The following is a 68,558-nucleotide window of genomic DNA, read 5'->3' as shown; positions in this document are numbered from 1 at the left end:
ACAACTGATGAACTTATGTTGACACATCATAATCACATCATTCACAGTTTACATTAGGGTTCACTCCTGGTGTTGTACATTCTATGGGTTTAGAAAAAAATACAATGACACGCATCCACCATTATAGTACCATAGAGACTATATACAGAGTCTTGGTATTTCCTTTTAATTCTAGGCATTTTTGCATTACCATTTAACTGCTTTAGGAGTATAGGCCTTTCCACTCTCATTTATTAAACAAATGCTTAATGAACACTTATTGTCTGCCAGACACCATGACTGGAACTGGACATACAACAGTGAACAAAAGAGGGCCAGTCTCTACCCTCCTAGAGGTTAAAAGTCAATGAGGCAAGATAGACTATAAGTAAACAAGCAAACAAACATAAAGTAATTTCAAATAATGCAAAGGCAAAACAAAAAATCCCCCAAACTTTAGGAAGTTATGAAAGAGTAATGGGTGGTGGGGGGACCTAAATTAGATGGTGTGGAGGGTGAAGGAAGGGTGTGGCCAGGGAAGTTCTCTAAGTGACATTTAAACAGATAACTGAAGGGTGGATAGGAGTCAGGCAGCCAGAAGAGAGATGGCAGGAAGACTATTCTAAGGAACAGCATCTGCAAAGGTTCTAAGGTAGGAAAGAAGGAGCTCAGTGAATGTGAGGAACTGAAAGAAGCTGGGGAGGCAAAGGAAAGATGGGAAAGATAAAGCCCACTTCTTACCAACTAGACCTTGAACACCATAAGCCAGGGGACCCCTTTTTATCTTTTGACTATCACCCTTCACTCCACCCTGAGTACTGAGCACAGTACTTATCACACAGTAGGTACACCAACACATTGAAGGATTTGACTACCTATTGATTTATAATCTTACTGAGACTGAGACATCGAGAGTGACATAGGAAATTATAATAAGGTATGAAATAATGCATAATCAAGCAGAGTTGTTTTAAGACTCTGGTAGGTCCCAGGCACTCTTATTCTTAGAGGCCCTACTCCCCTACATCACTCAAAACATGTTAAAATGAACCTACAGTTTACATCAAACATTATTTATATGTTACCACCTAAGACTAGAGTTGAATTGAAGTTGCTTTTCATAATGTTAAATTTGTGGACATTTAAAGACACATATATTAATTTTGATTTTGCAAGTTTTTTTAAGTCAACTTTTTCCTGGTCTCAAACATTTTTTTAGACCCTAGAAAGAACTTCGGGTCTTGAGCACTTTGTGTAATAGGTTCCAGACCCTGTGATCAAGGGATAGAACAAACAACAAATGCTACAGGGATTCAAGGAAAGGAGACATCAGTAGGAGCAGGAAGGCTCACATGCTGTAGGAGTAGGAGCAAAACAGGCTCATTACCTGTTTTGTTTTGTTTCACTTTGATATTTATATCTTGTAATTTGGCTGCTGTTGTAACGATATTTATCATATTATGTATTTATAGTATAATATTATTATCTATATTCAATATACTGTACATTAGAGCTCTATGGCTTATTTAGGACTTGTTACAAGTTTGTACCCTTAAACACCATCAATCTTATCTCCCCAACCCCCATTCCCTGATTATCACCATTTTATTCTGTTTCTGTTTCTGTTTTTACAGGTTTGACTGTTTCAGATTCCACATATAAGTGGTGTCATATTTGTTGTTCTCTGTCTGACTTTTGTCACTTAGAACCATGTGCTCAGGGTCCCTCTATGCTGTCACAAACAGCAGGTAACCTGTGATTTGCCTGACTTACAGCTGTAGCTCCCAGGAGACAGAAGAAGTAAGAGGCACTGCTCATCTGGGCCCAACTTGGACCCCAAAGCAGATAAGTAGGTCAACTGGAAGCACTCGGAGTCTTGGTAAAAAGTAACCATGTCTTTTTAAAGTTTGGAGAACCCAATAACAGACACAGATTTTATAAAGGCAAACGTCAAACCATTCAGGAAAAAAACATAGGTCTGATTAGCTGGCTAGAGACACTAAACAGGAGGATGTGTCCAGAGGGTAAGAGAACAGTCACAATCCAACATGAGGATACAATGGACAATGTGAAGGACAGGAAGCTGGGAGCTGAGAGACTGACAGGCTGAAATGCAAGCTCTTGATTGAGGTCAGGTTTGAAAAAGGAGGGCATGAATGCAGCACAAGTGTCTGAGTCTGTCTGGACTGTTCAGACTGTACCAGAACAAAATACACAGACTGAGTGACTTAAACAACAGATATTTATCTCTTACATTCTGGACACTGAGAAGTCCAAGATCAACGTGTCAGCAAAGGTAAGCTTCATTCTGAGATCTCCTTTCTTGACTTTTGACTTGTAGGTGAGCACCATCTCACTGAGTGTTCACAGGACCTCTTCTTTGTGGACACGGGGCAGGGGGGAGGGAGGAGGAGGGGAGGGAGAGGGAGAGCTCTTTTGTGCCTCTTTTTTTTGAATTTTATTTATTTTTTTATACAGCAGGTTCTTATTAGTCATCAATTTTATACACATCATTGTATACATGTCAATCCCAATCTCCCAATTCATCACACCACCCCACCCCGCCCCCCACCACTCTCCCTCCTTGGTGTCCACACGTTTGTTCTCTACATCTGTATCTCTATTTCTGCCCTGCAAACCAGTTCATCTGTACCATTTTTCTAGGTTCCACATATATGCGTTAATATATGATACTTGTTTTTCTCTTTCTGACTTACTTCACTCTGTATGACAGTCTCTAGAACCATCCTCGTCTCTACAAATGACCCAATTTCGTTCATTTTTATGGCTGAGTAATATTCCATTGTATATATGTACCACATCTTCTTTATCTATTCATCTGTCGATGGGCATTTAGGTTGCTTCCATAACCTGACTACTGTAAATATTGCTGTAATGAACATTGGGGTGCATGTGTCTCTTTGAATTATGGTTTTATCTGGGTATATGTCCAGTAGTGGGATTGCTGGGTCATATGGTAATTCTATTTTTAATTTTTTAAGGAACCTCCATACTGTTCTCCATAGAGACTGCATCAATTTACATTCCCACCAACAGTGCAAGAGGGTTACCTCTTCTCCACACCCTCTCCAGCATTTGTTGTTTGTAGATTTTCTGATGATGCCCATTCTGACTGGTGTGAGGTGATACCTCATTGTAGTTTTGATTTGCATTTCTCTAATGATTAGTGATGTTGAGCATCCTTTCATGTGTTTGTTGGCAATCTGTATGTCTTCTTTGGAGAAATGTCTATTTAGGTCTTCTGCTCATTTTTTTGATTGGGTTGTTTGTTTTTTTAATATTGAGCTGCATGAGCTGTTTATATATTTTGGAGATTAATCCTTTGTCTGTTGATTCATTTGCAAATATTTTCTCCCCTTCTGAGGGTTGTCTTTTCATCTTGTTTGTAGTTTCCTTTGCTTTGCAAAAGCTTTTAAGTTTCATTAGGTCCCATTTGTTTATTTTTGTTTTCATTTCCATTACTCTAGGAGGTGGATCAAAAAAGATCTTGCTGTGATTTATGTCAAAGAGTATTCTTCCTATGTTTTTCTCTGAGAGTTTTATAGTGTCCGGTCTTATATTTAGGTCTCTAATCCATTTTGAGTTTATTTTTGTGTATGATGTTAGGGAGTAGTCTAATTTCATTCTTTTACGTGTAGCTGTCCAGTTTCCCCAGCACCACTTATTGAAGAGACTGTCTTTTCTCTATTGTATATCCTTGCCTCCTTTGTCATAGATTAGTTGACCATAGGTTCATGGGTTTATCTCTGGGCTTTCTATCCTGTTCCATTGATCTATATTTCTGTTTTTGTGCCAGTACCATATTGTCTTGATTACTGTAGCTTTGTAGTATAGTCTGAAGTCAGGGTGTCTGATTCCTCCAGCTCTGTTTTTTTCCCTCAAGACTACTTTGGCTATTTGGGGTCTTTTGTGTCCCCATACAAATTTTAAGATTTTTTGTTCTAGTTCTGTAAAAAATGCCATTGGTAATTTGATAGGGATTTCATTGCATCTGTAGATTGCTTTGGGTAGTATAGTCATTTTCACAATATTGATTCTTCTAATCCAAGAACATTCTTCCAATCCGTTTATTTCTGCTCTGATCTTTATGATTTCTTTCCTTCTAGTAACTTTGGGTTTTGTTTGTTCTTCTTTCTCTAGTTCCTTTAGGTGTAAGGTTAGATTGTTTATTTGAGATTTTTCTTGTTTCTTGAGGTAGGCTTGTATTGCTATAAATCTCCCTCTTAGAACTGCTTTTGCTGCATCCCATAGGTTTTGGATCATCGTGTTTCATTGTCATTTGTCTCTAGGTATTTTTTGATTTCCTCTTTGGTTTCTTCAGTGATCTCTTGGTTATTTAGTAAGGTATTGTTTAGCCTCCATGTATTTGTGTTTTTTACGTTTTTTTCCCTGTAATTGATTTCTAATCTCATAGCATTGTGGTCAGAAAAGATGCTTGATATGATTTCAATTTTCCTAAATTTACTGAGGCTTGATTTGTGACCCAAGAAGTGATCTTCTTGGGTCACAAAGAAGAACATTCTGGAGAATGTTCTGTGCACAGTTGAGAAGAAAGTGTAATCTGCTGTTTTTGGATGGAATGTCCTAAAAATATCAATTAAACCTATCTAGTCTATTGTGTTATTTAAAGCTTCTGTTTCCTTATTTATTTTCTGTTTGGATGATATGTCCATTGGTGTAAATGAGGTGTTAAAGTCCCCCACTATTATTGTGTTACTGTCAGTTTCCTCTTTTACAGCTGTTAGCAGTTGCCTTATGTATTGGGGTGTTCCTATGTTGGGTGCATATATATTTATAATTGTTATATCTTCTTCTTGGATTGATCCCTTGATTATGTAGTGTCCTTCCTTGTCTCGTAACATTCTTTATTTTAAAGTCTATTTTATCTGATATGAGTGTTGCTACTCCAGCTTTCTTTTGATTTCCATTTGCATGGAGTATCTTTTTCCATCCCCTCACTTTCAGTCTGTATGTGTCCCTAGGTCTGAAGTGGGTCTCTTGTAGATAGCATATATATGGGTCTTGTTTTTGTATCCATTAAGTGAACCTGTGTCTTTTGGTTGGAGCATTTAATCCATTCACGTTTAAGGTAATTATTGATATATATGTTCCTATGACCATTTTCTTAATTGTTTTGGATTTGTTTTTGTAGGTCCTTTTCTTCTCTTGTGTTTCCCACTTAGAGAAGTTCCTTTAGCATTTGTTGTAGAGCTGGTTTGGTGGTGCTGAATTCTCTTAGCTTTTGCTTGTCTGTAAAGCTTTTGATTTCCCAATCGAATCTGAATGAGATCCTTGCTGGGTAATCTTGGTTGTAGTTTCTTCCCTTTCATCACTTTAAGTATATAATGCCACTCCCTTCTGGCTTGTAGAGTTTCTGCTGAGAAATCAGCTGTTAACCTTATGGGAGTTCCCTTGTATGTTATTTGTCATTTTCCCCTTGTTGCTTTCAGTAATTCTTCTTTGTCTTTAATTTTTGTCAGTTTGATTACTATGTGTCTCAGCATGTTTCTCCTTGGGTTTATCCTGCCTGGGACTCTCTGCACTTCCTGGACTTGGGTGGCTATTTCCTTGCCCATGTTAGGGAAGTTTTTGATTATAATCTCTTCAGATATTTTCTTGGGTCCTTTCTCTCTCTCTTCTCCTTCTGGGACCCCTATAATGCGAATGTTGTTGTGTTTAATGTTGTCCCAGAGGTCTCTTAGGCTGTCTTCATTACTTTTCATTCTTTTTTCTTTGTTCTGCAGCAGTGAATCCCACCATTCTGTCTTCCAGGTCACTTACCCGTTCTTCTGCCTCAGTTATTCTGCTATTGATTCCTTCTAGTGTAGTTTTCTTTTCAGTTATTGTATTGTTCATCTCTGTTTGTTCTTTAATTCTTCTAGGTGTTTGTTCTCTAATTCTTTTAGGCCTTTGTTAAACATTTCTTGAATCTTCTCGATCTTTGCCTCCATTCTTTTTCGAAGGTCCTGGATCATCTTCACCATCATTATTCTGAATTCCTTTTCTGGAAGGTTTCCTATCTCCACTCATTTAGTTGTTTTTGTGGAGTTTTATCTTGTTCCTTCATCTGGTACATAGCCCTCTGCCTTTTCATCTTGTCTACCTTTCTGTGAATGTGGTTTTTGTTCCACAGGCTGCAGGACTGCAGTTCTTCTTGTTTCTGCTGTCTTCCCTCTGGTGGATGAGGCTATCTAAGAGGCTTGTGCAAGTTTCCTGATGGGAGGGACTGGTGGTGGGTAGAGCTGGGTGTTGCTCTGGTGGGTAGAGCTCAGTAAAACTTTAATCTGCTTGTCTGCTGATGGGTGGGGCTGGGTTCCCTCCCGGTTGGTTGTTTGGTCTGAGGCAACCCAACACTGGAGCCTACCTGGCTCTTTGGTGGGGCTAATGGCGAACTCTGGGAGGGCTCACGCCAAGGAGTACTTCCCAGAACTTCTGCTGCCAGTGTCCTTGTCCTCATGATGAGCCACAGCCACCCCCTGCCTCTGCAGCAGACCCTCCAACACTAGCAGGTAGGTCTGGTTCAGTCTCCTATGGGGTCACTTCTTCCCCTGGGTCCCGATGCACACACTAGTTTGTGTGTGCCCTCCAAGAGTGGAGTCTCTGTTTCCCCCAGTCCTGTCGAAGTCCTACAATCAAGTCCCACTAGCCTTCAAAGTCTGATTCTCTAGGAATTCCTTCTCTCGTTGCCGGACCCCCAAGTTGGGAAGCCTGACATGGGGCTCAGAACCTTCACTCCAGTGGGTGGACTTCTGTGGTAAAAGTGTTCTCCAGTTTGTGAGCCACCCACCCAGCAGTTATGAGATTTGATTTTATTGTGATTGTGCCTCTCCTATCGTCTCATGTTAGCTTCTCCTTTGTCTTTGGATGTGGGGTATCTTTTTTGGTGAGTTCCAGTGTCTTCCTGTCGATGATTGTTCATCAGTTAGTTGTGATTCTTGTGCTCTTGCAAGAGGGAGTGAGGGCACTTCCTTCTACTCCGCCATCTTGAACCAATCTCTGTGCCTCTTCTTGTAAGGGCACTAATCCTATTGTGAGGGCCCCACCCTCATGACCTCATCTAACCCTAAATACCTCCCAAAGGCCCATCTCTAAATACTATCATATTGTGGGTTAAAGCTTCAACAAATGAATTTGGGGGGGACATTATCCAGTTTATAGCAAAAGTGTATACCTAAAAGAGGGACAAGACTTGAACAAAATAAGTTTTTTTTTTTTTTTTTTTTTCCTAAAGCAGTGTAATAGTGCAGAAAAGGGCAAGGGCTTCAGAGTCAGACAGACCTGGACTGAATCCCATTAACTAACCGTGTAACCTTGGAGAAGTTACCTAACATCTCTAAGCCTCAGTTTCCATGGCTGTAAAATGGAGATAAGTGGGCGTGCATTATAGGATTGTTGTAAGAATTAATGAGGTAGAGAATTTAAAGTACCTGGACCAGAGAAAAAGGCTTTTCCAGGTTTTGATGGAGCATGGAAGGTACAGATATGTTGCTCAAGTGCAGAAGTTGTGATGGTAATGGGTGATGGAAAGCAGCCGTTTAACGCTGAAATGTTTCATGAATACTGGTCTCATTGAGTGGGAGGAAGGTCTGGGCAACTTCTCCAGAACCTTCCAACTCTGAAGTCCCATGAATTCACATAAATTCACACATCGATGAGGAAGCAGATATATTCACCTCGTCTGCTTTGTTGTTGCTATCCATTCTTACAAATACTTTCTCATTCATTCTTCACTGTTATCTGACAACCTAATAATAATAGCAGCTATTATTAGTTCTATTTTACAGATGGGCAAACTGAAGCTCAGAGAATTGGATCACTTAGCCCAAGATCGTATTGCTAGAAAATGACAGGATATGGGTTTGCATCCAGCACCTCCTGGCTCCCACCTCAGAACACCAGCTTACCTGCTCTAACTTTTGTGACGTTGGATACACATCATACAGATATCAGTAGGAAGATACTGAAGCATGAAATGAATGGGATATTGTAAGGGAATGCATGCCTGCCTTTAAATGAGCTGTCTCCAAGCTTGGACCAATTCCAGCTGGGGTACCAATGGAATTTATATATGAGAAGATTGTTGGCAGGTTTCCAGGGACTATGGAGCCAGGGAGGGGTGCCAGAGGACTGTTGATGGGTACACACTGTTCCAGTTTGGGAGAAGGGGAAGAAAGTTGATTCTTCAGACTGTAGGAGCCAGTCCTGGCCAAAGTTCTTGAAGGGCAATATGTGAACATCAAAAGGGGGAAGGAAATCATTACTAGGTGCCAGCAAGTTTTCCCTGAGAAGATATTATTCCAGATGAATCTTGCTGGAATGGTTTTTTTTTTTTTTTTTTTTTTTTGCGGTATGCGGGCCTCTCACTGTTGTGGCCTCTCCCGTTGCGGAGCACAGGCTCCGGACGCACAGGCCCAGCGGCCATGGCTCACGGGCCCAGCCGCTCCGCGGCATATGGGATCCTCCCAGACCGGGGCACGAACCCATTTCCCCTGCATCGGCAGGCGGACTCTCAACCACTGCGCCACCAGGGAGGCCCTGGAATGGTTTTTTGATAGGGTAAAAGACTGGTATGTTTTTATTTAGACAATGCCTTTTGCTTATTATAATCAGCAAGTTAGAAATGTGTAGACTGGAGGACATGGATTCATAGCAAATTGAAAATCTATTTTTTTTCAAATTAATAAAGAATTTAAAATTTCCTCATTTCCAGGAAAAATATAATTTTTTTGGTTATCTACTTTAAAAAATTGAGACAATTGTAGATTTACATGCAGTTGTAAGAAATAAAACAGAGAGCTCCTCTGTACACTGTCCAATTTCCCCCAGTAGTTATATTTTACAAAATTATAGTACTATTTTACAATCAGGTTATTGACACCGCTGATCTGATTTTGATTTCCCCAGTTTTACTTGTACTCATTTGTGTGTGTGTGTGTGTGTGTGTGTGTGTGTATTAAAATCTATACAATTTTATCACCCATGCAGTATTGCCTATCCACCACTGCAGTCAAGGTACTGAACAGCTCCATGTGAAAAATAATTTTTAATGGAGGAGATGAAATTTTAAGTAAGCCTTGAAGGACAAAGGAGAGAAAAGAATATTTCAGAAGAAAGAAGAGCAAAAAAAAAAAAATCAGAGACATGGATGAATTTTGGATGTGGGGGAGGGCACTAGGTCTTTTAAAGGGAGGGGTGGCTAATGAGAGAAGAGATAACCAGGTTAGTTAGATAAGATGCATAGCCACATTATAAATGGCCTGAATATCAGGGATCATACTGCTTGTATTTAAAAACAGGGAATTCCCTGTTGGTCCAGTGGTTAGGACTTGGTGCTTTCAATGCCATGGTCCGGCTTCAATCCCTGGTCGGGGAACTAAGATCTTGCAAGCCACGTGGTGTGGCCCCCAAAAATAAAAATAAAAATAGTATACCTGCTAATCAGTGTTTTTGCACTTGCTGTTCCCTTTGCACAAAACACTCTTCTCCACAGATACTCAGGTCTGGCTCCATCTCATTATTCAGGTCTCAGCTTAAAGGTCACCTCCACAGGGGAGGTTTCCCTGATCACCCATCCTAGAGTGCCCAGCCTGCTCACTCTGCTCCACCTCCCTGCTTTATTTCTTTCATAGAACCTACTATTTTAAAAAAATCTTATGTATGTGTTTAATTACTTGTTTATTATTTCTTTCCCCCCCACTAGCATTTATGCTTTATGAGAAAAGAAATCTTGACTGTTTTGCTTACAGCTGTATCTGACTGCCAAGCACAGCACCACCACACAGTAGGTGCTTAATAGTTGTGGAATGAATAAACAGGCTGCCTGTAGAAGTTGTGGCATATACAGCTTTGAAGCTTCCTTGGTCTTGCAACCCTCTTCCTATTTTTCCTTCCTATTCTCTCTTGACTTCGTGGGTTCAGAATGCACAAATATAAAATGGAGGCGATCATCATTACTCCTCTGTAGGCCTCCTAAATTTCACTTCAAACCATACAAAAAGCAGGTGCTGAGTAGTAAGAGGATAGAAGGGTATTATTTGTTAATATGTGATCATGCCTCATAAAAGGCCATTCATTGATTTACAGATTTTGTGCCCATACTAAGTACTAGGCAGCAGCCAGAGAGACCCTACCTTCAAAGAGCTCAGAGCCTAGCATGGGAGAGAGGTGTGGAAAGGGAATGTTGCCTGCCATTCCAGTAAACAATGAATGTTGCCCACAGTCAAGCCATCAGCCACTGCAGCTGACCCTGATGGTGTGTCCTTTGGGGAATTCAGCATGGAGAAAAACAGGATACTGGCCCTACAAAGTTAAGATGAATATCAAAGGAATAATTTCAATGAGCCCAGACTCTTGCGTCTTCCCATATGTAGAAAAGCACTGAAATCATTAATTTGAGATTTCTGGGTTTTTTGTATTTAGCAGTGATCTTTTGATGCTCTTTTTTTTTTTTTTTTTCAACAAAAACTATATATCCAGGCTCCTCCCTCACATCTTTGGAGCAGATCCTCAGAGTATCTGAGAGGCTGTCTCCCAGGCTATAGTCCTCAGTCAGGTCCCTGAATAAAACTTAACTTGAAACTCTTAGGTTGTGATTTTCTTCAGTCAACACAGGTATGTAAAATTGCAGTAATCATGAAAAGTGCAACAATGGAGGCATGAACTAGGTGCAGTGCTGCAGCCACTTAACATCTGAGTCAGAAAAGGATTCACAGAGGAGGAACCACTGAGATTAGGACTGGAAATAAGAGTAGGTATTTACCAGGTAATCAGTCAGAATGAGGGCAGCTTTACATATTCCTAAAGGTAACTCTATCCCTCTCACCACCATTTTTCTTTTCTTTCTTTCTCCTTTTCTCTCCCCCCACCCCCATTTCTCCTTTCCTTACTTCCTATCATTTAATAGTTTCTGTGCATCTATATCTCTCTGGAGAGATACAAGAAGGCAGACTCAGTTCCCTGACCTCAGGATGTTCCAAGGCACAGACACCAGAGCTCCCAATCTGGAATCACACCCCGGATTCAAATCCCAGCTCCACCAGTGCTCACTAGCTTTGTGACATATGAAAGGAACTTGACCTCTCTAGGCATCAGCTTCCTCATCCACAAAATGGGGATATTAACAGTACTAAACTCACTGTTCCTTGTGTATGGTAAATATTCAATAAATAGAGCTGTAATTATTATTATTATTTTCAATAAACTATTAAAAGTCATGGGACTAGAAGAGGGAAAGAATGAAGCACAGGATACCAATGTTAATCACAACCATATCCTCTCATATGTCTTCTGATAGTCTTTTATCAACTCCTTTTCGTCTGTGTTGATGAAGTAAAATTTGTTTAACTGTCTATGACCATATTCACTTCCTTTTCTCATCACTCAGTTTCCATACATTTTATAGCTACTGATGGCTTCAACCTGGCTTCCCAAAATATTTTCTCATGACTTGGGAGAGGCAGGTCAAGGTACCAAAGAGTCCCTGGGAGGTATGAGAGTAGGCTAAGTGCAGAAGATGAGGGTCAGGCTTCTGGGGAGGAGTGTTCCCAGGGAGCGGAGGAGTAGGGCAGAGGCCCACACTCAAATGCTCGCAGAGACCTGGCAGGAAGCAACGTGTGCATCTGGCTGCAGATGCAGTAAGGACCGCATCTAACGTATCTAATAACTGTCTTTTGCTAATAGGTGGGGAATAAAGGTCCAGTGTTGATGGAAAGAATGAATCTTTCTTTCCCCCCAAAGCTGAAAATCTAGATTTTTATAAGAAATCTAATATTTTAAGGTTAGCAACTAATTTTTAAAAATTAAAAGAAAACAAGTCTACAGGCATGTTGGAGACAGGAGGGAAGGGGGCAGGACACAACCTTTAAAAGAATGACATAGCCATTGAGGATATGACATAAACTGGTTAGAACCCATTAGGCCCAAGATGGCGGCAAGATTCAACTTCCAGTAGACCTCGAGCCTCATTATACACTCGTAATATATTAACATGCTAAATGACACACCCACAGGCACCATGATGGTTCTGAGGCCAACCATAAAAGGCCAAAAAGGGGGTGGTGACCCAGTTCTTAGAAATCTCTACCTCTCCCTCCCAAATAGTTAGAATAATTCTCCTACTCATTAGCCTATGAAATTACCCAGCCCATAAAAACTAACTATCCCGTATTTCTTTGGGGTCGCTCTCGCCTTCTGAGAAGGACCACATTCTGTCTATAGAATGTGCATCTCTGCTTTCACTTTACTATGGCTCTGCTCTTGAATTCTTTCCTGCCTGAAGCCAAGGACCTCACTTGACAGCCTGTCCCAGGGACTCATCTGAGACCTGGGCCATGACCATCCTCTTGCACCCTATTTTCCTGAAACCTCTTTACAAAGGTTATTAATAAATCTATTTCTTACCTATCACTTTGCCTCTCACTGAATTCCTTCTGTGCCGAGACTTGAAGAACCTGAGCTTCATTAAGTCCTGAGACAAGTTGTGTGGTTTCAGTTGGAAGACTGTGGGTTCGAGTCCCATCCGAGGTGTGCGGTTTCAGGCTGAGCCCACCGGCCCATGAGCCTGGACTCTGAGACTGTTCAACGTCCCAGGTGCAGACAGCCTCCCAGTCGTCTACACTGGATTCTGGAAGCCACACAGCTGGTTGTAGAAGCAACAGAACTAGAACAGCGCTGACAAAGCCTGAGTAATTTTGTCGTTACAGGGTGAATTTAAGCCTATGTTTCTCCAACAGTCTACGTCCCCTGGTGGCTGACTTCTTGCACCAAGGACTACCACTTACGTGAATTTTGTTTTGTAGTCGCTCAGGGAAGCGTTTACTGCAAAGAGAGGAAGTGGGAAGCCAGACGTGTAGGTTTTGTTTTGTTTAGGTCTTTGTTCTTTCCTTGGAGAACTTATTTCTTTCTCTCTTCTCTCCCTGTTCTCTACTTTTTTCATTCTAGCTTTCCCTTGGTGAGCGCCAAGTTCCCAAACTGCAGAATCCAATTCAGGTGGTCCCTGCCAGGCGACACCCTCGCCCTGGACCTGTCTCTGAGGATCAACTCTTCTTTGCGCGAGGATCTGCTTTCAGCTGAGTCTGACTGGAGAAAAGCTGATAAACTCACTTCAAGTGTGAAGAGCGGCAAAGTCAGCGGCCCAGGGTTTCGGGGTCTAAGAAGGTACTGGAAGAAATCTGTTCCCTCCTGAGGAGGGTTTTGCAGTTCTTTAACTTCTTTAACGTCAAAGTCAACTTCCCATCCCTGGAATTGCAGGGCCCTCAGTGGGTGGCCGGGACAGACCTCCGGGTGGCCTGGTGGGGGAGAGAGGGCCCCTCCTACTGAGGGTAAAGGCCGGCAAACGGGGCAAAAGGAGACAATTGGCGAATTTAGGTAAACGGCAGGAGGGGATTCCTCTGACTCCTTTTGAAACCTTCCCGTTAACTGGAAATTAAAAAAAGAAAAAAAGGTACTTTAAAAAAGTGACTCAGGTAGGCCTGGAGGAAGGGAGGAGGAGGGAAACGAAGAACGAACGAGAGGGAGGGAGAGAAGAGAACCTGAGGAGGGTCGGAGATAGTGCGGCGGGGGTTGGGGGGCGGGGAGGAGGCGGGAAGGAGGCTGGAGGAGGAGGAGCGGGGGGGCGGGAGGGGGCGGGAGGAGGAGGAGGAGCGCGGGGTGGGGGGCTGGGGGGCGGGAGGAGGAGGAGGAGCGGGGGTTGGGGGCGGGGGTAGGAGGAGGAGCGCGGGGTGGGGGGCTGGGGGCGGGGGTGGGGGAGGAGCGGGGTGGGGGCGGGGGTAGGGGGAGGAGCGGGGGTGGGGGGCGGGGGTAGGGGGAGGAGCGGGGGTGGGGGGGCGGGGTAGGAGGAGGAGCGGGGGTGGGGGGGCGGGGGTAGGAGGAGGAGCGGGGGTGGGGGGCGGGGGTAGGAGGAGGAGCGGGGGTGGGGGGGCGGGGGTAGGAGGAGGGGCGGGGGTGGGGGGGCGGGGGTAGGAGGAGGGGCGGGGGTGGGGGGGCGGGGGTAGGAGGAGCGGGTTGGTGGGCAGTCTGGGCTGCAGGGTAGGTGCGGGCTGCGGGTGGACACTTCGAGGACCACCGGCTTCCAGTGCCTTGGGGATGGGGGCGCTGTGGGCGGGGCGAGGACCGCGGGTTCTTACCTGCCTCCACTTGGAGCCTGAAGTTCAAGTTCGGTGAACATAAGTCCCTCTCGAGGTGAACCAGGGAGGAGGGAAAGCGAGGCATTTTAGGTCAGTCTTTTCTGTTCATCGGTGGCACCTGCATTGCAAAGACGTAGTGCAGGTTTTCAAGTTTAACAAAACACCTTTTCCTTTAGAAACTGTGGGCGGCGCGGTACGGGGAGGGAGAGGAAACCTTTGGCAGAACGGAGGGATTTGAGAAAGGGATCTGGGGACCAGCTTCTGTGAGAGAAGTTTCGAACCTAAATGGGATAATAAAGTTCTTGAACCGTCTTCATCCATTTTTTTTTTAAGGTGTGGGGCGGGGCCAGGTAGGAACCTTCGTTTTCCTTTCTCTTTTCTTCAACCAATTAGTAGAAAGCAGCTTATTAGCAGCAGAAGCACTTGCTTCGTATGTAGGCAATGGGATGGGGAGAAAATTAGCTGGAAACTCCCCTTCACCTCCATCTCTTCTTATAGGGTCTAGTGAGATCAGTCTGGGACTGCTCAGAGGAAGTTTAAATGACTTGTGAAAAGCCCTGACATCTAGGATAGTAAGGTGTTAGTAGTATCTAAGGAGGAAGCCCGGAGTTGTGAACACGTTAGGAGGAGGTATTGCGGAAGACGGGTCATGAAGACGTCTCACACCAAAGGAAATCATAAGGCAAAGAAAGCGGAAGAGAAACTCACGTTTCCTCTTGATCAGTGGGGGTTAGCTACTTTGTCATTTCCAAGTGGAAGATGCCAAAAGTTTAGTGAGAGTATTTTTCCTGACAGTTGGGCAGGGAATATGCTATTACAGTGAGACTACAGTCAGCCCCAAGGTTGTGACAGTGACCAATAAACTCTTCCCCAGACAGAGTTTTATGAAATATGTTTAATTACTCCATAAAAGGAATCATCTAAATCATTAAAGACTTAAGTGCCAGAATATTCAGTCCTGCCCAAGTCAAAAATTAACAGCAAGCAGACTTTTCAGTTACAAACAGCTACATAGAAGAGGATGACTAAATACTGCATATTCCTTCTCCAAGCTGCTGATTCAATAACCAACATGAAATTTAGTATCTATGATGGCTATTTCACTTTATCTTCTGTGCCCATTGTAATTCCTTAAACATAATAAGGCTCAATAAATATTCGTGGAATGCACTGTTCAGTTAATCATGTTTACCACATTATATTTATTAAACTACCTGGAGACAAGCTCTGAGATGTAGAGTTTCAGCCACCTTCTCAGCGGACATTGTGTGGGATCTGGACTTCGAAACGAACCTGAGGATGTTAGCGCAGCAAGGAACTTTAGGGTTAAGTGAGTTAACCTATTTGTTTTCACTTGAAAAACAGACAGGGATGGTAACTTTCCTAAGATCACACAGCCTATAGAGCTAGGATACAAATGCATCATCTTCTGACTCCTACTCCTGTCTAAGATGGACACTAGCTCTTAGAGAAAGAGCAGCCTAAAGGACACATAATATTATGGAAGTCGATTTTCATTAGGAGGAAAAGCATCAGGAAAGGCACTGCAGTGGTGTGAGCAGAAGTCCTTTGCAGCCTCTTAGCTCCAGCTCTAGGAGCTCATAAGGGCATTCCATGTGAGTTGGCAATGCCAGAACTCTCAGATCTAGAAATAGCCAGTGCTAATATTAAAGTCTGTTCTTCCTTGTGGTTGTTCATCCTGAAAGCTCTAAGGAATAATTCATCTGTCCTTTTTCTGCATTCCTGTGAAGCAGGCCCTTCTTCATAATAATGAAGTCAAAATCCAGAGTTAAAATTTTAACTAAAAGCCAGGAACCTGAGATTGAAAATGATCTTGTCTTTTTGTCCAAAAAAGTACTATCTTTTCATGTGTTTCCTTGTGGGAACACTGCATGATCAGGGCAAGTAAAACCTGTGAAATAGTCTGGTTTTCCAGGGCACTCTTTGATTTTAGTGGGTGGGAGGGGACTTTCCATAGAATTTCACCAGTGTGTTTGCTTGGAGAAGAGAGTCAGAAGGCCTGGTGAAATTTAAAGTCCTTTACAAGGAGTCATTAAGGAGAGGAAGTCTGTCTGTGAAGAAAAGAAGACAGTCTGAAATCCCCACTAAGAACCTAGTTTTATTTCCTCCGAGCCATTTTATCCTGGCTCTTGTATTGCTGAGTCTGTAAGAAAATGGGCAGAGGATGCAGATGTGTGGTTTACACAGATGTAGTTACATTCACACCCTTAGCCGGTTCATAACGGCAGGCCTGATATTCATCAGCTAACTCAGCCTTGAGCTTCCTGGTGCCCACACCCACCTGGGGGAGAAGAATGTCACTGACCATCATGAGGAAAAGCATACACACCCACACACCGCTGCTCAGCTCAGCTCAGTGATGCCCACAACTCCCAAGCACACTCGGTGATCCAGCTGGGGAGTGGCCGCATGGCTGCCACACTATGGCTGACAGTGGGGAGGCTGACAGGTGGCTGCTCTGACCCAACTGAATCAAGCCATCCTCCATCTGTGGTCATCCACGCCCTGCTTATAGAGCCACTGTATCCTGCCTCCTTGGAAGAAGAGCCCCCAGGACCAGGGCTCTCTCCACACTGCCTCATCTTTGGCAGGACCTCTGAGTGTGTAGACTAAGTCCCACAGATGGAAGCAAGCCTTCCGAATGTCTCAGGAGACATTTTACTGCATCTGCAAAAAGCTGGCCCCCCAGCTTCAAATGGAGCCCGCCCACGTGAAATTGCCTCTCTCTGTGCCGCAGAAAGCAGCTGTTGGACCATACTGGCTGGCTTCCCCGGTGCCTCTGACCGTGTGGGTAGATCTAGGGCTTGGTGTGCCTTCCATGGCGTCGGGGTTGCCATCCGTGCTACCTTTTGGCACCTCCAGAAAAGGTGGCTTGACCTAGAGGAGGTCATGGAGAGGTCCCGATGTGTGCTGGGGCTACTGGAAGCACATGTAAAAGAACTATCTGAACAGCTGTCAGTGCCTTTCAGTAATTCTTTTTTTTTTTTTTGCAGTACGCAGGCCCCTCACTGCTGTGGCCTCTCCCGCTGCGGAGCACAGGCTCTGGACGCACAGGCTCAGCGGCCATGGCTCACGGGCCCAGCCACTCCGCGGCATGTGGGATCTTCCCGGACTGGGTCACGAACCCGTGTCCCCTGCATCGGCAGGCGGACTCTCAACCACTGCGCCACCAGGGAAGCCCCTTTCAGTAATTCTTTATGTCGTGCTGGTCCTAGGACTGAAGGCCAGTAGCTCATTGGATGATGGGGCTGTCTGTTCTCCACGCTGGGTTAACCTGAGGGATTACGGGGAGAGGTAGTTTCTGCCGCTGCCCTGCCCTTTCCTGCAGTTTTCAGAAGGCAAGAACCTTTCCTCTGCCCCTCTCAGCCCTCCTCCCAGCCCACTGTCGCCCACCCAGTTGATGCTGAGCTGCAAGAGTTAAGAGGCAAACCGCGGGCTGGAGGTCTGAAGAGCTGGACAGGAGCCTTGGCTTCCCCATCTTTAGAAATGGAGCTGGACAATCCCCAGACCCAGCTGTAATTTGATTTTGCTGTGTTTACCGTGTGCCCCTCCCCTTTTCCAGTTTCCTCTCCTTCCCTCACACAACGTCCTAGAAGTGAAAAACCTCACCGGAGGGTGGGTGTGTGTGGAGGGAGGGTGGGAAAGTGGGTAGTGGGGTGTGGGGAGGATTACAGGGTGAAGACTATACCACAGTGAGAAAGCTCTCGGAGTTAAAAAGTGTAATTTAAAAAGAGTTTTCTTACTCTTTTTACCTCCTTTAAGGTTTATCGGTCGGGAGCGGTGGTGGTATGGTTTTTAATATTAACGATGAAAATAAGGCAGAGAAGGAAGCCTTTGTTTTGCTTAGGGGACACTGCTGAGATGCGGCAGGTGTTTATTTACTAATCTGGGGGTCAGAAGGAAGAGGAACAAGCCTAGGCCTGAGCTGTTTCAGGCTTAAGGTGAGAAGAAGGCTGGTCTTGGGGCCCCAGAACCCTAAGCAGCTGGAATCAGTGACCAGTGGGGAGGGGTGGCACTCAAAGCTTGGATCGGGAGAGTAAAAGCACACCTCAGGCCCACGTTTCACTTGCAGCCACACTCTGCCGAGAGAATACTGCTGGGAACGTAGTACTTGGGGGTCTGTTGAGATTAAGGTAAGCTTTGGGTTGACCCTAAACTTGGACAAGTTCTGAACTGGGAAGTCCATCCATCTCCTAGGACCCCAAGGTCCTGGAATCTCTCCAGGCCTCGACTTCTCTCTCTGTAACATGAGCGAGCCCCACTGAGATCAGGGAGCTCCGGCACCGCTCCACTTCCCGTGCGAAAATATCGTCACTATGCTTGCTCACTGTAGACCCAGCAGCGTTCTCTGGAGCCTCAGGGAGTTTGGCTGATGATCAGAGTCAGTCCCAGTTCCTGGGTAGAGCTGGGTGGCAGTAGAAGGGAAGAGGGTAGGGGCCCTCCTTCTCCTGTCCCCGCCATTCTCAACCTTCTGGAACCACAGAAGGCAGGTGCCTACCTAGAGGTCTGGGTATGATCTCAGTGAGGCCTGGGCTGAGGGGAAAGTTGAACAATGGAGCAGAGGTTGAGACGGTCAAAGGCACAGAAAGAGAGAAACTCTCCCATGGCTTTACCATCATTTGGTGAGAGAGCATCACAGGTAACTGTCTTCCCTTCAAGGAGTTTGAAAATATCCACTAAAACACCTATCCCCATGGATTAGTAGTTGGAGGTGAGCATTATGAGTTATCTGTGTATTCTACTCTCTTTACTATATCACCCTAAATAAGACACCAAGGATGCTTTGAGACCTTAAGGCCTAAAATAGGCAGTATCTATGCTTACAAAGACTAAAAAAATTCATACACAAAATGCTTACCATAATATCACACAATTAAGAATGTTCTGGACTTCCCTGGTGGCGCAGTGGATAAGAATCCACCTGCCAATGCAGAGGACATGGGATCGATCCACAGTCCGGGAAGATCCCACATGTGCAGAGCAACTAAGCCCATGCACCACAACTACTGAGCCTGTGCTCTAGAGCCTGCATGTCACAACTACTGAGCCCGCACGCCACAACTACGGAAGCCCACAGGCCTAGAGCCTGTGCTCGGCAACAAGAGAAGCCACTGCAATGAGAAGCCCGTGCACCGCAACGAAGAGTAGCCCCTGCTCGCCACAACTAGAGAAAGCCCGCGTGCAGCAACGAAGACCCGACGCAGCCAAAAATAAATAAAAATTATTTCTTTCAAGAAAAAAAGAAAAGAGGGAATGTTCCAGTGTAGGTTCAGGCAGTTAGTTGTCACCCTCAGCCCATTCTGTCCTGAAGAATGGCTACTGCCTCCTGGGGCTGGGTGTAGGTGGACCATCTGGACCAGCACGGCCATGTGGGAATTGTGCTGGTCTCAGTGGCCCTGCAGCCGGGCAGCTGATTCCCAGGCCAGTTCACTGGCTAGGCAACTGTTCGCTGCCACATCAGTGGCAATCATGGCAACAACAGTCAGGTGGCACCTGAGGGTCAGGCTCTGGGCTGGAGCTGGCGCACTTGGCCTACCTGTGCTCTAGGAGGCACTGTAGACACCCCAGGAGCTGATGACGAAGTTTCTCTCTGAGGCTGGTTTCTGTCTGGAGGCTGGTCCCTTCTGGACTTCTGTTGGAGGAGAGAGAGAAATACTAGCTGTTCTCCTTATCCCATTTTTTCCAAGCCCCAGTTTTAAGACTGGAAGAGATTACCATGATGCCCCATTATAAAGTACATTGAAAGCAAGAGTCAGTTATAAGCCGGTGCAAGGATCACTGTGCTGGGGTTCTAGTGTCAGCCTTAGCATTAACTTGTAGTGTCTGTCACCTTCTGCAAATTACTTTCCCCTGGCTTAGTTTTCTCATCTGTAAAATGTAAGAGTCAAAGGTGGTCTCCCAGTGTCCTTTCCAGCTTTAATATGCAGGCTCCAACACCAACAGTGAAACCATGCTTTCTTAAATTTTCAGGAGCTCCAGGTCCTTTGAGGGGATCTCATCCTGGGTTTTATCACTTGTGACTTCCCTCTCCACCCAGTCCCATGGCATTAGGGCTTTGGTAGAACACATTTGGCCACTTACCTGGCCCAGTTTCTTAGGTGTCCTGGCTAATCTCCATCTCGGTTGTCTTGCTGGTCCGGGTACCAGCCAGGCTTTCAAGCCGGAGGTCACTGGGCAGCTCCAACACTTCCATTTCTAGCTTAAAATGATGCTCTGTCTCCATCTTCCACCTCTGGTTCTGGTGCCTCTGCTGCTGCTGCTGCTGAGGAGAGCACCCTTCTGGCCCATCTTTCTGCTAATGACTTTTTTTTTTCTTCCCTGGGTCAGCTGGTTGTGGTGGTCAAGATCCCATGGCCGGGTCTGCTCCCTGAGGTTGGCTGGGCTGGTGCACCCAATCCGTCTCTTGATCTGCAGCACCCAATCCATCTCTTCATGGAAGGGGCAGTCCTGAGGGGCTGGCCCAGAGCACAGAATAGCCATGTGGGCCTTCTTGTAGACACCCTGAGGGCCTTGAACTTGATACGACAGTGGTATGTATACGAGACATATTCCTGCACTGGAAGACACCCGGCCACATCTTCATAGACTGAAGTGTTGAGTTGAATCATCTTCAGGCGCCTCTTAATGGCAGGCTCCTCCATGATGGCAAGCAGGTGTCAGCTCTCTGCTGGGGCCCAGTGGACCCCAGATGGATCCTGCTGTGGTGCCTGGGATATCCTGCTGGCTCCTGGCCTGGGGGTGTGAGGGCTGAAGCCATCAGTGGAAGTCCTGGACTGGCCCTGTTAAAGAGAAACAGCACCAGACACTTGTTGAAGGCATAAGACAGATTTTATTCAGACTACTGCAGTAGGGAAGCGAGACCCAAAATAAACTGGGCTCAACTCCAACTAAGACAAAGGTGGCTGAAGTTTTAAAAGGGAGAACAGAGGTAACTAAATGCAGCTATAGGGAAGTGAAAGTGAGGAACAAAAAGAGGCTAGGGAAAACTGTGGGAGCTAAAAAGGGGGCTATGGGGAAATGGAAAATTACAGAAGATGGAAAATAACTGAAAACAGTTTGGCAATGTAGGTTGGGACTAAATATATCTTGTGGTTTGGCAGCACTGTATTTTCTTGAGCAAAGACCGCAAGGGGCTGGGGTCCCCTTTAGGGACACAGCCTAGTGCAGGCAGAAGCCAGGCTAAAATTGGTCAATTGCTGGCTGGCCAATGAGGAAGCAGGTGGGGCCAGTCACCCTCCATCATACCGTTTGCACAAACACCTTTGTTGGAAAGTCCCTTCAATGGAAATCAAACAGAACAGATCAGTTCCCGCAGCACAGCTGACAGAAATATCTTGCTGGGCCAGAATGCTGTCTCTGCTAAGATGCCTCCCACAGCTGTAAGCACCAGCTGACTCCTCTTGAAAAGAGAGGGCTGTTACGAAGAACAGGGCAGTCTTTGGAAGGCCAAGGCTGGGTGTGAGAAGGCTGTTGGGGGCTCCACACTTCAAGTGGGGACACAGGGGAGGAAGAGCATGAACCCTAGGTGTCAGGAACTGCCACATCCTTTTCTGCTAGCCTCTTGACCGTGGCTCCCTGCCATGGCTCCCACAGTAAGACAAGTCAGGTGCAGGATTCTGTGGTGCTTCTGGGGCCCCCCAGAAAGTTCCCATTTCCAGACTTAGTCCTTAGTCTGTCTCCCTTGTTTTCCTGACAAAGCTCCCCCAGAAGTTAGTTTGAGTGTCCCTGCTTAGGGTTGGAGGAAGAAAAGGCTTCAAGGTTTCAACTTTTTTTTTTGCCATGCTTCGCAGCATGTGGGATCTTAGTTCCCCGACCAGGGATGGAACAGAGCCCCCTGCAGTGGAAGCGCGGAGTCCTAACCCTGACGGCCAGGGAAGTCCCCAAGGTTTCAATTTTTGAATGTCTCAAAGAGGACCCATGAAGGCAGTGAAGCAAGAGGGAAAGGCTTGGAGGGCTTAAACGAGAGGCCAGGAGATCATTTATATAAAAGGTACTGTACGTATCTTTCGCTACCTGATTTTTTCACTCGGCATTCTCTTGATTAAACTTCTGTATTCCATTATAAGAATAAACCAATTCATTTCTTATTTATTCTATAATAGTTCTTATGCTTTCTATTTACCCAGCTTTTCTTTTTTTCCCCACCTCTTTTCCTGTCTTCTGTGTATCAACAGTGTTTTCTTTATTCCTCTTTTCCTTTTATTGCTTTGGCAGTGATAAATTTTATTTCAATTTTTCTAGTCTTTACACTTAAATTTTTAACCTAACTGCTTTCAAAATGTCATTCTCCTTCCAAATAAATAAAGACCTTAAAATATTTAACTTTGATCAGCGCTAGCAATTTGCCAACTTACTATACCTAAAGTTGTGCTGTATAATATGGTAACCACTAGCTACATGTGGCTACTTAAATTTAAATTAATTGGTGTTAAGTAAAGTTAACAATTCAGTTCCTTGGTTACATAGCCACATTTTAAGTGCTCAGTAGCCACATGTGGCTAATGGCAACCAAACTGAAGTGAGCAGATATAGAATATTTACATCATTGTAGAAGGTCCTATTGGACAATGCTAGTTATTTCCATCTAGTTTTTGCCCCCCTCCAAATTAGTCATTATTATCAGTATTGCTTTTTAATGTATTTATTTTCAAAATTTTTATTGGAGTATAGTTGATTTACAATGTTGTGTTAGTTTCAGGTGTACAGCAAAGTGAATCAGTTATACATATACATATACCCAGTCTTTTTAGATTCTTTTCCCATATAGGCCATTACAGAGTACTGAGTAGAGTTCCCTGTGCTATACAGTAGGTCCTTATTAGTTATCTATTTTATATATAATAGTGTGTATATGTCAATCCCAATATCCCAATTTATCCCTCTCCCCAATACCCCCTGGTAACCGTAAGTTTGTTTCCTACATCTGCAATTCTATTTCTATTTTGTAGATAAGTTCATTTGTACCCTTATTGCTTTTTAGATTTGACTTCTTTAGATTTGTATTGACTTCTTTAGATCTACTTTTATGTTTACTAGTTTCTTTGCTCACTGTTGTTTTTGCATCCCATTCCTTACTTCTGTATTCAATTTCTTTCTTCCTGAAATGCATCTTTTGGGAGTTGGCTGTGGGCTGAACTGTGTCCCTCCAAAATTCATATCTTGAAGCCCTTCTCCCCAGTTTGACTGTATTTAGAGATAGGGTCTTTAGGAGATAATTATGGTTAAATGAGGTCATATGGGTGAGGCCCTAATCCACTAGGACTTGTGGCCTTATGAGAAGTGTAAGACAGAGAGCTCTTTCTCTCTCTGCACATGCTCAAAGGAAAGGCTATGTGAGGACTCAGCAAGAAGGTGGACATGTGCAAGAAGGTGGACATGTGCAAGCCAGGAATAGAGCTCTCACCAGAAAGCAAACCCTTCCAGATCTTGATCTGGGACTTCCAGCCTCCAGAACTGTGAGAATAAATTTCTGTTGTTTAAGCCATCCAGCCAGTGGTATTTTGCCATGGCAGTCCTAGCAGACAAATAAAGAGTCGGTTCAACAAGGGCCCAAAGTGTTATTCTGAAAGTGTTTTGCCTCTTTAGTAATAGTTTAACAAGGTATAGGGACTTCCCTGGTGGCGCAGTGATTAAGAATCCACCTGCCAATGCAGGGTACACGGGTTCGAGCCCTTGTCTGGGAAGATCCCAAATGCTGCGGAGCAACTAAGCCCATGAGCCATAACTACTGAGCCTGCGCTCTAGAGCCCAGGCACCTAGAGCCTGTGCTCCACAACCAGAGAAGCCACCACGATGAGAAGCCTGCGCACTGCAACGAAGAGTAGCCCCTGCTTGCTGCAACTAGAGAAAAGCCCACGTGCAGCAACAAAGACACAATGCAGCCAAAAATAAATAAATAAATAAATTAATTTTAAAAATAGTTTAACAAGCTATAGAATTCTAGGTTGTCAGGTTTTTTGTTCTTTGTTTTTGGACCTTTGAAAATATTATTCCATTGTTTCTGGCCTTTGTTATTAAAGTTGAGAAATCTGCTGTCAGTCTAAAATGTTCCTCTTTTCTTTGGGATTGCTTTTAATATTTGCCCCATATTTCTGGGTTTCATTACAGTGTGTCTAAGTGAAGGTTTAATTTAATATTCCTTGCTTAGGATTCATTGTGATTTTTTAACCTGAGGATTCTTTGATCAATGTTGGAAAAATTTTAGCTATTATTTCCTTTGTTCTTCTCCATCTGAAATCCCCACTAGATATATTTGAACCTTTTCCTTCTATCATTCATTTCCCTTAACTTCCCTATATATTTTTCATTTTCCCCGTTCTGCTGCATATGGCAATTTCCTTAGCTCTGTCTTCTAGTTTACTATTTCTCTTTTCAATGTGTCTCGTCTTTTAACCAGTCTTGATTTATTCTTTCAATAACTATACTGTTCAATTCTAAATGTTTGATTTGCTCATATCTACCTTTCCTTCAGGGTCTTGTTGTCTCCTGAGTAATTCTTTACCTTTTAAAAAAATCTCTACTTAATATATTGATTTTAGAATCTAACTGGATTTCTTTGGACTTCAGTTGTCTAGATTATAAAGTGAGGCTTTAGACTAAATGACCTCTAAGTTGACTTCCTGCTCTGCAATTGTAGCATACACCCTGATATTCATTTATTTTTAATGAACATTGTTGGCACACTTTGCATTTCTGTTAATGAAGGTAGCATTGGAACGTGGCAGTGAATAAAGGATAATTATTTTAAAAGCCACCTTCCCCAGACCTCTAGGGCTCCAAGCCAACACCTTCCATTTTCTCATATCCTCTTCCTGTATTAGCACAGAGAGAAACAGGTGGCTAACCAGATGAACACAGGCCAGGAAAAATATCCATCTGGGTTTGGTTTCAGATCAGAGATATTTTTTGGAGGCTTATCAAAGAATCCAATGAAAGGCTTCGGAAAGAAGTAAACACTAAACCTCTCACCTTCTCAGAGATTTTTGTTTTGAGCATTGTAGTACTTAACATATAAAATTAGAGTGTTAATGGTTTTCCTACACTCCTAAAACCAACAGAATAGTGCAGGGCTGGAAAAAGGATAACTAACACTTGTATTTCTTTTTATCTAAAGATTCCCACAACTGAGCTAGAAGAATGTAGGAAGGTACTGGAAGTGAACTGTGGGTATGAGCTGGGGGATGGGGCATGAAGGAGGTGATCTTACTATATTTCTGTAAAAGGCAGATGAGTGATCAGAACAACCATTTTTGAAGCTTGTATTCCAGGGTGCTTCACAAACAGCTTTCAAATTCTGCTCCTATGTTGTCGAATGTTCAGTGAGTAGAGGATGCAATGAGATTCAGTCTTTCCAAACCCTGGCCTCTGGTCCATCAAACTGATTGTAAATGCTGTGGACTGGAACTGTGGGTTTTTAGGCAAATGGCATGGAGCCAATTAAAATGAATACTCAGCTTGCTTCAAAGAGCACCGGCCCTTCTCCTGCCCACTAGCTGACCACACGCAGCCATGGTGCTTTTATGATTTATTTTCTTTGTTTAGATTTTTAGAATAAACTTGCTTGAGGCATAATTTATATATATTTCACTTTACTGAGGTACAGTTTATATATACCTTGTTTTAAAATTCAACAAAATATAAATTTCCTTCCTTTTCCATACTGTCCTAGAAAAAGTTGTGGAACTAAATGTCAGAGTTGTATTCCTCTCCCAACTACTGGTGTTTTAAGGATACCTGCTTGTCTCTTAAGTTTGTTTTTCTGTGTCTTAACTGAAAAATAATTATTCATTCTAAATAAAGATCATTAGCAACTATATGCTTTTTGTAAGCCCCTGAGGCACTATGTGTGAGGCCTGTGTATGAGAATGTATTTATTCTACGTATATGTAATTTCTCTCTCTCTCTCCCCGTCATTCCCACTTCCATCCAGATAGCTTTTAGATCTGTCCATTTTTACTATGGAATGTCTCACCCTCATCCTCTTCTTTCTGTCCCTTCTTTGAATATGCTTCCCAGGCCTCCTTCCTTTTTATCTGATTAAAATAATCATTTCTACACATTCTCCGTCTAGATTAATCTTCCTGATGCACGACTTTAATATTGTCTCTCCTTTGCTCAAAAGCCATCCATGGCTCCCTTTTGCCTACTAACTCCAGCACAGTCTTCTTACTCTGCTGGTGAGTGTCATCTACAGTCAGGCCTGATACACCTGATTGCTTCCAGTCCTACCCTGCACCCACCTGTCCCACTGACCCTTCATTCCAGCCACCTCAGTCTCTCCCAAGGAGTTGGTCATTGTTGTCTTTACATTTTGCTTAGAATGTCACTGCTGCCACATTTCCCTAGAGGAAATATTGCCCACCTTTTTTTTTTTTTTTTTTTTTTTTTTTGCGGTACGCGGGTCTCTCACTGTTGTGGCCTCTCCTGTTGCGGAGCACAGGCTCCGGACTCGCTGAGCGGCCATGGCTCACGGGCCCAGCCGCTCTGCAGCATGTGGAATCTTCCTGGACCGGGGCACGAACCCGTGTCCCCTGCATCGGCAGGCGGACTCTCAACCACTGCGCCACCAGGGAAGCCCTTGCCCACCTTTTGATCCTCAAATCAAATACTACCCCCTTTCTTTAGCTTCCCCTCATCACTCCTGTGCAAATTTATGTCTGCAGCTTGTACCCCAAGGTGCCTCACAAACATACGCATAAAAATCTGCCATTTTTAATGCATATGGCACCTTGTACCACACCTAGAACACATGTGCCTTTTCTCATGGTAATTTATGTTTGTGCCTTATTTTCCATACTGGATTGTAAACTTTTCATCTTATTCATCTCCGTATCCCCCTAAATATCTTGCATACAATAAAATACCAGTAATATTATTTATAGTATGAATAAATATCAGCATCTCAAAGCTCTGTTGGATGAATAAAGACAGGCATTTAAAATATTTTGAAACTTCAAAATAATGATGTACAGTTTAGTTGAAGGATAAGAGAATAAAAACTGATTATAAATAATATCTAATTTACTGTCTCATACATAGCTCACACATAACTGATTAAATGAATGAATAAACAAATGTTACAAGACACATACAGATGCTAGCCCAACTTTTTTTTAAATTGAAGTATAGTTGATTTACAATGTTGTGTGATGCTATGCCATCTTAAACTATCCATCATGTCCAGAGAAAGGTCCCTCTATACCTTAAACAGTAAAATGAATAAGCAAAACTATAATGTACTAAGGTAAAAATAAAATCCACTGTCTTTTTAACTCAAGTAAAGTATTTTAAAATATAAAATATCTGGGCTTCCCTGGTGGCGCAGTGGTTGAGAGTCCGCCTGCCGATGCAGGGGACACGGGTTCGTGCCCCGGTCTGGGAAGATCCCACATGCCGCGGAGCGGCTGGGCCTGTGAGCCATGGCCACTGAGCCTGTGCGTCCGGAGCCTGTGCTCCGCAACGGGAGAGGCCACAACACTGAGAGGCCCGCGTACCGCAAAAAAAAAACAAAAAAACAAAAAAACCTGTTTGCTTCATATTTAAGTAAATTCTACTGAGTCTTTTGGGTTAGATTCTGCATTTGGATCTTAACATACTCATTTGTTCTTAAATGCTATTTGATAAAGACATATAGATTGCGGCCAAATCCTGCCTCTGTCCATTACTGGTATGGGATTCTGGGATCTTTTAAGCTGTAGTCTCCTCACCTGTAAAATGAGGACTAAAAATAACCATATCACAAGGTATTGAAAAGATTAAATAAGATTACATAGTAAAGTACTTAGCATAGTGTCTGACATAGAGTATATGTTCAATAAATTATTGCTATTATTTCAAGCTAAATCATAAGCTATTTCAAGAGATAGATTTTTATACTCTAAGGCTGTGCCGTCTGATATGGTAGCCACTAGCCACACGTGGTGATCGAGCCCTTGAAATGTGGTCAATCTGAATTGGGATGTGGGTAAGTATAAAAATCACACTGGATTTTTAAGAGTCAGTATAAAAAATGCAAAATACCTTATTAATACTTTTTAAACATTGATTACATGTTAAAATGATATTTTAGGTATATTGGGTTAAATAACATATTGCCAAATTAATCTCACCTGTTTCTCTTTACTTTTTAAAATGCAGGTACTAGAAAATTTTAAATTATATATGTGTCTTGCATTATATTTCTGTTGGGAAGTGCTGACCTAAAGTCTCTGGTCAAGGACAGAATGAGGTATATAGGTGCTCAACTAATATTTGATTGGTTGATTTACATGGCTAAATCTCTTCATTTCATCACACTGGCACAGTTAAAAGCTTAAAGGACTGTATTTTTTTTAAAACTGCACACAAATCTAGACAGATTTACAGAGTGGAGTTATTAATAGAGAATCTCATATACTGTATTCACTCAGCAAGTTTTTGGTAATTTCTCCCTGTAAGTCTTTAAGGACTGAAGCAAACCTCTTCAAACAGAGCTTCTGTGAAATTTGTGCAATTAAGAATGGGGATGACCTTTTGTCAATTATACCTCAATAAAACTGAAAAAAAAACCCCTAAAAGAACGAAAATGACTTTTCAGGGACTAAGAAACCTGGCTGCTGAAATTAACCTTGGCAAATGACAATGAATCAACTATGTTGATTGGCAGGTCAACTATGTTGTCAAATCTAATGGGCAAATCCGGATCACTGATGCTCTCTGTTTCCTGGCTTTTCCTGCTCTTTGTAGCATATCTAATCCAAAAGATTACAGGAAGCAAAAGATGGGGCAGAGGCTATGGGGCTCTCCTGTCTTTACCAGACATGCTGGCTAACTCCAGGGACCATTTGGTCTTCTTCCATAATGTTCCTTAAGCATGAAGTAAACGCCTCTGATGGCTTTCAACATTGGCAGAAGCTGAGCCAACCAATACTCTATGAATACTCCTTTAGCCAATTTGCAGCAAAGACGGTTTCACTCAATGAGGTGTGTGGACTGGTTCCATTGCAAGCTTTGGGTGGGAGTGGGAAGGGGACTTGAATTTGGCTGTTTGAATTGTTCCAGAATGTGCCAGTGTGCTTCCTCTCCTTTCTCCCCAACATCTCTTGACCCCTCTCCAAACACTAATGACCACCACCACCACCACTATCACCACCACCAATGGTTAACATTTATTTAGTGCTTACTACATGCCAGACATTTTTCTCAATATTTTCCATCTGCTATGACTTCACCGAATATTCAAACCATTCTTTGAGATGGATGCCACTTCTGTTCTAAGTTTGAAGGTGAGAAAACCGAGGCACAGTGTGGTTAAGAGGGCTTCCACAGTCACACAGCTAGTAAGTAGAGCAGTCAGAAAAAGAAATGGGTCTGCTTGTCTTGGTGCTCTTGACCCTAGCTACAGCATTGGGAGAAGGTTCTGACTAGTCCATATCACAGAAGAAAACAGATCTGCTTGGTCAGGGAAAGCCTGGACCTGTAGGTTACTCTTTAAGCTGCTCTGAAACCTAGAGGTGTAGTTTTTGACCTCCAAAATTTTGTGGTCTTTGAGTTAATGTCAAAAAGCTATAATGGATTATGGCACTTTCCTGAGTGCCTAAAGCTAGGGTTTTGTGTGTTCCAAATATTCCTTTTATTTTTACTTTTATTTATTTTTAAAATTGAAGTACAATTGACTTACAATATTATATTAGTTCAGGTGTACCACATAGTGATCTGATCATTTTATACATTACAAAATGATCCCCAGGATAAGTCTAGTTACCATCTGTCACCATACAAAGTTATTACAGTATTATTGACTATATTCCCTGTGTTGTTAATACTAGTTATTAATCACAGGTGTTGTTTGAAAAGTTCTGCAACTTATAATATTGTTCATTGGTTTGAACAAAGATATATATCATTTAGTAAGTATAAATAATATTTATAATGGGTTTGTTCTGTGCCTTTGGGACTTTTTGGTCCTTGAGGACATGGAAAACTGTAAGTATTACATATACTTTGCAATCTGTTTTTCACCGGCTTCCTGCATACTTTTGCTCTACAAGGAGCGAGACTGGTTTAGGTCTAGGGTGGAGTGAAAAGGGATGCAGAGGAAAAGCAAGAATGTGAGCAGATACGGAAACCATAGATGCTGTGCTTCATCAGGTGACACCTGCTTCTTCATTCTGGTAGAGGAGGGCGTTGGCTCCACCAGACTCTATGACATACATACAAATGCCCCTAACTTTTTTCTTTTAGCAACCTGATTGATTGTCCTTTCTGAGCAGTTTGGAGGAGCAGGGAATAACGAAGGAAACACTTTCTCTGCTCAAAGATCTCACGCCCTAATGAAAGGGAGAAATACCAATTAAATATCTGAGTGTCACCAACAAGGACTTACTGTATAGCACAGGGAACTCTGCTCAGTACTCTGTAATAAGCTAAATGGGAAAAGAATTTGAAAAAGAATAGAAACGTGTATGTATAACTGAATCACTTTGCTGTATACCTGAAACTAACACAACATTGTTAATCAACTATACTCCAATATAAAATAAAATTTTTTTAAAAATCTGAATGTCCTTCACAGATGAAATAATGACATTAAGGGAAATCAAGTCTTTATCCAGAACCACGGCAGGATGGTTCCATGTGCTGAACTCCAAGATTCTAAAAGGAATTGTTGGGAATTTCCTGGCGGTCCAGTGGTTAGGACTCTGTGATTTCACTGCCGGGGGGCCCGGGTTCAATCCCTAATCGGGGAACTAAGATCCTACATGCCCCATGGCATGGCAAAAAAAAAAAAAAAAAAGGAATTGTCTTTACAGTTTCCAAATTTGCCATAGGTTCATGGAATGTTAGATTTTCTAATTTCCTCATCTTTTATATGAGAAAACTAAAGCCCACAGAAAAGTGTGTTAGAGTCAAAGGTTTGGTTTTTATATTTCTACTCCTTTGGACTTTCCACTGGAAATAATTTGATTTCTTGTTTGAACTAAGCTTTCAGGTTCTTTTAGTGTTAATTTCAAGTTGTTTCCAGAGAAGAGAATATTGTCAGCATTACCTTCAATGTAGTCATAAAATGATATGATCAAGTGATAAAGGCACTCTCAAGTTAATGAGTAATTATTTCTTACTACATAATTGCAAACAGAATCTTCATCTAGAATTCCTTTCTTTCTTTTTTCTTTTTTTTTTGCCTGTTAATATAAAAAAAAAAAAGCAAGCAGGCAGATGACAGCCTTTTTCCTTTGACTAAGGATTGATGTACCTGCCCGCTAGGATGACACAAAAAATATGCTAACTATAAACTGTAAAATAACTAAATAGATATATACACAAATAGATGGCATATATATTGATATTGTTTAGGCAGCTTATACTTAAAATACTTATCAGGGCACAATGAGTCCTGGAGACCCTCAAACATAATTTAATAATTAGTTGGCCTAAATTTCAAATATAGAATTACCAGGTGTCTAGTCCTGTTCAGTAAAATTAAAAATACATGCAGGGACGATGGGACTGCTCCCTACTGTGCACTGGGTGGTTATGGGGGTGTATACATAATAAAAATTAATTGAGCTGTATATGTAAGATTTGTGAATCTTACTGTATATAAATTACACCTCAAAAATAAAGCTAAAAAATAGAAACAGGACTTCCCTGGTGGCGCAGTGGTTGAGAGTCCGCCTGCCGATGCAGGGGACACGGGTTTGTGCCCCGCTCCGGGAGGATCCCACATGCCGCGGAGCGGCTAGGCCTGTGAGCCATGGCCGCTAAGCCTGCGCGTCCGGAGCCTGTGTTCCTCAATGGGACAGTGAGAGGCCCGCGTACCGCAAAAAAAAAAAAGGGGGGGGGCTTTCCTGGTGGCGCAGTGGTTGGGGGTCTGCCTGCCGGTGCAGGGGACGCGGGTTCGTGCCCCGGTCCGGGAGGATCCCACGTGCCGCGGAGTGGCTGGGCCCACACGGGCCTGCGCGTCCGGAGCCTGTGCTCCGCGACGGAAGAGGCCACAACGGTGAGAGGCCCGTGTACCGCAAAAAAAAAAAAAAAGAAACAAATTGCAATATGCAATTGGTCTTTTAATTATTTATCATTTCAGATTTGCTATTTTTAATTACTAATCGATACTTAAGAGTGGCTTGAAACACCTTTTTTGTTTCTCCTTGTGTCTAATTATCTTTCAATAAACTAAGTTTTTCAAAAAGAACTTGTGATCTTCTCATAAGGCGAGAAAACCTTTAACTTACCCGTTGGCAAGTAGGATGGTGTAGTAATTACGTCCAGAATTTCGTTTTTTATGGGGTACTTCAAGCCACGGTATTCAGATGGCAAACGGGTCTCACTGAACTAAAGAACCTCTCCCAAAGATGCTGTGATTCTATTTTCCACCCCCAGATTCTCGAAATTCACTTTTCCCCCCTGGATGCCATTAGAGGTTGGTGGTTTGAAAAAATATCTATGCACACCTGATTTGAATATATTTTTTAAACGATTTGCCTTTATGTTTTTATTTCCCTGCGTTCTAAACCTCCATGCTCTGACGTCTAGTCTACCTTAAGTCCAATCTCCGGGCTGAGTTTCTTTACTCTGAGGCAGGTCAGGAAAACACAACTTGAAGAAAAAAAAAACCCTTATAAAACATCCGGAAAAGCGGGAAGACTACGACTCCCAGAATGCAGTGCTCCCAGGTCTCGCCGGCCCTACGGCTGCCCAATGAACGGGCTCCGCTAGCATCCTCTCGTCCTATTGGTCAGCTTTCCCGCCAGTAAGGGCGGAGCGGAGAGGGCCCCGGATGGCACATTTCCCGCCACAGCGAGGCGCCGCGCGGAAAACTCGGAGAAGAAGCAACTCTCGATTGGGTACTCTCTATTCTCGCGTAAGAGGATTCAGCCAATCAGAATGTAAATACCCTACAAGGTACCCCGCCCCTTCCTTGAGGTTACTTTTGTTGGCGGGAGAAGTTGGGAAGTTTTAGTGCTGGGGCAGGGTTAGCCAAGGGCGCTGCTTGCGGCTCCGGTGGCAGAAGTTTCCGTGCGGCGAGCATGGCGGGGACCGTGGTGCTGGACGATGTGGAGCTGAGAGAGGCGCAGAGAGACTACCTGGACTTCCTGGACGACGAGGTGAGAGAGGCGCCGGGTCGCGAGACTAGGGCGCTGGGAGCCTCAGGGCCGCGCAGGGGCCGAGGGAGGCCGCGGGGCTCCAGGCTGCGGCGGCGGGGCAGCGGCTCGGGACCTTCCGCCCTGGTCTCGTAGCTTTCCTAGAGGCGGAGTCAGTGGTTAAAAGCGATCCTGTGACTTTTTCCCAGGTACAAATGGTGGCCGGGTCTCGCGAAAGGCAACAGGTTTCCTCCAAGAGCAAACCAGCTGCAAAGACCACGTTGATCACTCCCTGCTCTCTTAATTTGAGGGGAGGGTGAGGGGAAGGACGGCAGGAAAACGGCAGTGACCCGCCGTATTTTAGGGTCCCTAGGTTTTAGTGACCGACTTCCTAACCGGAGATTTGGCCGCAGTCTTTTTCTATATCTAGTGGGTTGCGGAGAAAGAGTATTGGTATGCAGATAAAGGGGCTTTTACATGCAATTTAAGACTGACGGCCGTGGAACGTTGGTAAAAACATCTTGAAGTGTTGATAGTGCTGTTTGTAAATGTAGCTAAGGCTCCCTACTCCTAGGTCCGGATGTAGGAACTCTTTATATTATACAGATGATAGGGAAATGAAATATTTTCATTCCATACAAAATTCTGCAAGGAAAAGTCACTTTGTTTTTTTATTTTTTTATTTTTTTATTTTTTTTTATTTTATACATTTTTTTTTATTAGTTTCTGCTTTATAACAAAGTGAATCAGTCATACATATACATCTGTTCCCACATCCCTTCCCTCATTCATCTCCCTCCCTCCCACCCTCCCCATCCCACCCCTCCAGGCGGTCACAAAGCACCGAGCTGATCTCCCTGTGCTCTGCGGCTGCTTCCCACTATCTATCTACCTTACGTTGGAAAAGTCACTTTGATATGCATATTAAAAGTCCGTTTAATTTACACTTTGACAAAGTTCTTATTTGTTGTCCTCGTAGACTTACGAGCTCGCTTTAATTCCCCATTAAAGGTTGAGAAATTACTGCACACAGAAGAGCTGTTGGTGATAATAGGAATAATATGGACCTTGAGGAAGTCATTATAATTCATACACTGGCCTCTTAGGGCGTATTTGGAATCCGAGGCTAGTGAGTGAAAACGTGGGAGAAATTGGGGTTCAGATGTGCCGCAGAGGTGGATATATTTTTCTTGCTGTGAGAGCTGCCTCTGTTTAAAAACATCTGATTTTTGAATTTGTGGCTGCTGTGGCATGTGGTGGCTGTTTTGCAGGAAGACCAGGGAATTTATCAAAGCAAAGTTCGGGAGCTGATCAGTGACAACCAGTACCGGTTGATTGTCAACGTGAATGACCTGCGTAGGAAAAACGAGAAAAGGGCTAACCGGTGAGTGGCTGGGGGTCTCCAAGGGCACATCCTGGCCCTGAGTGAGAATGGCTCCCCTCTCTTCCCTGGATTGGAGCAGGCTTCACAGGAGAGGACCTGCATGAAATGTTTTTGACCCTGAAGCCCTTAGTGTCTCACCAGCTCCTATGTTTTTTACCTCTTCCCAAAGTAGGGGGTGGACATTTTCTTCTCAAGAGCTCCTCCCTCCATGTTTAACTGAGTATCATTTCTCCATCATTGAATTAAAAGTTGGCCCTCAGTTCTGATGTATTGTACTGGGCCTTGTAGGATGGCAGGAGAAAGTAGAAGCTAGATTTTGCCATCAAAACTTTGATGATCTAAGAATGTCCACTTCTGTTTTGTGGGTCATTTTTTGAGTTCTGCCCTCTCTGCCTAATGATTCTTTCTCTCGCCCGTCTGCAGCCTCCTGAGCAATGCCTTTGAGGAGCTGGTTGCCTTCCAGCGGGCACTGAAGGATTTTGTGGCCTCCATTGATGCTACATATGCCAAGCAGTATGAGGAGTTCTATATAGGCTTGGAGGGCAGCTTTGGCTCCAAGCATGTCTCTCCCCGGACTCTTACCTCCTGCTTCCTCAGCTGTGTCGTCTGTGTGGAGGGCATTGTCACTAAATGTGAGTGGGCTAAAGTGGGGGACTAACGGAATGGAGGTGGCATAGGCTTGGGGGGCTGGAAGGCAGGAGAGGCGGAGTAGAGTTGGGGAGCTAATGGCTTCAGAAGGGTGGAGCACTGAAATTACGGGGTGAAACTTGGAGGAACTCAAGTATTGCACAGTAACTAGGGGGACTTTGAGTGACCACCTGTGCCAGCAGAATGATGAAGTTTGCTGAGAGTGGAGGAGTCTTGGCTCTTGGCAGTGACCCTGAACTCCTACTACTTCTCAGTCAGGGTCAGCTGTACTTGAAGTTTTACTTGGATTATGGTGTTGTTCTAGGTATAAAGGTGAATTAATGACAAGTAGTATTGAAATTGCTTAACTGGTTGGAAGAACACAGTATTTGGAGTCATCATGGGCTTGCCTGGGTTAGATCCTCCTTCTCACTGTCTGGTTGGGTGACTTTCCATTCCTAGGCTCTCTAGTTCGTCCCAAAGTCGTCTGCAGTGTTCACTACTGTCCTGCTACCAAGAAGACCATAGAGCGACGTTATTCTGATCTCACCACCCTGGTGGCCTTTCCGTCCAGCTCTGTCTATCCTACCAAGGTGAGGAGGATGAATTGATTGGACCTCTTTAGAGGTTGGGCTCAAAGATGTCTGTTTTAATGCAAGTAATTGGGTAATATCTGAAGTCTTTCTTCTAGATGTGAATAGGGTGAAAAGTAAGGGTTAATTTGAAGGAAAGATTGATTGCTAGTCAGAGTTTAATATGGAAAGTCCACAATTCTTTTTTTTTTAAAGAAAAAATATTCTCTTTAGAAAACTTGGAAAATTATGGAAGAATTGAAAGAAGGAACAAAAGTCATCTAATGTACGTTGATCTTTTAGCAAAGTTATAATATCATATGATTGTGTAATCTGCTTAGAGTAATATGGAAAAATACTTATGCACTAATGTTACTCTGAAATCTCTGCAACTATTTTACTGTGGATTTGAGAGAAGGTTGACATAGAGAATGGCTTTAGTCTTGGTGTTCAGATTGGTCTGCATTGAGGATGGCGCGAGGTCTTCTTACTTAGAGACAAGAGAAGATGACTAATACTGATTACTTGATGTCTGAACACATTTTATCCCTGCCTGTCCCTGCCATCAAATTTTAATTGAGAGCGACTGTATCCAAAGGATTGTCGGACACTGAGGAGGACACAGATGTAAAGAAGAGCCAGTCCTTGTCTACAGTTTTATCAGCTGGTGGAGGAATCGTAACATATAAACAAGACTGAGTTTCTTAGAATTGTAACTGAGTCATACTTGAGAACCATTTAGTCTATCTCAGGTGAAATGTGAGGCTCGGTGAGGTTGCTTATGTTCCAGTTAGTGATGGCCCTGAGGACAGGAGCCTGTCTTTTTACTCTCAGGCCAGTTGCATTTCCTCAGTCACCTGGCTCTCTTGTTCATTAAGATCCCTACTTTCTAGAATTTATTCTCCAGGAATTACTCAGGGGTACTCTGCTGATTGCTGTGGCCAAGCTTCTTTGCTCAGGACCTGAAATATACCCGACCAGGTCTCCTGGAGGTTGTCTAGTGTGGTTCTTAAGAGCATGGGCTTTGGTGTTTACTGTGTGACCGTGGAGGACTTCTTTAACCTCTCCCAGCCTCAACTTCCTTATTTGTAAAACGTGGAAAATACCAGCTTTGGGGACTGAGTTGTGATGATTACATGAGATAATTTCGTGGAGTTACAGCACAGTGCCTTGCACATAGTGGGCACTCCACAAGTGATAGCTGCCGTGTTTCTAGAAACTTCAAATGGCAAGGAAGTAAAACTTTGAAATGTTTTTATTGAAGTTTAATATACAGAAAAGCTTACATAAGTGTACAGCTCAGTGAAATTTTACAAGCTCAATAAAAAGTCATCCAAACCAGGAAACGGCACCTTACTGGTGCTCAGAAGTCCCTCTTGAGGCCACACTGCTCTCGAGATCCTGACATCTAGCAGCTTCGAGTACTTTCCCCTGTTTTTATATTTTATCTAAATGCTCATCTGTGTTGGGCTTCTTTTGTTCAGTGTATGTCTGAGTTTCATCCATGTGTATGGGTGTACTCCATACATTTTCACTGCTGTGTAGTATTCACTCGTGTGGCTATACCACACTTATTTAACCATTCTGTTGATGGCATTAGGATATTTTCTCGATTTTAGCTATTTGGAATAGTGCTGCTGTGAACATTGTAGTGTGTGGCTTTGGGTGAACGTTTGTGTTGGGTATTACCTAGGAGTAGAAATACCGAGTCATAGCATAGGGGCAGTAAGGATCTCAGTACAGGTGTTAGTACAGCCGTGGTCCCTTCTGGCTGTAGATCACCCCTTCCATTAGATGGTTTGTAACTAGAACAGACAGGAATGGAAAAAACTGGAGAAGATATTTGGAGTTTATTGTTCCTGAATACTACTCTCGTGCGGTTTATCTACAAATTATATTTGTTTCCTACAACAAACGAGTGTGGCATTCTAAGACAGGGTCGAGATGACTGCCTCTCTGCCTTTTCCAGGATGAGGAAAACAATCCCCTTGAGACAGAATACGGCCTTTCTGTCTACAAAGACCACCAGATCATCACCATCCAGGAGATGCCGGAGAAGGCCCCCGCTGGCCAGCTTCCCCGCTCCGTGGACGTCATACTGGATGATGACTTGGTGGACAGAGTGAAGCCCGGTGACCGGGTCCAGGTGGTGGGGACCTACCGCTGCCTTCCTGGAAAGAAGGGAGGCTACACCTCAGGGACCTTCAGGTAGATGGTTCGTCCTGAGGTGTTTGGAATGCTGCTGGCAGAGTACATTCTGGTAGCAGTCTTTCTCCAGTTTGCCATCTTCCCCAGAGTTACATTGGGCTGGTGAAACACTCTACTTGCCTGGGAGATAAAACTCGCTCTACTGTCTTATGCTAGAAGTGGGAGTTACTGGTCACATGGTTACAGCCTCCTGGCTTACCTCGGGGTTTCTTGCATGTTCCCACCTCCCTCCCATACACTGTCCCAAGCTCTGTGGGTCAGCAGGAGGTCAATTCCCAGGGTGAGGCACCATCAACATATTTGTGTCATAGATGAAGCGAATCAGTGGTTGAATTCAGAACAGCTTTGCTTTTCTGTTTTTTCTTTTCTTTATTGTTTTCTGATTTGCTGTTCTAGGTTAGGAACCTAAGAAGGCTTTGGTGTTAGGAACTGAAAATAGCCTCTTACTGTCCTCTCTGTCCCAGGACTGTCCTGATTGCCTGTAACGTGAAGCAGATGAGCAAGGACGTTCAGCCTTCCTTCTCTGCTGAGGACATAGCCAAGATCAAGAAGTTCAGTAAAACCCGTTCCAAGGTCTGGCGTCCTTCGGGGATTTGAGGGTGGGGATGGCTTTGTGAGGGTCGTATTTGGGCATGGCCATCTTTGTACTGTATCAGGAGGAAGGTTGGGGCTTTTTCTCTCAAGTATTTGGTGCCAGCTTCTAGTTTTGAGTCAGTAAGCAAAAGGGTGTTTTTGCTGTTTTTCTTTAATATTTCTGTTGTGCTACCTGCTAAGTGAACCTAATACAAATATGAGGAGTTAGAATATTAGTGTACCAAGGAGTCTATACGGAATATACCAGTGATACATTGTTACTTAAAGATAAAATATGTTATTTTTGTTTTAGTTCTCTCGTTTATTTTTCTTTAAAAAATGTCTCCTTTTAAAGACAGAATGTTCTCACTTAGAACTGAACAAAATCTATGCATGTGTGACAGAGGTTACTGCTGAAGCACAGTACATATTCTTATTAAAACTAAAATGTTTTGAGCTGGGAAACACTTTTTTTTCCTAAAGATTAAAGTTCTGAGCAGGTTTTGGGATCCAGGCTTCCTCTGTGTCTGTTCTGATAATGCTCTGATCGGTGTGAAAGTCTTAGAGAAGAAGACTTTACAGTTAAGAACAGTGTATTTCTTCAACCATCTTCTGTGGGCTGAAGTGAGTTCATCCAACCCCACGGAGGCTCCTTAGGCTTTTCACTCCGTGGTTGTCCTTCCTCCAGGACATCTTTGACCAGCTGGCCAGGTCGCTGGCCCCCAGCATCCATGGGCATGACTATGTCAAAAAGGCAATCCTCTGCTTGCTCTTGGGAGGAGTGGAACGAGACCTAGAGAATGGCAGCCACATCCGTGGGGACATCAATATCCTTCTAATAGGTACAGTGTTGGGGATTTTAGTCTCCTGGTCTCCCCCTGTGGGGTGTGGTTGCAGGAATCTATCATCTGTCAAATTGTGTGTCTCTACCTGGCTGTGTTTCAGTCCCATCAAAGGGCAAAAGTCTAAAATGAATTTTTAAAATTATTTTTATTATTTCTGGGGTTCCTGATTTATAATGTCTAAAATATATTCTTCTGTGAATGGTAAAGGGAAAGGGAAAGAAATAATATTAACAACCTGTTACTATACATTTCCACTGTGTCAAGAGCTGTGCTAGAAAAGCAGCACTTGCTGGGGGGCAGGGGAGTTTCCAAGAGTCACTGCTACCCCATCCCATTACAGGAGACCCATCGGTTGCCAAGTCCCAGCTTCTGCGGTACGTACTGTGTACTGCACCTCGGGCCATCCCCACCACCGGCCGGGGCTCGTCTGGAGTGGGTCTCACGGCCGCTGTCACCACAGACCAGGAAACAGGTATGGGTGGAAGGGTCCTTGGCAGAGGTCCAGCAGATGAGATGAGCATAGATGGTTTGAGCTTGCTCCAGGCGCTAGCCTGTATTGGGAAGATACACTTGAGAGGTTAGTGTGGGCCAGATTGGAGAGGACCAAGTATCTGGCAACAGTGGGTGAATTATTGAAATATTTGGGTGGCCCTCTAGTGACAAGAATGTCTCCTGGAAGGCTGTTGGAAAGAGCTGTGAAGGAGAAACTTTTGACATTTGAAGGGAAATAAAAATGAAAATTGTACTGCTTTGTACATTAGAGGAAGGGATTTGAAGACCAGTGAAAAGAGAACAGATCTAGTTGGGAAATGGCTTGAAGATGAGGATAAAGAGACGAAATCTGGAAAGGAAGTGTGTTGGGGGCTAGCTGCTTAGGTAACAGAGTGGGACAGGGAATACTGTTCAGATAGGAGCTTGAAAAGCTGACCCCAGGGTTTCCTCTGAGTCTAGGAGCTGACACCTCTTTTTTTTTTTTTTTTTTTTTTTGGCGGTACGTGGGCCTCTCATTGTTGTGGCCTCTCCCGTTGCGGAGCCCAGGCTCCGGACGTGCAGACTCAGTGGCCATGGCTCATGGGCCCAGCCGCTCCGCGGCATGTGGGATCTTCTCGGACCGGGGCTCAAACCCACGTCCCCTGCATTGGCAGGCAGACCCTCAACCACTGTGCCACCAGGGAAGCCCTTGCTGACACCTCTTAACTACATTCTCGTTCTCATGTATGGCAGTGCGAGGTGCTTAGGAAGGAGACTGACATCTAGCCCCGTCCCCTACAACCTGGATGGTAGTGTGTGTTTTTCCCTCCCCACCTCCCAGGGGAGCGGCGTCTGGAGGCGGGGGCCATGGTCCTGGCTGACCGAGGTGTGGTTTGCATCGATGAGTTTGACAAGATGTCTGACATGGACCGCACAGCCATCCACGAGGTGATGGAGCAGGGCCGAGTCACCATCGCCAAGGCCGGCATCCACGCTCGGCTCAATGCCCGCTGCAGTGTTTTGGCAGCCGCCAACCCCGTCTACGGCAGGGTGAGTGGGATCAGGCACTCGACTGTTGTCCTCACCTCCATTTGGTTTTGCTGAGTGACTGGGCTGCGAAGTTTATTCCAGGTGACCTGGGGAGCAACAGGCTACAGACTAAAGTACGCTTGTCATCTTGTCACCGTCCTTGGTTTAGGGCAGTGGTTCCTCACCCGTTCATCCATGTCAGAATCCCCTGGAAAGTTATTTATTTAAAATAAGTTTTTAAAAACACAAAGAAGAAAACAAAAGTGACCTGCAGTCTCACAACCCAGGTAACCTACATTGACACTGAAACAAAAGTACTGCATGCAGATGGTCGGAGGATTTATGAACAGAGCAGAGAGATATAATGAGATGAATAGCCTGCCTTCTCTCTCCTGTTCCTTTCCCAGGAGATGACCACTGACAGCTCTTCAGTGTTTTAGGAAACAAAAACTTCAGCGTGAAAAAAAAAACAAAAAACAAAACTTTAGCGTGTGCCAGTAAATATACTATCTCCTTGTTAAGAATTAATCTATTTATCTTTGTTTTTTAGTATGACTTTGATGTGCTTAGGTGTCATCTTTTATATTTATCCAGCTTTGGGTTTGCTGAGTTTAGGGGTTTTTTGTTTTTGTTTTCTTTTAAGCAGCTGTCTAGTATGCTCTTGTATGGACTTATAATAATTTGTTTAACCAGTCTCCAAATGATGGGCATTTGGTGTTTTCCCTTTCCCTTCTGCTATTATGAATGAAACTGCAGCAAACATCCCTTTGTGTGCATTTTGTTAAGCATTTGGGAATGAATACTTAGCAATGGAATCACTGGATTAACAGTTACACGCGTTTTTATGGTAGAGATTGCCAAATTGCCCCTTTTAAAGATTGTACCATTATAATACTATTAACTAATACTTACAGATGCTTTATATTTATTAACTCCTTTCACTCTCACAATAACCTTGTGAGGTAGGTATTATCCTCATTTTACAGATGAGAAAATGGAGGCATAAAAGGTTAAGTAACTCGCTCAAGAGTCACAAGCTAGAAAATGGCAGAGAGAATTCGAACCCAGAGGCCATGCTGTGCTCTGACAATTTATGATCCCGCAGTGAATGAGAATACCTGCTTTGGTGGCATTTTTTAAACATACAGGTGCCTAGTCCCCAGCCCAGAGTTTCTGAATCCAAATCTCTGGGTTGGGGCTCTTGGTAGCTATGGTTTAGAAAGACTCCGTAGGTTAGTTCTAATGCATAGTGTGGGTTGAGAACCATACAGTTTTAGATTAATGGTAACGTGTTACGTCATTCTGAAGAATTTCTCTGGGGAACGTAGGGAGAAGATGGCAGGTCCTGGAATGTGAACGTGGCCAGAATCGTTAATGTTACCTACGAGGTTGTCAGGCCTCTGACTGACGTGGGGAGGCGTCAGCTCGTAGGCCCGGAATTGAAAGATAAGAGTATAGGCGTTCTTGGGCTTCCCTGGTGGCACAGTGGTTGAGAGTCCGCCTGCCGATGCAGGGGACACGGGTTCGTGCCCCAGTCCGGGAAGATCCCACATGCCGCGGAGCAGCTGGGCCCGTGAGCCATGGCCGCTGAGCCTGCGCGTCTGGAGCCTGTGCTCAACGGGAGAGGCCACAGCAGTGAGAGGCCCGCGTACCGAAAAAAAAAAAAAAAAAGAGTATAGGCGTTCTTGAGTCCCAGGAAAACCTCCCTTGAACCTTAAGACATTATGGTTTATAGATTATCACGCGTTTTTGTTGAGACTTTACCCAGTACCTTCTGCGTAAGGAAGCCAGAGGCTCCAGGTGTTTCTGGCTTAGCCAGCTTGTCATGTCTTCGTAATAGGTAGGGAAGAGGGACTCATCTTCCAGAGCTGGTCCTGCCTCGGAGTGAGGAGCAGAGTGAAGCTTGGGAAGGAGAAGGCTGGTTTTGAGACCCACAGTCAGCTTGCTAGAGGCACCGGAGCGAGGAGGTGGGGCTCTGTTTGCCTGGAAGGAAAGGCGTGGGTCTCCGAGCTTGCTCAGGTCAGCTGAGCGTCAGTTAGAGGAGGGCTGCACTTAGAGGAAATGAATTCAGTTTCTTAGTAGCTTGGAAATGCTTTACATCTTCACTGCTTGTTCGCTTTGCATTTGAAGGTCTGGTCTTCTGTTCTCACTCACGTAACCGATCCGGCCTCCTTGTTCTTTCTTCCCATTGATGTCGTCTCCACTCTCCTTTTTTCTCGTGTTCCCCACCCAGTACGATCAGTACAAGACCCCCATGGAGAACATCGGGCTGCAGGACTCCCTGCTGTCCCGATTCGACCTCCTCTTCATCATGCTGGATCAGATGGATCCCGAGCAGGATCGGGAGATCTCAGACCACGTCCTCAGAATGCACCGCTACCGGGCACCCGGCGAGCAGGATGGTGACGGTGAGGCCGGGGGGAGAGAAAGACTGACTGAGGGGAGGGCACCTAGACACAGGCCGCGCTCTCAGACCCAGCCTGGGGTTGGTGGGCGTGGTAGCATCTGGGGTGATGTGGAAGGTGCCCTCTGCTCCCTGGTTCCTACGGTGTGTCTCTTGTCCATTTCAGGGTCTGGGAACACCTTTGAGCATCTTCTGTGGGCCAGGTGGTTCTGCCTCCTTATTTGTGGGGCTCACGTGTCTGCTTCCTTCTGGGTCCTTGCTTTGTGAGTCTTGTGTCTCTTCAGAAGAAGCGATTTCCCCTGGGTTCAGCTCTTATTCTTTCTCCCGACTTGGTTTTCCAGCTATGCCTCTAGGGAGTGCCGTGGATATCCTGGCCACGGAGGATCCCAACTTTAGCCAGGAAGACCAGCAGGACACCCAGATCTACGAGAAGCATGATAGCCTTCTGCATGGGGCCAAGAAAAAGAAGTGAGCATTCTTCACACCTCCTCCTGGAGGGAACCTGAGATTTGTGTAGAGCGTGTTTATATGTGCCGCCCAGGCCAAGATCATGCTTGGAGTCGTAATCACGGGGGCCCGTTTTCTCTTCTGGATCCACAGATGCACCCTTTTTCATGGCCACTTGCCGTGTGAATGTTCGTGGGTGATCAAGCTTAGGTTCTGGTCTTTTCCTAAAATGGAAGGCTTTGACGACCCACCTAACTGATGGTGGGTGTGTCATGTTACCCGTGTACGTGAAGTGTTGCACAAGTCTCGTGGCCATCCGTGGTGAGTTTTTGTGGAAGGGGCAGTAGATCGTAAGCACTGGAAAGGTTGCAAGTGGGTTTGGATAAAGGAGACTTGTGCTCAGTGCCTCACATGTGAGATCCCATTCCCCTATTTTTGGCCTTGGTGCAGTCGGAAGCATAGTGTAATCTTCAAACCTATTGGTTTAAGAATGTGGAATTTGGAGTCAGAAAATGAAATTTGAGTCCACTTAAGATTCTCTGAGCCATAGTTTTCCCACTGATAAAATAGGACAGATAACACCTACACTTCATACCTAAACTACCTACTTCACAAGTAATACCTAAGTAACACCATAGAATTAAAGTATGTGAGAGGGTCTTGTACACGTTGTGTATAAATGGGGTTTGTGACACTGGGTTCCAGGCTGTATCTCTGCTCTGTCACGTGACCTTGACTTCCCTGAGGAGGGGCAGGGCTACAACCCCAGGCAGGTGCTGGGCTGTGGCAGGGGAGTGAAATTTGCCGTGTGCGGGTCCAGGGAGAAGATGGTGAGTGCGGCTTTCATGAGGAAGTACATCCACGTGGCCAAAATCATCAAGCCCGTCCTGACGGAGGAGTCGGCTGCCTACATCGCAGAGGAGTACTCATGCCTGCGCAGCCAGGACAGCATGAGCTCGGACACCGCTAGGGTGAGTCTGCCTGTGGGATGGTGACCGGAGGGTGACCAGAGCCCCTCAGGGTGATGCTGGGGAGGGAGTCCCCGCTCCCTGGGAGCACTGGAAGCATTTTAACTTAGTGATTCCTTACCTTTTTCTTTCTGGCCTGAAGGGCTTCCTGTTACACTACTGTAATCATTTCCTTTTACAAAGGAAAATGCAATGTGAACCCCAGAGCTAACGTGTTTCTCCTGAGTTCAGATGACATTGGCCTCCAGAAGCTGTGATTTATTCAGCAAGCATGTGGGACTTCCCTGGCGGTCCAGTGGTTACGACTCCACACTTCCACTGCAGGGGGCACGGGTTCGATCCCTGGTTGGGGAACTAAGATCCCGCAGGCCGTGCGGCACGGCCAAAAAAAGAAAAAAACATTCAGCAAACGTGAGCGACTTCTGGGAACTGAATGAATTTCTGTTCTTACGTGCAGTCTCCCAAGAGCTCAGTCCTGGGCCCGGGAGGCAGAAAGTAGATGAAAAGGTCATATATTCATATAATTATATATCACAGTGTAGTACCCAAAGGGGAATGAATGTGAAAGACAGTTGAAGTGTAGATGCAGAAGCTGTTAATTTTTCCTTTAGACTTTCCAGAAGGGATATGAATGTCAGGGAAGGATTCCCAAAGGGTATGATATTTGGGCTGGACTTTGGAAAAAAATTAGGAGTTGGGTAGCCATGATGATCATCCAAGGCTATTTCTAGAAACCTAATACACCTGCCTGTGGATTTATCGAAGTCTTTTGGGGCAATGTAGTTTATATAGGTAGGATTTCACAGCAGAAAGACCCAGGTCCCAAACCATCATGATGTGATAGAGACACAGACTCTTGGATTCAGACATGACCCCAGATCGTCTATTCCAGACTTACACCCAGACAAGAATTCCATCTTCTGGAATTTTTGCTGGGACTTCCTTGACACCTCCAGTGACAGCATGCCTAGTACATCACTGCATTGAAATGTTAGAATATTCTTCTATTTATTGAGCTTAAACGTGCTTCTCCGTGACTTCTACCCATGGGCCTTAATTTTGTTTTCTGGAGACTGTGTATGACTTATTTTCTTCAGATTAAACAGCCCCCTGTCTTTTAAATTGTTTTTCCTGTCACATGAACATGTTCCAGTGTGTCAAAGGCCCTCTCACTGAATACAATACACTATCTTAGTTGTGGTCTTAGTGGGATTGGTAAATCTCTCAGTTTGGGCTCTGTAGTTCTGCTCGTGTAGGCTAGGATTTCATCAGCTTCAGGTTATTCAAGAATTGGAGTTTATGATGGAATGTATAAGCTACATTCTCTGGTAGCTTTCTAAATCATTTTAAAAAATTGGTGAATTTATTTAAATATGAATGTATTTGTTTTTGAATGTCAGATTGGCTGTAAGTGATAATTTAGAACACTAGAAAGCAGAAGTGACCAGATACATCCCTGGAGCATCATAGGATGGGGGACGGGAGGTGTGGTGGAAAGAACCAGTCCTGGGCTCCGACCCCAGGGCTTCAGTAACCTTTGCAACTTGTGCACATCCTTTCACCTCCCAGGTCGCAGTTTTTCAACCCATAAAATGAGAAGGTTGGATAATGTCAGGACTGCTTACCTAGGAGGGCACATCAGAATCATCTGAAACTTCTTTTGTTTTGGCTGCACTGCGCGGCTTGTGGGACCTTTGTTCCCCGACCAGAGATTGCATCCATGCCCTAGGCAGTGGAAGTGTGGAGTCCTAACCACTGGACCAACAGGGAATGAATTCTTAAACCACACATTCTGACCCATTAGACCAGGGATGCCGTTCAGACAATAGCATTTTAAAAAGATGAACCCTCCACCACCCCCCACTACCCCGTTAGGGATACACCCACCCCTTTGGGAACCACTCGATAAGAACATGTCAGAATTCTGCTTCTCTGGACCTAAGTGGGTTTACCCAACTTTATTTATTTATTTATTTATTTATTTATTTTGCGGTATGCGAACCTCTCACTGTTGTGGCCTCTCCCGTTGCGGAGCACAGGCTCCGGATGCGCAGGCTCAGCGGCCGTGGCTCACGGGCCCAGATGCTCCGCGGCACGTGGGATCTTCCCGGACCGGGGCACGAACCCGTGTCCCCTGCATCGGCAGGTGGACTCTTAACCACTGCGCCACCAGGGAAGCCCGGGTTTACCCAACTTTAGAAAGTTTGTCCTCAGATAACCTCTGTCACACCCCCACGTAGTGTGACATTAGACAAATTATTGGAAGCTCTTCGAGTCCCATTTTCCTCCTCTCTAAAGCTGCTCCAGGTTATTAAGGCCGTTGACTGACACAGTGAACGTAAAAGCGGGATCCTGGCGCGTTGCAGGCCTGCGGCAAAGGTTCTCCTTCCTCACTCTCCTCTCCAGCTGTAAGATGCTGGATCGTTTTCTTCCCAGTTCACCTCGTTCTCCCTCCCTCAGCCCTCTCTCTCAGTCATGTTTCCTTGGTTGTTTTTATCTTTCTGAATTTTACGTACTTTTTCTGGCTCCATGGCTTGGTTTTTCCAGAGCTTTTCTGGTGGAGTCTTTCCCTCTCTGTGCGGTGGGAATGATGGGCATGACCGGCGTGCCGTGGGGGGATCCTGGATGAGTGGTCCCCCCTTGTCTTCTCCCCCAGACGTCTCCAGTGACAGCCCGGACACTGGAAACTCTGATTCGGTTGGCCACGGCCCACGCCAAGGCCCGCATGAGCAAGACCGTGGATCTGCAGGATGCAGAGGAGGCTGTAGAGCTGGTCCAGTACGCTTACTTCAAGAAGGTGAGCATCCAGGTGCTGGGCCTGAGGCTCCTCTGAATGAACTGTCGGTGCTCGCGCCTCACAGCCGTGCACGGTTGACACCTGTATCTGGGTTGTTGGCAGAAAGCAGCGTCTTTCCACTGGCCTCCCCCTGACTTAATCTCTTTGCTAGCATGGGGGCTGTCTTAAATTTAAATCTATAAAGAAATGAATTGTTTTCCACTTAACCGTTATGGGATAGACTTTTTTCCATTCATTTCTGTATTCAGTGAACGCTCCTTGAGCACATACTGTGAGAAGGGTATGGCACCCAGCTTCCAGCAGCTTTAAGGATGGGTTGCAGCCGACCCCCTGCCCCTGGTCCTGGACTCAGGAATGAGAGAGGTCAGGTCATCAGACCCAGGGAGTCACTGCTCTCGATGGTGCAGGAGGGACTGTTCTTTACTCAGTCCCTGGCATCTGTGACCCTCCTGCCCACCCATGTGTGGCTTGGTGTCCTAGGTTCTCGAGAAGGAGAAGAAACGTAAGAAGCAAAGTGAGGATGAATCGGAGACAGAAGACGAAGCGGAGAAAAGCCAGGAGGACCAAGAGCAGAAGAGGAAGAGGTCGGATGAGGCACCAAGGAAGGAGATGAAAGACTTAGATTAGGGCTGGGGAGGGGCGGAGGGGCCAAGGCTGCGGGGAAGGGTGACCAGACCAATGCTGCAGTGAGTCAGAGGGTGAAGGTGACTCCGAGCAGAGAGGGTGACAGCCCCCTTTGTCCTCGGTGTGAAGCTTTTGTCCTCTTTCCTGAGGGGAGGGCTAAGTAGAGGAGCAGTAACCCGCTCGGAGGCTATTGAGTCCACATTTCAGAAGTCTTTCCTCCAGGTTATTTTCTCCTCTCACACCTGTGGTTGAATTTATGAGGGTGGGCAACAGAAAAGAGCATTGGGAAGCAGGGCCTGCTTGTGCTCTAGTCCAGAGACGTTTGGTCTCTTTCAGAAAAGGCAGCAGTTTGTACAGGCCTGGGCCTAGTGTTCCATTTGGACTGTAGATGGTTCTCTGTGGTCAGAGGTGCAGGACGGAGCTCACCAAAGCTCGTCTCTTAACTGCTGTGGGCATTTTAGGAGGAAGACCCGTCACTCGGATGCCAAGGATGGGGACTCCTATGACCCCTACGACTTCAGCGACACGGAGGAGGAGATGCCTCAGGGTAAGCGAACGGCCCCTAGTGGTACAGAGGTGGTCCCTGACTGCTGACCCTTCAGTGTTCTGCCTATTGCGTCTGCTGGTGGGCTCCCAGTGGGCCTCCCACTTGGGACCCTGTGTCTAAGAGGTCTGTCCACGAGAATCCCAGGAAACTCAGTCAGAACTTTGGAAATAAGCTTTGCCCCCTTGTCTGCTTCCTCCCCGGTGAACTGTGCTCTTTGCCAAGCCTGGCGTGAGCGTCCCAGATCCCGTGTGCTGAGGGTCCCCCGCCTGACTTGAGGCCTTTCTCCCTGCCTGCCCTGGCTAGCCCCCGAGGGCCCCAGGAGTGAGTGTTGCAGGCTCATGAGGGCGGGGTTAGGGAGGGGCCTCGGGGGTCTGTGGACATGGCTTCACCTTGTTGTCCTCTCACTCTCTGCAACCCTTTCCCCCTCAAGTGCACACTCCAAAGGCGACAGACTCACAGGAGACCAAGGAGTCCCAGAAGGTGGAGTTGAGTGAATCCAGGTGAGGAGGGAAGACCTCTCCCCGGGATGGTAGGAAAGAAGCTGTTACCAATGGAGCTCAGAACTAGAGGCCTGAGGGTTTTTAGAACAGTTTCTATTCGATGACAATTTCAAACTTGAAAAAAGTTGCAAAAAATAGTGTAAAGAATTCTTTACACTCTTTACTCAGAATCCCCAGTTGTTTATGTTTTACCATTTGCTTTATAAATAATTCTCTCTGTGGGAATTTTAAATCGATACCCTTGTGAGTTCAGGAAGAAGGGTCGTAGAGCAAGGACAGAGGTTGTGTCTCACTGTAACCTTGGGTTCCTCTCAGTAGGAGATATAGATATATAGATATATAGATATTTTTTCTCTTCACTGAACTGTTGTCATTTGTTTTGAGATAAAGAATTTTTACCACTAGAGGTTCAGAAACAGTTTTATCTATAAATTTTATGTTTCTTGGATTTCAAAGTAAGTCCACGGCTAAGGTTTGCTGTTTTCTTTTAATACCTTAACAGACTCAACACAGTGTCTTCACTGAAAAAAGTTTGAACAAATTGAAAAGTATTTAGAAAAAACATTAAGATCAAGTATAATTCCATCCCCCAGGACAACCATTGAACTATATCTTAAAGCATTTTCTGAATCAGCACATGGAGATCTCTTTTCAGTGACTGCAGGGTTTCCATAGTATGGATTTGTAAATTTTTATTTTTGTTTTCTAATGGTGGACATTTACCCTTCATAAGACTGCTGTTTACAGTAAAACATTCTTAACATTTATCACTGTACAGTGGTGGGGGAAGAGCTGTGGGGTTAGCTTTTAGGAATGGATTCCTGGAGTCAAAGGAGATGCACTTTAAAATTGTAGTACATGGGACTAACTTGCCTCCCAAAGATGCCATCCAAGTTTGCGTTTCTGCCGATGGTATATGGATGCCAGTTTCCCACATGCTCAGAGGCCTCTGGTTTTTAAAATGCTGTTATTACTCACTGTGCAGAAAGCTCTGTAATACAGCAGCTTAGCTTTAAGGGGGAAGCTCGGGCGTGGAGCGGCCATCCGGGGTGGGCTGTGCGGTTGGAGGATGCCTGTGCTGATGGACCCCAGCATCGATCTGGCCTGAGAGCACGTGGGCCACTTCCTGCTCCTTCACCCTGTCTCCTGTCCTGGGCAGGTTGAAGGCCTTCAAGGTGGCCCTCCTGGAGGTGTTCCGGGAAGCTCACGCACAGTCAGTGGGCATGAATCGCCTCACAGAATCCATCAATCGGGACAACGAAGAGCCCTTCTCCCCTGCGGAGATCCAGGCTGCGCTGAGCAGGATGCAGGATGACAACCAGGTCATGGTCTCCGAGGGCACCATCTTCCTCATCTGAGGGCCCTCGTCTGTGGACTGTGGGGTTCAGCCAAGAAAGCTTCTTCCTGTTTCCTCCTCCCCCACTCCCCAGCCTATGTGTTTATTCCCTGAATGTCAGTGTTAAATTGAACTGAAGTGGAGGACGGGTGACCAGGCGGAGGCAGGACTTGGTGGAAGCCTGGGGATGGGTCATGAAAGCTGCTTCCGGGTAAAGAGAAGAAGGTGGGCAGGCTGAAGACGATGCATCTTCACTGCAAAAGACTGGACCACACTCCTCACGGCCCCTCCCCAAACAAGCCACACCATTGTTCGCTGTAGGTAACATGACTTCTGAGTATTTTGGGGGGCACAGCTGGTTTCTGTTCATCCTTTCTGTGTTGGCTTTTTATCCCCCACCCCCGAGCACTTTGGTCTAGAACAGACTTTGGGTGGTTCTGTGCTGATGGAGAGAAGCTCTGAGGCAAGTCCTAAGGCCAAGAAAGCTTGCTTTGCAGTAGCACTAGTTAAGACTTATACGTACTTTTGACTCAAATATCCAAGTCGTTGAATAAACTTACCCATTGTGACCTTAATACTGTGTGATTTTATGGACATACTTAATTGTGTTTTTTTTCTTCGAAGGCTCCGCCCTGTGGGATGGGCTGCCTGCGTTTGGACTGAGTCACCACAAGGTGGCAGCAGGCAACTGCACTCTGGGGGTTAGGCCTTCTCTGGGCAGATTTCTTCCTCAGGGATGCCAGCATTTCTTGGTTAAAGCTGCAAACCCAAACAGCTGCAGGAGGCCAGTGAGTGAAAGTCCAGGAGAGTTGACCCTTTGCCTGGCTTTTCTGAGCAGGAATCAAAGCCCCTTCATGGAGAAATAATACCCAATACATCCGATGCCTCAAAATCATGTGAATTCTTGCCCATTAAGAGATCCCCTCACAGGAGCGTTATGAAACGGCCTTTTTTTTTTAAGATTTTTTTTTGATGTGGACCATTTTTAAAATCTTTATTGAATTTGTTACAGTATTGCTTCTGTTGTATGTTTTGGTTTTTTTGGCTGAGAGGCATGTGGGATCTTAGCTCCCTGACCAGGGATGGAACCTGCACCCCCTGCCTTGGAAGGCGAAGTCTTAACCCCCCAGACTGCCAAGGAAGTCCCTTTATGAAACCTCTTAACACCTGTTGTCCAGCCCTTAGGGTTTGTTAGTTTGTTTGCACAGACGTTTGTGGAGGGGCCAGGGCGGGGCTTCTATCCTCTGTATGGTTTAGGTAGCTTCTGAAGCACTTTTGAGGTTACTTAAATAAAAAGAAAAAGAAAGTGTGACTTGATGAGGGGCCTGGGTCACGTGGATTGGAGCTGCTCTGAGGAGAGGCTGTGCAGGTTCCCAGCCCGTGAGCTGCTTCCTCCCCCTTGTCGCTGAGGGCAGCCCATTACCCTGAAGCCGGGAAGCAGTAGGTGAGCGTTCAGGGTCATCTTCCTGTTTTTTCCACAGATGTGAGATTCAAGTCCTGTTGGGAGAGCTCTAGAGAGTACAGTCCAAGGAGCGGGCAGTGGTGCCAGCGGAGGAACTGGACACAGTTGCACACCGGCAGCGAGTCCTGCGTTGTGCTGGGTGCAAATGGAGGACCTGATGCTCTGGAGGCCTCCAGGCTGGGGGTATATATACGTCTAATGTGTCAGTGAAAAGTTGAAAACTACAAAATATGATCTGTATGCCGAAGGAGAGCGCACACACTGAGAGCGGAAGGAACTGAGGGGCCGTGAGGGAGGGTTTCAGGAAGAGGCAGAAGCTTCCGATGGGGTGCTGTAGGAAGAAGAGCTAGCGGCTTTTAGGGTCCCCCCAGATGAGCATTTCCAGAAAGGCCAAACGCTTTGTCAATAGGACTTTTGTCCTCTCTCCTTCACACCTGAAGAAACTGAGGCACAGGGTGGGAGAGTAATTAGGTGCACACCGGATTCAGCCACAGCTGTAATGCCACGTTTAGCCCCAAGAACGGAAGGTAGCACTGTGTATTCAGTCGTCAAAAGGGATGTCAATTGTACTAAATAACCTGACTGTTGGGAACTCAGTGAATCTTCACGTTGACCTTCTAAAAACTTGTGTGTGTTGTTTCCCAACTTATAGCAACATAAGAAGGTTGTTAAGCATTTAAAGGAAATATTCGTACTCATTGTCCAGAGGCCCCCTCTTCCTGCTGCAGGGACGTGAACGAGGCTGCTGGGCGGGGGTGAACTGGTCTGTGGGTCAGTGCCCCCTGAGGGCATCACTGTGGCTTTGCAGAGATCCCAGTGGTGGCCCCGATTCACCGGGGGAAAAAAAAAATACACGCTTCCTCATCCACGTGCTTCTTTCCAAAAGAGAAGTCTGTTTCCATTTAGGTTTGCCATCTGAAAGAGTTCAAATAATTTGTGGGGCTTTGAGAAATCAGTTGTATCTTGAAAATTTTTATGCTTATTCTTTAACCCTCCTGGATAAACGAAGTGTCAGTATGAGAGAGTTGTCAAAACAGACAATTGGTAAGTGTGGCTGGAATCTAGTCCTCGGCCGCTTACTGAATAACTTCAAGTGTTGAACTGCTGGTTAATTCATCCGTAAAATGGGGATAATTCCTGCCTTTGCAGGGTTCTTGTGAGGTGACTGAGGGCAGCTGGTAGGCGCTAGCCGGCAGGGAAATACTCCATGGTACAGCCATTATCACCTCAAATTCCTGGTTTCACTAAAACGAAGTGATTCATTTTGATGTGTTTTAAGAAGCCCACAATCCTGTGATCAAAACCGTTTAAAACGATTTCCCCGTGTTGAATCCCTGAGCTCGGTTCCCTTCCCTGCCTTTCCACGCTTTCCTCGATGGTCCCTGTGGCTCTGACTCAGGCCCGTCTTGCAGGGAGGACCCCTGCCTCGGCTTGTGACAGTGGGCTCTTGAGCCGTCTCCCAGGGACAGAAGCCTGCCCAGGGTGGGCAGTGTCACCTCAGGCCTCAGAAAAGCCCTGCAAGGTGGGGTCATCAGGGCAACAAGGAGGAGGAAGAAAAAGAGGAAAAGGGCTCCCCGAAACCAAAGAATCAATAGGTTGTCCTCTTCTCATTTTCCCTGAGTTTTCAAACTACACCAGTTGTCCTACTGACTCCAGAATTTTCCTGGGGTGAAGCTTCCCCAGAGGGTGTGGTTCGTGGAATCAGGCAGGTGCCAGGGTCACCTGTGTGCTGGCTGCCCGGCTGTTCCATCCTCACACCAGCTCTGAGCCCTTCCCTCCCCGCAGCTTCTCCTCGCCCTCCCCAGGAGCCACGTGCCACCACTTCTGCTCCCCAGGAGGGGAGAGGGGAGGTGGGGCGTTTTGCCCTGGTTCTGGATGCGCAGGAAATCTCCCCAGAGAACCTAACGCTGGCAGAGAAAGTGAGCCCTGCGCTGGGCAGCAGGGGCCCTGCGTTTGAGTTCCTTTCTGGCAGTAAGTGATTAACGTGCCAGGCTGGCCAAGCCGCTTCCCTATTGGTTTCTTTACCTGGAAAAGGAGGTGGTTGAACTAGGTGATTTCTGAGGTCCCTTCTGGTAATGCATGAGACACCCAGTGTCAGTTCTATGCAGAAGACACGTTAGCCCTGGCAGGCAGGTCAGAATGAGTCAATCATCCTGTTAAACATACTTTTTGAGGATAGTAATATCTGTGCTTCTCGATTTTGTGGGTGGAACTCCAGTATGTTTCCAATTATCTCAAGGAATTGTATTTAATTCTTAGAAAAAATTTAGAATAAAATTAATTTTTGTTTAACCCCATTTTAATTTGCTGAAATATAAACCTAGTTCCTTTTCTTTTTTGGGTCTGTTGCCTTGGTGATGAATGCTGTTTTCTGCCTGGTCCATTATTAACCAGCATGGAATCCTACCTCATTCTCTTCAGTTATTCCTCAAGGGAGAGAACTAAGATTCTAAATTCTTTTCCTAAATATTTTTACTATGAAATTCTGAGTATTTTTCCATAGCCTGTAGGAGGATATTAGCCTCTGCTAAGAATTACCCTTCTGATAATAGTTCTCCCAGCAAGTACTTTTGTAGCAAGCTAAGCCTTCTTACATTTAAGTTTCCAACATTTAACCTTGACATAGAAAGGTCAGCTCGTGCTGCTATTCTACTAATTTAAGTAGATGGAGTCCTGAATGAGAGCGATGACAGAGCTGGTAAAATCTCCAAAAACATAGCCTAAAGTTGGAATTTAGAACTATGGGCATAGTTCTATTTTTAAAAACTATAATTATGACTAATAAAACAACATGGAGTATTTAGGAAAACAGAGAACAAAAAAATTATCTTACCACCCTAATATAACTACTATAATTTACTTTTGGTGAACTTTAAAACCAGTTTTAAAGGTGACACTTCACAACATATCCAGTGGCATCGGCAAGTTACAGATCAGGTGTTTTGAGACTGAGATTCATACACAACAGGAATTTAGGGATTAGTAGTTTTAAAACTTTGAACTGAGAGTCAGATTTCTAAAAATCTGACTACAGAAGAAGTGCAGAAATTCAACCTGTCGCATTGAACTTTGATGGTAAAAAAAAAACTAAGCAAGTTAGAGTTAACCTAGGCATGCTGTTCCAAGCTCCCAAGCAAACTCTGACTCCCAGAAACAGCTTCTTTGTGCACTTGGTGATTGGGACAGGTGAGAAGGGGTTGGCCCTGCTAACAACAACTGTCGTGGTTAAGGGCTTACTGTAGACTAGGCACCACATAAATTATCTCAATAAATCTTCCCTGCAATCCTGTGAGGTGGGTTTTATGATCCGAATTTTACAGAGGAGGGAATAGGTTTAGAGTAAGATTACGTAGTTTGCCCAGGGTCTCATGGCTAGTTGATGGTGGATTCTAGATCCAAACCCAGGGCCATTTGATTTTTGTTTTAAATTTTATTGAAGTATTGTTGATTTACAATGTTGTGTTAATTTCTGCCGTACAGCACAGTATTCAGTTATACATATATTTACATTCTTTTTCTTTTATTTTTTTGGCTGTGCCATGTGGCTTACAGGATCTTAGTTCCCTGACCAGAGATTGAACCCGTGCCCCCTGCAGTGGAAGCGTGGAGTCCTAACCACTGGACCACCAGGGAAGTCCCTATACACTCTTTTTCATATTCTTTTCCATTACAGTTTATTGGATATCATTTCCACTCCCACTCTCACCTTTTTAAAATTGACAAATTTACTCTGGTTAGAATTTGAAATTAATTTTTATGATCTCATACCATTCACTTCTCATATCACACCTTCAGTAACACTTGCAATTCAGTGATATGTAAGTGGCTTAGAAATTCTTCCTATCATTACACATAGCAAATGCAGAAAAGGCAACTTTCTACCACTATATAATCTTTGAGAACCAGAGGTAAAAAGTTGGTAGAGTGAGGCATCTTAAGAGCTGTCATTGAAACCATCTGGCTGCTTGTTCATTTATCGTGTTAAAACACCGATAAATGTGTGTAAGACAATGTGCAAAGGCTAAAAAGTGTTCAGAATTAAAAAAAAATAGAAGACTGGTTTCATTTCCCATCCTCTTCAAAGGATGGGCAGAGTGGCTCAGGTGTCCTGACTCCAGGGCACGTGTCGCTTGGAAGATGCTGCTCACCCTGCAAGTCTGGTCCTCTGACAACTCTTCACTCTCCACCATGGCCTGGGTGCCTGTGTTTCAAATTTTCTCCAGCCTGCATCTGGAGAAAGTTATTTATCCTTCTCCGGGCTCAGAATCGAAGCCCTGGGTTTGAATTTCAGCTCTGCTATTTAATAGCTGTGTGGCTTTGGACAGTTTCCATGCACTCCGTCTCAATTTCTTAACCTGTGAAATGGAGAGATTTATGGGTTTGTTGTGTGAATCAGAAAATTGTGGACATGAAAATGCTTTGTAAGCTGTGTGGCTTTATCTACCATGTAAGGCTATTAATATTATAATTATTTTCCTCCCCTAGCAGCATTTTGTTAAAGAGAAAAATGGCCCTGGAAGAGCTGGAGAGAGGGATCCCTTTATTTGCAGGTGGAGACTAGGGTGAGTCAAGAAGTCTGGGTCCAGGCAGGGCTCCCCCGCCGGGTCTGTCTGTAGGAAAACCATCCAATGCCCTGATCAGCGAGAGGCTTGGAGCAGATTACTCCGGAAAGCCATGATGGAGTCAGAAAGCAAAGAGAAAGAGTCATCTCCCTTGTCTTAATGGCTAATCTAACCTGGGTGCTAGGTGAAGGGGTGCTCTGGACACCAGTGGCTGTGAGAGGGTCACAGGACAGGGAAGTCAGCAGTGGGGTCCCCTCTGGTTCCTTGCTTGGCATAAAACCTGCGTGATGGACATGGTTGTGTGCGATTTACAGGAAGCCGTCTCTCCAGTTCAGATGAGTCCTCAGGTCTGCACGGCCAAGAACCTTCTCAGAGTCCTCGTTTTCCCTTCATGTCCTTTCCCGCTACCTTCCTTTGATCTCCAGCTGGACAAGCGCAGCGCAGCAGCACGGGGGTGAGCCCCGCCCACTGGGAGCCCTGGCTCTCTTCTCTGCCCCTTCCGCTCTCCTTCCCGCCTCCCTCCCCTCTTCTCTCTATTGATTTCCTTCTCCTCCACCTTCTCCTTCATGCGTCCTTCATCGCCTTGCCTCAGCAAGGATGAAGAACTGCCTCTCACGGGAAATCCATTTCATCCTGTCGTTCTACAGCGTTTCTAGGAACAGTAGGAGAACCCCGAGATTCATTCGTCCTTCTGAGTCAGTCCACGCAAGAGTGAAAGTGACACATTTCTCAGAAGTGGTGGTTTCAGTGCCTTTCTTTCTGGTCCTCCTCCCCTCCATTTTATTCTCTTCTTAACCTATATTTTCATGGGAAACATGCAGTGATGACACAATTATTCGAATTGAGTCATGCGACTGCTTTCCAGAAAAAGCGGAAAAAACTGAAGCTATGTTACTCCCTATCTCCCACGGATATGCACACACAAAAACACTCACACATATGTGTGCACTCACACACACCTCTACTCCTAAGACTGAGATTGTGGGTGTGTTTAATTAAAATATCAGTACAGGGCTTCCCTGGTGGCGCAGTGGTTGAGTCCACCTGCCGATGGCAGGGGACACGGGTTCGTGCCCCGGTCTGGGAAGATCCCACATGCCGCGGAGCGGCTGGGCCCGTGAGCCATGGCCGCCGAGCCCGCGCGTCGGGAGCCTGTGCTCCGCAACGGGAGAGGCCACAACAGTGACAGGCCCGTGAACCGCAAAAAAAAAAAAAAAAAACATCAATACATATTTTTTTGGTTTTCATAGGATCCCCAAATTGGAAGAGAAGTTGGAGATGGTCCCGTTCAAACAGAGCCCCCTGATGTACCATTCCTCTCTGGAATGTCACTACCATATGTTTATCAAACTTTAGTGTGACCTTCTGGTGACTGTCCAATCCCTCTCCCTTTTAAAAATTTTCTAAATACTTGAAAATAATATTCTGTGTCTGTAAGTTTTCTTTTCTCCAAAATATCTCCCTTTAAGTAAGATTTTTAAAAAGTTATCTGATCTATTAGGAACTGAAAGTAATGAAGGAGGGGAAAAACTTTCTCCTCTACCCTCTTGGGTTTAGTCCCTGTGGTCCTGCAAATTAAACTGACAAAACCAGATTACCAGAGAAAGAATTTATTATGTATGCATATAGAGCCCTTTGTAGAAAAGAAGTGAAGATTCAAAGAAGCAGTTAGACCCAGCAGCTTAGATACCATTTTAACAAAGAGTCATAAACTGTGGATAGTTAACTAGACAAAGGAAGGAGGGAGTGTTGAACTAGGGGAAGTAGATTAAGGGAAGGTAAGTATATGGGGGAAGCTAATCAAAGATAAGGGTTATTTAGTAAGGTTTATTATGCAGACTCAAGTTAGTGCCTTTTCCATGCATAAGAGTTGTCCCCCTCTTTCTAATATGTAAACTTCCTTTACAAATGGAAAATTGTTACCTTTACAAAAGGAAATTTATGCCTGATTTTTAGACAGAAAGGGGGAGGGCGGAGAGCTTTTCCTGAGTCTGCTGTTTCTCAGTTGCCTTCAGCTCAAATTAATCCTTATGTCAAAGTGGCACCTTTTGTGGTGGTGTATTCTGATCCCCCTCTTTAGGGAGAAACTGGGTGGAAGAAGAAATTAATTAATGTTCATACTAAGAACTTAGTATGAACATTAAATTAAATCGGGTCAAGTGAGTAAGTATTCACTGAGCACCAGCCATGGGTAGTGTACTTGCTGGGATGGGGGTGTACAGAAGCCACGGGTGTCTCTTTTAAAGAGTTTAAGATCCAGAGAGCAGATTAGGAGCAAGCATTTTGAAAACTTAAAAAGTCAAAGCACATACAAATAGCTGTTCAAGTGGACAGCAGAAAAGTTGTCTCTAGTAATTGCTAAATGAAATTCCACGAGAGCAAGTGGAGAGTTCAGAAGAGGGACAGACACTAGTGGGTTTTGGGTCAGAGGAGACAGACTTTGAAGAACAGTCCAGGAGGTTGAGTAGAGCCTAAATGAGCAGAAGAACTGAAATGAACTTTCCAGGAAAAAGGACCTGGTCTGCAGAGGATGAGGCCTCAGAAATACAACACATTTTGTGGAGCAGAAGCTGGAAAATGAGGTTCTTTCCTGCGGAAGGTTTGGGAAGGTGACTTCCTTTAACAAACTAGGTTGGGGCCATGCATCAGATTTAGGCCAATGTCTAAGGAATTGGTCATCCAACCCAGAGGCAAGAGTAGAGTGCAAGCTCATCTTTCTGGGGCAAGACCCTCCACCCCAGTTCACCACCCCAGAACTTTGTAGGTTGTCAGCATGGGACTGGGGGGAAAGTCCAGGAGCAAACGTTGCTGATCCCTGGTTCCTGTACAACCCTGGTGGAAACAGCTGAGGGTTTTCGTGGGAGGAAGCCAGTAACACGGGACAGCATTTGACACACACCCACTTGGGCTTTCCCTGGGCATGGCGCTCTGGTAGTCAGTTGACTAATTCCATTCACCTCAATGCAGGAAATTATTGAATAGTTTGGCTGATGAGTAAGTGAAAGTCTGCACGAAACCCTGAGTTGCCTGTAGCTCGCCTGTGGGTGGCTCGATCAGGTGAACCCAAAGCAGCTGCTGCTGAATTTTGACATGGAAAGACCTCAATTTCCTGGTCTCTCCATCCCCACCCTTGCCAAGGAAACTTGCAGAGTAGAAGAGGTGTATGGTTCTTAGCTTCGAGGGAGTGCAGCTCTGAGATTTAAGGCTCTGATTTTCTTATCCCAATCACTTTTCAAGTGTACTTGACTCTCAATTTCTCAGCTTCAGAAAACGAATGTATCCAGTGAGCCCTGCTGTAATTTTATAGGAAATCCCGCACTTTCTTTAATGTTCCCTAAAGCAGTGCAGCCCAGACTTTCATGGGATGAGAATCACTTGGAAATCTTTTAAAAAGGCAGAGTCTGATTCAATAGGTTTGGGGTGAGGCCCTGAGATTCTGCATTTATTTTTTGCATATATTTTCAGGCTTTTTTCTGAGCGTACATTTATTTACACATATACACACACATACAAATATACATATACATGTACATAGTGTGTTTGTATCTACATCAAAGGAATGTCATGCTTTATATGAAGAACCGTATCTTAATATTTTCAAAAATCATTACAAAAAAGGTATTTTTAAAGTTATCAAGTTTTCTTGGAAAGCAATTTCTAGTGGCTACATAGGTTTTATCATATATACATGCTAACAATTCACTGAACTATCAACATTATTCTACTGTTAGAAATCTAGGGTGTTTTCAATTTTCCCACACTGAATATCCTTGTATGTGGATCTTTGGGTACTTCTCTATTTCTTTAGAACAATTCCCAGGGGTAGAACATTTTTTTTTTAGGTTTTTGCTTCATATTATTAAATACCTTACAAAAGTTGTACCAATACACTCTCAGCTGTAATACCTGAAAGTGCCCCTTTTTCCTATTCTCCTATTAATATTCATGGTTAAAAATCTATGCCAGTTTGACAGCCTCAATATGGAATTCTATTTTAGTTTGCATTACTTTGATTGCTTTTGAGGTTAAACTGGGTTTTTTTTCACATATTTATTATCTATTTTCTTCTAATGCAAACTTTGCTATTTTTTCTTTTTTCAAATTGAGGTGTAATTGACATGTTATATTAGTTTCAGGTATAAAACAATGATTCTATATTTGTATATATTGTGAAATGATCACCACGATAAGTCTGGTTAACGACGATCAGCTGAGATTCTGCCTTTTTAACAAGCTCCCAGGTTCTAGCAAGCTAGATGACAGGGGTGGGGCTGGTGCTTACTTTCTCATTCCAAATTCTTGTTGACCCATTTCTGCTGCTTCCTTTCCTGAGGCTGCCTTTTCTTTCCACATCTCTTTGCTGCTGTGTGGACATCATAGGACTGTTTTGCATGTAAAGAATTTTATTTTAGGAGTAGTAATAATGGAAGAGAAGGCACAATGTAGACATGGAAACAATTTGAATACTAGGCTCATGACTCTTTAAAGTTCCCTTGCTGTGTCAGCTACTGAAGTTTCTAACTGTCATCTCTTTCCATTTCTCTTCTCTCTGGTGATAACTTAAGTTCTTGTTATTTGGATGTGTAGTGATTTCCTTCTCTGTTTCCACCGTGGAAGAATAGAACTTCCCTCTCTTGTGTTTACCCTGGATAGAGATAGGCTCTATCTTTGTGCTTCCAAAAAGGCCTAAGATAAGTTCTCTCCAAAACAGAAGTGCCATTTTGTCTAACATGAAGTTCATGGCACTCCTGGATGGAGGAAACTGTCATGATGATTTTCTTCTTTTATGGATACTACTTTTATTTTTCTTCTTCTTATCCATGTTAAGTACCCAGCATGGTGACTGGCACAGAGTTGGCATTTAATAAATGGTGTTTTTGTTAATAAGGAGATAAAATTCTGGTGCAAATAGCTCCACGGTTCATAGAATAGATTCAGAATTGAGGGGTTCTGCTTTTGATCTGGAACTTTCTCCAGTGACCTCAACCCTATTCCATCCAGGGTTCTCACTCAGCACTCTGGGAAACTGCTTTCCTAAGTCTTCCCCCAACCTGATACTTTTCTTCTTTTTCAGCTTTTGCCTCCAATCCCCTCCCTTCATTTCTGTCCCCTGTAACTCTTTCATAGATTCTTCACCTTTTCATCAGAAGGTCAGGAATTACACTGTTTTTTAGACAATAGACAGATACACACACACCCACACCCACGGAGGGAGGGAGGGAGGGAAGGAGGGAGGATGGGAGGGAGAGAGAGAGAGAGAAGGCTTCTGTGTCTAAGCCCCAAATAATTCCTATGCCCACAAACATCAGCATATGAAGACCCTGGCACAGCATTTTCATCTGAAAAGTAATCATTGTAATGAAGTCTGATTTTTAACCCAAAAGTAAAGCTGTTTTGTTCTTGAAAATCTTTTCACGGTGGAAATATGTTGACCTTAAAAAAAAAAGAATTGGTTGCTATGGAGTGTGATTTTATGGAGGTTCTATTAAGTACATAATGGGTTTGAATATTTGACTCAAGCAAATAGGTAAAAATGAAGTAATGGATGCAAAGAATCCTGAAACTGGAAACAGTCATTTGTATTAAAAGGGGGAAAAAAAAGAATTATGTGGATTTGTAGGGTCTGTGGCTTTATAGTTATAAGGATGCTCCATGTTTTTTCTTCAATAGGGGATGGAGAAGTAGGGTTATGAAAGGGAATGGGACATGGACTTTCTAAATGATCTAGGGACTGAAAAGGCAAATAAACCTTATATTTAATTAGTTTGAATAGCCTAAAAGGAGGAAGAATTTTTGTGCTTGATGAGGAGGAGAGCTGCAAGAAGGTTGGGAATAAAAGCCATATTGCTTTGAGGCCATTCTGACCTAATGTTTTAACCCATATTCAGAGGGTCTGACTCTAACATAAATAAATCAGTGCTTCGGGGAAATTAGAAAGGCGTGTTTTAATTTCATTTAGAAAAAAGACTGGAGTTAAAGTAAATTATATACTAATAGCTTTTGTTTGATGAATAAGATAGTGAATGATAATAAGCATGATAATGATAATAAGATAGTGATAATTTATTTTTTGCATTTAATTCTTTATCAATATTCTTTAAACCTGTTATATGATAACATTGTTTAACTGGCTATTTTAATGAGGAGTCAGAGCTCTGATAAACAGTGAAAATAAGCAGAAAATCCTGTAAAAATTTTAAGGTCTCTCTCAGTCAGTTTAGACTAGGATGAAACACTTCCATTTAGAGAGAGAAAGAATGGGAGATGCACGCAATAGTTTTGACCTGTTACAACCTTGAAATCCTGTTTGGCTAACATTGTGGGGCTCCCTTAGCCAGGGCATGTGGGATGTGCTTTGATCAGACCCAGATTCTGCTTTTTGAGCAGGGCTCACCTCCCCAGTACTCTTTGTGGTTGCTGGCTCCCCCCAGGTGGGAGGTTTCCCCCCAATATGCTCTTTGGCTGCATCTGAAATAGTGACGGCAAGTGTAACTCTCCTTGTCTTGATTTAATGGTAGATTTACTAGAACTCTACCCTTACACTGTTTTTTTCTGAGTCCTTTTACCTACGTAAAGGGATTTCCAGATGCTTCATTTTGATTCCGCTTGTAGGAAATTTATTTGGTTGAAAGGTTTTACTGGGCACTTCTACCTCAGAGGCTTTTCCAAGTGTATCTTTTGCTTTGGGGGGATAGAAATAGTTGTTTTTTTTCCAACCTTGCAAGGCTCTGAATTTCTGGACTCTCTTCATTCTCTTTCATTTTTGTTTGCAAACCTGCCTACTCTTTCCTGAGCTCATGTCTTTCTTGTGTTACCTCACCAAATGCAGACAATAACCTCCAACACGCATAGCTGGCATTCTGTTTCCAATGTCCTCCTTTAGAGCTCTTATTGGACCTCTAGGTACAATATCTGCCTCTCAAGTTACTGCAGGCAATAATTTTACCAAATGTTTTGCCATTCATAACATTGGTCATCATTTATCTAGCTTCCAATTTCATTGTCATCACAGCCTACCACCTGACCACCATGGACAATGCCACCATTTCAGCCTTTTGCTGTGGAAACCCCTCACTTCCAGGCATCGAGTTATGTATCCACATGTATACTGCTAGGTTGTGCCAGCATTTCTTGATTAGACTCTCTTTTCTTTCTTCCTTTCTTTCTTCCTTTCTTTCTTTCTTTCTTTCTTTCAAGTTGGTCCAATTCTAGTGAAATCTGTTACAGAAGACAATTCAAATAGGAAGCACTGTCTGTGGTTTTAAGACCTATAGAAATCTGATTTATGTTTTACTGCAAAATAATATAAAATACATTAATTCAAACTACGGTGTAAAAAGATTTTAATTATGAATGTACGTCCTCATTAAATTAAATATTTGCAAATGTTTAGACTCCCCTTTCTTGAGTGAAGATGAAACCTCTTGAGGGTTGGATTTGTAAAACTAAATGTGTTCATTTAGCTATCAGTATCACCAACAATCCCATGTCGTTATCTTATTGGTTAATATACATGTGTTTGCTTTCGTTCCATAACTATATTTTAAACTCATTAAGGTAGAGACTCTACTAGTACAGTCTATTACCTGTAATGCAGCATGGCTTCCAGAACATGGGAGGGCATACAAAAATCTTGCTAAATTGGGTGTTTGAGCAGCTGTAATATTGTACAACATGGAGGCTGTGTGTAACTCATTCATACCACTACAGAGCTTCCTGCTGTCTTTTTCTGTGGGCCCTTGGAATTGTGTGTAGAGTGCTGTAGCTGTCGGTGTGTTGAAAGATAGCTCCACTTGGATTATTGAAACTCTTAAAGCCAGCAGCAGCTTGGGCCACAAGTGGTACAGGGCCAGTTAGTGAAGGGCTTCCACCATAATCATCATATATTTATTACTGGGTCCCCAAATAAGAAGGGTTTATCATTGTTAGATGAAACAATGATCTGGATCCACTGATGGAATTCAAACTTGATGATGGTTGATTACTAGTTTGACATCCTGATAAGTTAGTTATTTTTACCTTGATGGGGGAAAACTTTGTGACCATTGGGCACATAAAAATTCAATGTTGCTTCCTTCTTACATAAAAAAAATTATTTAATTTTCTCTGCATCCAGCAAATCCTTCTGTATTGAATCAGGCATTCTTAATTCAAGGTGATTTCCTTGTTTCTTCTTTCAGGAGAGCTGCTATGGTCTTCTCTGCATAGAAGTATGGCTCTGCATAGAGAAGAGACTGCTGCAGAAAGTGAGTGATTCAGCCCACTCAACTTAATATGCTTTTAAGGGTCTATTGCCCATATTGCTTTGATAGCTTGTGTGATACAAGCAAATCTGAAAACAAGACTCTTGATTTCACGGTGTCAGCTTCACCGAGTATATGGAAGAATGTATCCAGAGAGGCCTTGAAAATTCTGTATAAGATGGGCTCAGGGTAACCCCCTGAAGGGTTTGCCTAGGGGACTTGTCTTGAATTGGTGTATGCATAGAAAATATACTGTCTTAATTAATTAATTAATTAATTTTTATTGGGATTTAGTTGATTTATAATGTTGTGTCAGTTTCTTCTGTATGACAAAGTGAAACAGTTATACATATACATATATCCACTCTTTTTTAGATTCTTTTCCCATATAGGCCATTACAGAGTATTGAATAGAGTTCCTTGTGCTATGAAATAGGTTCTTACCACTTATCTATTTTTTTTTTTTTTTTTTTTTTTTTTGCGGTAGGCGGGCCTCTCACTGTTGTGGCCTCTCCCCCTGTGGAGCACAGGCTCCGGACGCGCAGGCCCAGCGGCCATGGCTCACGGGCCCAGCCGCTCCGCGGCATGTGGGATCCTCCCAGACCGGGGCACGAACCCATGTCCCCTGCATCGGCAGGCGGACTCTCAACCACTGCGCCACCAGGGAAGCCCACCACTTATCTATTTTATATACAGTAGTGTATATACGTCAGTCCCAATCTCCCAATTTATCTCTCCTTCCCTTCCCCCTTGGTAACCATAAGTTTGTTTCCTACATCTGTGACTCTATTTCTGTTTTGTAAATAAGTTCATTTCTACCACTTTTTTTTTTTTTAGATTCCACATATAACTGATATCATATATTTGTTTTTCTCTCTCTGACTTACTTCACTCAGTATGACAATCTCCAGGTCTATCCATGTTGCTGCAAATGGCATTATTTTATTCTTTGTTATGGCTGAGTATATTCCATTGTATATATACACTGTCTTAATTTAGATTGTATACTTGGGGATATATATTTAGAGAAGGATGCTGGCAGAGATTACTGGGAGGAACTGAAGTTACCCCAAGTCCATGAAGACCCCAGAGAACCATCCTAAAACATATAAGCAAGTGTGAGGTAGACTAAAGATGAGCACACAGTAATGAGGTAGGGAACGGTGATTCAAGGAGGTCTTCTTAGGGGGTTACATTTCTGATTGTCCCAGAGGAGAGGTGTAGAGAAGAACGCACAGGCATGGGGAGGAGAAACACGGGTGAAAGACTCGTGATCACAGAAGAATTTTGATCAACCTTGGAGGGGCTTCATGAACCCAAGAGCTGTTTCCTCTTTATTTCCTACATTTAAAGAAAATGGGACAAAGTTGTTCAAACCCGTGATGGAGGAGAGTAACCTTACCCTGCTAGAATGTGCCCTGCCTTATTAACAGAGCATGTGTAATTTTACCTGATCTTAATGGGCATTAAAAAGAGTCAGTTATTGTTATTTCAGAAATGTCTGTGTATCCCTAGGCTATAATGCCCAACATACAGCAAGTGCTTAATAAATGTTGACCTGAACTGAACTAAGATAAATTAACTTTTTTGCAAGTCATTTAAAATTACACATCAGAGCATTTAAAGGTTCTACTTGCTAATCCATTTAGTTTAAAAAATCAAACCATCTTCAGTCAGATACAGCCAAGATAATAGTTGGTTATATGTTGTATAAGTAATGATTATCAATCTATCAAACACTGGTAGGAGTCTAACCATGGGGTTAAAACAGAATTAGTTTAGGGAGACCATGAAACTAACTGCCAGGGATATAATTTCTGAATCTCTCACTGATGCCATTCATTTCTCTGGTTTTGTTTTTTCCATTCATAAAGTGGAGCTAAAGACAGTTCTCTGTTTAATACCAAGCCTCCTTGAAGGATGACTTATCCACTTAAATCTCAGTTCACACTGCATGACTGGAAAGTAGAACGTAAGGTGCGTGACTGGAGTTCTTAGCCATTTTGTGGAAGAACATGAAAGATCATGACAGCAGTTTGTCACTTGGTTCATCTCTGTAGTGCATAAGTTAAGAAATTTGCTGTAGTGTGAGGACAATGGGGGTGGGAGTGGGGCAGAAGAAGAGGAAGATTTGGTTCTTTTTTCATCATGCCTTTTTAGGGTCCCCCTTCAACTCCCCTTCAGGAAGTGGAATAGGAAAAAAAAAACACTACATTCGTCAGTAACTCTGGGGCAACCACAAGTTAGACAGTAAGCAGGTCAACTGAAACAAGGACAGAGATTGCTATAAAACCAACAGTGCTCTCGTTGACACCACACGGGCACACACAAGGCAACACAGCTCAGAAAGAGCTTCCTGCGTGAAACCGGTGACCAGAGCAAAGTGACAATGACATTCCTGTGTGACATGGCCGTGGTGAGTAGTCAGGATCATTCTTGTGTTGGTACAGTCATCCCTAGGATTTCAGGAAAGAAGATTTATAAGGAATGATGCTAGATTGGGGTCTTTTGCTAGGGTCATTTCTTTAAAAAACAGAGCTGACTTTAATGCTGATCCCTGTCTGGTGGAGAAAAGGAAAAAAGAACCAGAAATTATAATGAGGTGTAAAACCATAGCTCTTCACCAATGGCTCTGGCATAGTTGGTGTTAGCTTTTGAAGTCCTTGACATCACAAACTGGACATGGTCTCTCTTGGGGCCACCATTGTAGAGTTAAGTTGGCCCTCATCTCATGGGGGAGCTTAGCCAGCCTTTTAGGATCTGTACATGTTTATTTTAACCAAGGAATCTGGGGCCCCAATAGGGGTAATGATTCCCCCAAGATGAGCAGATGACAGGGAGCGCCCTGGATGCAGGGAGTGAAACCGCCTGGTGATGCACTTGGACAGCTCCTATGGGAGAGACATTTGACACATCTCTGAGAGCTGATCATTTTTGCATTGTCTCCTTCCTCCTGGAGGAGAGGCAGATGTTAATGTGATGGAAATCTACATCCCCTGGGTCTAGAATCTCACCTGGCATTCGTCAGGTAAGACCTTCGAAGAATTTAAAATACAGCAGCATGAAAACAGGGCTTGGGAAATCACTCACCATATTATTGGTTTAAATAATCCTTTTCTTCTGTCTTTTTACAAGCCATGCAACTTAAAAGAGCTTGGATTTCATAAAAGGTCATGGCATATGGTGATGATAATACTATGTTATATTCATATATTGTTTTAGAGATGGTAAGAAATGCAGCCAAGTGCAGTAGTTAGGGGGCATGGGCTTTGGAGTCAGACAGACCTGGCTTCACCACTTACTAAATGTGGGATTTGGGGTAAGTTACTTAACCTCTCTGTGCATTCTTATTCCTCTTATCTGTATAGAGGAATAATAGTGGTATCTCCCTCATGGAAGGATTAATTGATATCATTGAGAATGACTAAACCTATTCTCTGAAATAGCAGATATATGCAAGCATGGCTTTTAGTTAACTTGGCCATTTTAATATAACAACCAATAAGGATAGAGAAAGCATTCAATAAATTTTTTTTAATTGAAGTAGAGTTGATTTACAATGTTGTATTAGCAACATTGGTATATAGCAAGTGATTCAGTTATATATAAGTGAATAAATAAACCATGATTTCCATTATGGTTTATTACAGGATATTGAATATAGTTCCCTGTGCTATACAGTAGGTCCTTGTTGATTATCTATTTTATATATAGCTGTGTCTATATGTTAATCCCAAACTCCTAATTTATCCCT

The 68,558-nt window shown here is 44.1% G+C and overlaps 2 protein-coding genes and 1 pseudogene across 3 annotated transcripts in view; 2 read left to right on the top strand and 1 right to left on the bottom strand.

The window, feature by feature from the left end:
* Window positions 1-16,323: 16,323 nt before the first annotated feature.
* LOC309813815 lies at window positions 16,324-32,686 on the bottom strand (annotated as a pseudogene). The gene is made up of 5 exons: window positions 32,663-32,686; window positions 20,345-20,923; window positions 19,433-19,593; window positions 16,929-17,021; window positions 16,324-16,425 (listed from the first exon to the last, which is right to left on the bottom strand). The product of its transcript is annotated as an uncharacterized misc_RNA (transcript).
* Window positions 32,687-33,036: 350 nt separating this feature from the next.
* Window positions 33,037-51,112, top strand: MCM3 (minichromosome maintenance complex component 3). The gene is made up of 17 exons (XM_082637164.1): window positions 33,037-33,229; window positions 34,477-34,589; window positions 35,013-35,221; window positions 35,679-35,809; window positions 37,758-37,996; window positions 38,461-38,569; window positions 39,258-39,411; window positions 39,755-39,886; window positions 40,727-40,935; window positions 43,148-43,322; window positions 43,660-43,786; window positions 44,586-44,736; window positions 47,390-47,530; window positions 48,011-48,114; window positions 48,616-48,701; window positions 49,132-49,201; window positions 50,361-51,112. Exons 1-17 carry the CDS (start codon window positions 33,152-33,154, stop codon window positions 50,557-50,559), a joined length of 2,427 nt encoding a protein of 808 aa, XP_082493290.1. The 5' UTR covers window positions 33,037-33,151; the 3' UTR covers window positions 50,560-51,112.
* A 16,039-nt stretch (window positions 51,113-67,151) lies between these two features.
* IL17F (interleukin 17F) overlaps window positions 67,152-68,558 on the top strand; it is a gene marked incomplete at its 3' end in the record, with an annotated part of 6,664 nt that continues 5,257 nt past the window's right edge. The window contains exon 1 of the mRNA XM_082638038.1: window positions 67,152-67,220. Within this exon, the coding sequence (XP_082494164.1) occupies window positions 67,194-67,220 (27 nt within the window). The 5' untranslated portion in view covers window positions 67,152-67,193. The remainder of the gene's footprint in view (window positions 67,221-68,558) is intronic.

The sequence above is a fragment of the Mesoplodon mirus genome (genome assembly GCF_964341445.2).
Source record: "Mesoplodon mirus genome assembly, chromosome: 12".
Taxonomy (NCBI): Eukaryota; Metazoa; Chordata; class Mammalia; order Artiodactyla; family Ziphiidae; genus Mesoplodon; species Mesoplodon mirus.
The sequence above is the reverse complement of the archived record's forward strand: the minus strand, read 5'-3'. Positions and strand labels throughout refer to the sequence as shown.

Coding starts and splice junctions, on each gene's coding strand:
- MCM3 (XM_082637164.1), top strand. CDS start 33,152: ATGGCGGGGACCGTGGTGCTGGACGATGTGGAGCTGAGAGAGGCGCAG. Junction 39,887..40,726: donor CACCACAGACCAGGAAACAG/GTATGGGTGGAA, acceptor CCCACCTCCCAG/GGGAGCGGCGTCTGGAGGCG. Junction 47,531..48,010: donor AGTACGCTTACTTCAAGAAG/GTGAGCATCCAG, acceptor TTGGTGTCCTAG/GTTCTCGAGAAGGAGAAGAA.